Below are 64,751 nucleotides of genomic sequence, written 5' to 3'. Positions count from 1 at the left end.
TATAAGCCGCTACTTTTTGCACAAGCTTTGAACCCTGCGGCTTTTAGTCAGGTTTTTTGTAATATTTCCAGATTCAGCTCTTTAATTTTGATTGCCATAAAGCAGGGGTGTCCAAGTCCAGGTTTCAAGGGCCGGTGTCCTGCAGGTTTTAGATGTGTCCTTGATCCAACACAGCTGATTCAAATGACCTCCTCAACATGTCTTGACGTTCTCCAGAGGCCTGGTAATGAACTGATCATTTGATTCAGGTGTGTTGACCCAGGGTGAGATATAAAACTTGCAGGACACCGGCCCCCGAGGCCTGGACTTGGACAACCTTGTCATAAAGTATGTAAAACGAGACAAGCCGTCTATTCAGCTAATTAAGTTTCATAGGGTTGCAATATAAATTTCCATCTTCATTGGCACACTTTAGAAATTATACTCTCATTCTTGCCATCGAACCTTCGTCTTCAGTACATGGGTCGTCACCATGGAGACAGGTAGGGTAATACTGATGGAAATGCTGTTCAACACGTTATATTTATTTAAACAGAGTGAGGAAGAACTCCTTTCAAACAGAAAGAAACCTCCAGCCATGAACATAGAGGGGCAGCCATCTGCCTTGACAACTTTGGGGGTGAGAGGAAAGAGAATGGGAGCACAAAGAGAGAACAAAACACAAACTGTGAGAAGGCCATGGTTTAATGACATGCAGCAGCATCACAGGCAAAAAAAACGTGAAGAAGTGATGATCAGTACATTATGGTAAAGCAGCATAACTAAGGGAGGATTCAGGATTGTCTGACCCAGCTCTATCTATAAACTTTATTAAAAAGGCAAATTAAGCCTAATCTTGAAAGTAGAGATAGTGTCTGTCTCCTGAATCCAAACTGGAAGCTGGTTCCACAGAAGAGGGGCCTGAAAACTGAAGGCTCTGCCTCCCATTCTACTTTTAAATACTCTAGGAACAACAAGTAGGCCTGCAGAGCGAGAGCGAAGTGCTCTAATAGGGTGATATGGTACTACAAGGTCATTAAGATAAGATGGGGCCTGATTATTTAAGACCTTGTATGTGAGGAGCAGGATTTTGAATTCTGGATTTAACAGGAAGCCAAAACAGGAGAAATCTGCTCTCTCTTTCTAGTCCCTGTCAGGACTCTTGCTGCAGCATTTTGGATCAGCTGAAGGCTTTTCAGGGAGTTTTTAGGACATCCTGATAATAATGAATTACAGTAGTAATACATGCGTGAAATAGTTTTTCCATGTCACTGTTATCTAATTTTAGAGATATTGCACAGATTTAAAAAACAAACAAACAAACAGTTCTTCTGGGTTGTTTAATATGCATGTTGATGAAGATGTCAGTGGCTCTTAACATCCTCAGTGTTCCTGAAATGATTCAGTCCTTTATGTGTTTACAACGTAATTTAACTTATTTACTGGTGTCATTTGGCATTATGGATAAATATATCAATATCATTTTCTTAGAATTGGAAATGTATATAGTATAAGTATGAATGTATATATATCTAATAATATCCTGTGAGATCTACGGTTAAAGCTAAAGCTACAGAACTCCATGAATATTTTTTTGTTGATGTCTGTTAGGTTACAAGAGCAGTGGACTCACTGTTATGTTTGTCTTTTCCGGGCATTCATTCAGATAATTCATTCATTTATTTGTTCATTTCAGGCACAACAAAAATACATATATTGAATATAAAGTGCACAAAACAAAAAACAAAAAAAACCTGAAAAGGAGTGGGACGAAGAAAACTTATTAAATCCCACCCCTATACTCACTCATCAACAAAAAACAATAAGCTTCCCACAGCTACGCCCATCGTTGCAACCAAACAAACCATCAACAGCCCCGGGCACATGCAAGCATCTCAATGGCAGCTCGCAACAACAAATAGGACCTTCATAACTGAATACAGAATATATAATAATTATAAATTGCGTTACCACAGGTAACAGGCAATAATAATTACATAGTGAGAAACACACATACATATACATACATACATATATATCTACACACACATGTACATACATACGCACACACTGGTAAGAGAACAGACATTACAGAGCACACTATAACCATCATTGAGTATACTGTGACCAAACAAACTGTTTGTAGAGGAATTTAAATCTATGAATATTTTTGCATTGTTTCAGTTGTAAACTCAGACTGTTCCAGATTTTCACACCACATACAGACACACAAAAACCTTTACGGGTTGTTCGAGTTCTGGGTAATTTGAATTCTCCGAAGCCTCTCACATTATAAACCCTTTCTCGAATTTCAAATATAATTTGTAAATTTGCAGGTAGAAGTTTATTAAAGGCTTTGTATAAGATTATAGATGTATTGTAATTAACCAGATCCTGGAATTTAAGTAACTTTGCCTGAAGAAAGAGTTTGTGAGTATGATCTAGATAACCAGCCTTGTGAATAATACGCAGTGCTTGTTTCTGTACTGTGACTAATGGATTAGTTGTATTTTTATATGTATGTCCCCACACTTCCACACAATATGTAAGATATGGAAGAACCAGGGTACAGTACAGAGTACGAAGTGCATCTTTATCAAGGTATGGTTTCACTTAGTTCAAAACTGCGAGGCTTCTGGAAATTTTGGTTTTTATGTGTCTGACGTGGGGTTTCCATGAAATTTTGTTATCAATTACGACTCCCAAAAATTTGTTTTCACTCACATTATCAATTGGTACACCTTCAATGATAATCGGTAATTCTATATTATATTTTAAATTACCGAAAAACATTGCTTTAGTTTTATTTATATTTAATGATAATTTATTTATAACATGTGAAGAGTTTATTTAGAGTTAAGCGTCAGTGATAAACAGGCTGACTGTTTGTTTGCTGATGTTTGAAAGGTGAATAAATGATTCAGGGGCTCACCTGTGGCATGAGCACAGTGGAGATGAAGTGAGTGCGAAAAGAACAACAGCAAGTGGCAGACTGTAGTCACAACCTGGAAAGGGGTGGAGATAAGCGATGGAGGTGCTGCAGAGGTGGTCATGGGTAGGGTAGTGGGTGATGGTTTAGCTGCAGAGAGAATCCCACCTGTTCAATTGACTGTGAACACAAAGGGAGTGGTGAAATCAGTGTGAAGCTCCTCACCTGTGACAGTGATCCAGCTGGATGGAGACTCTCCATGACCGCTGATGTCACACTTGTAGAGGCCTTCATCAGACCTGGAAACATGCTGGATGGTCATGTGACCTGTAGGCTGCTTCCTGATGAGGGAGCCATCTTTATAGAAAGCAGCTGGGAGGTTGGAGGGAGTGGTCTTTGTTTTACAGAGCAGAGTGACGTCATCTCCCTCCATCACACAAACACAAGCATTTATAGACCGTGTTATATCGTGAATAATAATTTTTAAAAATCTATACACATAAAACAAACACTAATATAATCCGTTTCTTAATGTATTTTCTTTAACATACGGTGTGTCTTTTTTAATATCATAATCATAATAATCCAGAATTATGCTGATATGCAGATCAGCTTATTGCATATGTAAGGCAGGAAAAGCCCTGTAACTTACTTTAAACTAATATGTTCCCTAAAACCGTGGAGAGCTACAGACCCATGACAGGTGTCTTTTTAACATGTTGTAATACTTTGTATCTGGTTCCATTTCATTTGAACGAGCCTCTTAAAAAGTCGGTGATCACAGTCGGCCTCTCTCGGTTTTTATCACCACTGTTCATTTTAAAGCTCAGTTTTTAAAACCTTACGATGTAACTACAGCCCGTGCAGCAGTATATGAATGACTGAGATTATATTACAGTGGCCTGATACTCATGTCCCATGACAGCGCTGCATCAAATTGTCTTTCTTTGCTTTGACTCTGTCTCCAACAAGAGGTGAAGCAGATGTTCTTACATTAATGGAATCACTAATACAACAGATCACCTGAAAATGAACAATGAATTTGCAGAAACAGACGTCTTTATTAATGACTTGTACTGATTCGTCTGTATTTCTGTCAGCTGAGCTCCGTTTCTGAAAGAAGAACTCGTCCATGTCACGTCTTTATGACACATCTGGCATGCAGAGAATCATGTTCATTTAGATTTTGCTGACATTTAAAATTCAGTTTTGCTTTTATTTTGAAACATTTTTATTTTATTCCAATATTTTTTTAGTCTGAGTACATCAAACTCGCTGATAGGACAGCGTTCTTTAAGACAGAGCTCTGCTGCTGATTGGACAGAAACCAAATAAGACAGTTTCTGTTCAGTTGGACATGTTTCAGACTGGAACCAGTCAAACTTGATTTCATTGCAAAGATATAATTTTCTCCATTCAGACAAAACATGTTCAGAGCTGCTTTTGCTGCACAGCTCATGTTGTGTTTGTTGTCCTCTCAGTCCCCCAGGTGGAGGTGGAGGAGGGGGCGGACATTACATTACATACATTACAACCTGAACAAGAACCAGAACAAAGTCTGAAATAAAAGCTGCCAAACAGCTGCACGACTGAGCCAAACTTTATTTTATAGAATTAACAAAAGGTTTCATGTTGTGACCTGTGAAGGTGAAAATGATGCAAAACCTGTTTAATAGCTTTTGACCTGAAGGCAGGATTGAAACACACCTCAGTCACAGGTGAAAAAGGAACATTTGTCTCCTCCCCTCACGTCACTCAAATGTGACAAACCAGGAAACAGGAAGTTCTTCGTCCTCAGTAAAGAGAGACGCACAGACGATCAGACTGAGTTCAGACCAAACTAGCAGCTTCCTCTGAGTGAGTCCAGCTACAGGAGAGAAAAGTGGAAAACTCCAACACTGCTGCTTCAAGCTGCTGACGCTCCACACACTGAATGTGAGTTTGAGCAAAAACACGACTCAAAGGAAGTTTCAGTGAAGGTGGTAGAGGAGGGAGGGGAGCCAGGACTGACTGTACTTCCTGTCTGCTGTTTTCAGCTTCACTCACAGACTCAATGGCTTCCAGATCAGAGGAGGATCTCTGCTGTCCGGTCTGTCGGGAGGTCTTCAGAGATCCTGTTATTCTGTCATGTAGCCACAGCTTCTGTAAAGACTGTCTGAAGAGATGGTGGAGAGAGAGACCAACACACGAGTGTCCAGTTTGTAAGAGAAGATCTTCAATGGAGAATCCACCTTTATGTCTGGCTTTAAAGAACCTGTGTGAGTCGTTCTTACAGGAGAGAGATCAGAGAGCTTCAGAGGCTCTCTGCAGTCTGCACTCTGAGAAACTCAAACTCTTCTGTCTGGACCATCAGCAGCCAGTGTGTGTCGTCTGCAGAGACTCAGAAAAACACACCAATCACAGATTCAGACCCATCGATGAAGCTGCACAACAACACAAGAAGGAACTTCAGGAAACTCTGGAGCCCTTAAAGAAGAAGTTAAAGGTTTGTGAAGAAGTTCAAGTGAAGTTTGATCACACAGCAGAACACATTAAGGTCCAGGCCCGACACACAGAGAGGCAGATTAAGGAGCAGTTTAAGAAGCTTCACCAGTTTCTAGCAGAGGAAGAGGAGGCCAGGCTGGCTGCACTGAGGGAGGAAGAGGAGCAGAAGAGTGGGATGATGAAGGAGAAGATGGAGGCTCTGAGCAGAGAGATAGCAGCTCTTTCAGACACAGTCAGAGCCACAGAGGAGGAGCTGAGAGCTGAAGACGTCTCATTCCTGCACAACTACAAGGCTGCAGTGGAAAGAGTCCAGCGCTGCCCCCTGCTGGATGATCCACAGCTGCCCTCAGGAGCTCTGATAGACCAGGCCAAACACCTGGGCAACCTGACCTTCAACATCTGGAACAACATGAAGGACGTGGTCTCCTACACTCCTCTCATTCTGGACCCAAACACTGTTCATCCAAACCTCATCCTGTCTGAAGATCTGACCAGTGTGAGAGGAGGAGAGAGGCAGCAGCTTCCTGATAATCCAGAGAGGTTTGATTCCTGCTCTGTCCTGGGCTCTGAGGGCTTTAACTCAGGGACTCACAGCTGGGATGTTGATGTTGGAGACAGTACAGTGTGGTTACTGGGTGTGTTAGCAGAGTCTGTGCAGAGGAAGGGAGACATACAGTCTGGATTATGGACAATAGGGTTCTGTAAAGGTAAATACTGCACACTCTCACCATCAGCTGCTCTCTCAGTCCAGAAGAAGCTCCAGAGGATCAGAGTGAATCTGGACTGGAACAGAGGAAAGCTGTCGTTCTCTGATCCTGATACTAACACACACATACACACCTTCACACACACTTTCACTCACAGGATGTTTCCATACATTTTAACTGATAAAGTGAAGGTGTGTCCGTTGAAGGTGTCAGTGTCAGTGCAGCAGATGAGTTGAGGATGATGATGTTTCTAATGTTGTTTCCTGTCAGTGAGTTGAAGCTGTTAAACTGCAGCTGTCCTCCTGCTGCCTCCTTAAACATATTGTTGAAACCACAATTAATTTTTGGCTTTCATTCACTTTATTCAAGCCAGTACTCGCTATAGGTCATGTTAAGTAAATAATCTCCTCACTGAATACAGACTTCAACTGATCATTGCCTTTTCCCTGTTAGATTCTTGTTTTCTAGTTTTTAAGACTTTGTGTTCGAGGATAAAACCAGGGTTGCTGCAGCTGAAAGAAAGAAAGCGGAAAGTTCGATTTAGGAATTTTAATGTCAGCTTTGTTCTTGTTAGGAACAAGCTAATAGCCAACTTGCTTGAATGTGAGCTGGATTTCTTTTTCCATAACACAAAGTTTGAAACACTTTGAAACTATTCCTTGTATTTCATGACATGTCTTCATTGTTGTTTTGAATGTGTTGCTGTATGGAATATGCAGTTTGTATGAGCAAAGTTAATATAGTTAATATATTTTAGTATTTGTATTTTTTTGTTAAACTTATTTTGTGTATTTAGTAATTTAATGAGTAAATTCATGGTTACGATTGAACTAAATTTCTTTTTATTGCATTATTGTTGGGTTGGTTAAGTAAAACCATGAACACACCTTAAAGGCCTTAAAGGCTTGGTTTATGTGGATTTATGCAAATGAGTATATGCGTTGCTCAAGGGGGGAGTGGGAGAGAAAAAAGTTAGTATAGCAGAGGCAAGATGCTGCAAGAGAGGAGGACAGAGCCACAGTTCTTGAGGATAACTTAGTCCTGATTACTCCTATAAGAAGATTTACAAGCTGTGGAATAAATTTTTGTTTATATCTTTTCACATCAGAGTCCTGTGGAAGTTTTTTCCCCTCTTCGCATGAACATACACAATTGAAGCGTGGGAAAACTGGTCTCATGGCCACACACAGTGGGAATGTAAAACAAGATGATGGTAATAGTTTTGTCCGGGTTCACTTTGCGTTGATCCACTGGTACTGCAGTATCCAGTCCCGAACGAGCAGCCATCAGACTGCTGAACACTTCATAGGCTGTATCCCAATTCAGGGTCTGCAGCCTTAAAGGCCGCATTTTAAGGCCGATTACGTCACAGCGACGCGACGAAGGCTGTCCCAATTCAAAGGCTGCTCGAAATGCGGCCCTCAAATGCGTCCTTCATTTCCCTGAATTTTAAGGCTGTGGCGGTGTAGACTTCGTGGCCCAACATATCCCACAATGCATAGCGCGGCAGTCGGTGTGGATAATTTTGCCGCAGACGGCAGAAGCGGAGCGGCCGAAGAGTAAACTGTGAAAAGTAAGTACTGAATATTATGTCACTTATTTATGTGCAAATGTTTAATAACGAAGAACATTAAAACATTCCTGTTGGCCACATGTCGGCAAAGTCATGTGACATTAGTGACGTTTGTACTAACTTGGTTTTAAAGCCTTTACTTTAAAATAAACGCTGTTCAATAGCTGAGCTTAATCAGAGGATGATCAAAGCTCATGTAGAAACAAACAAACAAATGAACAAAAGATTTTCTCCTTCATTTCTATCAAACAAAGCTGTATGAAACGTTTCCAGCTGTTAGTATCATGGTTGCTAGGCAACCTGGGCAGCGCGACAGAGGCTAGACCGTCCCATTTCACAAGCCTCGCACTTCCGGCCTTAGCAGTTTTTGAGTACGCGGCCCTTGAGGATCGTTGAGGCCGCAGACCCTGAATTGGGATACAGCCATCGACACCTCACCATCACTTACCACAGGGGTGTCAAACTCAAATACACAGTGGGCCAAAATTCAAAACTGGAACAAAGTCGCGGGCTAACATTAATATTTATTGAAATATATTTATTCCTCCAGATCTAAGAATGAATCTTTTCTTATGGACTCAAACACGTTTTGCTGAAAAACTGAATATGGAACAAGCAAAGCTTAATACTAAACAATATATATATTAGCTGTATAATACCAGCTCTGATAGTAATTTGGTATGGCTTCACGGGCCAAATGTAATTAGGCTAAATTTGGCCCGCGGGCCAGAGTTTGACACCTATGATCTAGAGTTTAGAACATCCCATACATCCACCCTCTAATAACGTATGCTTTTAGCTTACTAGATGGTAAATGTAGAATAAATGCTGGATTGCTGTATTTACAGAACAGTTATGTTTGCAGTCTCTTCCCCCAGTTATTTACTTTTATATTTTGAGTCAATTATTTGGGAGAAAGTGATTTTTTTTTTTAAAGTTTATTCATGCAGTGAATGCTATGTATGCTGAATGTCAGGAAAAGAACTCACAGTATTAATATTTCATTAGGAAAATGTTAATTGTTTCTTAAATAAATTATGTAAATAAATACTACATTATGAATACATTTTGGGTGTAATTATAATGATTAAACATCATTATAGATTTCATTGCAGATATGCGACTTTGAAGCTATATAAAACCCCTGCCGACGCACGCTCTCTCTCCGTTTTTCCATGTCCTCGCTATGTCTCTCCCTCTCCCTCCCTCCCCTGAAAGCCTCAGACGTGGCAAAGATTCACGTACTCCATATTTCACGAACTTTCTGTGGTTTAGCCCACCGAAAACCGAAGAGAAAAAAAGTTCCCATATGTCTGCCTCTTATTGGCTGGTGGATTTCCGACTATCTGTGCTGATTGGATACCAGCTCTGTCCGTCAAAGCTGTATCGCGCCATTTCTGTTCTCATTGGCTGGACAGCTTTTTGCGGTTTCTGTCGACTTTCTCTTAAAAGTCGGAAAAGGTGACGAGTATCGCGAGAGTCGAGTGCCGACTGAGCGGTGAACGTGAAGATAGCGGGCCGGGGAGAGAGGAGAAAGAGTGGACTAAAGCTACGGCCTACAGTCTGAACGGAGCCGTTTCCAAACATCCAATATGTCCTCCAGTTTTCTTCTCCGCCTGCTGTCTCTCGCCTTTTTCCAGGGCGCCGTGTGGACCGAACAGCGGAAGCTTTCTCCAGGTAAGACCGCTGTGCGGGGTCCCCTGGTCGGCCAGGCGGACCACCGTGACCCGCTGGAGCTGTGGAGCTCGGGGTGGGTTACGGAAAGGCTGCTCATCACGTCACAAACCTTTTCACTATTTCCAGAGTTTATTCCGTTATTAGCTGCTGGGTGAGTTTAGGAAGGACGTTTATTAACGATTAAAACCGTTAGCGCCACAGGACCGTTAGCAAACTTTAACAGGGGTTTGTGTTCATGTCAGAGCAAAATGTAAAATCACAAAAAGTCTCAATAATGACCCCAAATACTCACCAGAGGGGCTCACGGTGGACCTGCTCCCTTTATAACCGCATATACTCTTATTGTATCCCTACAGCTTATCCATGATTCCCTAAACTCTGGAAATCTTAATGCGCAACTTTGTTTCCGGGCTGTTTATTTCCATTTTTCCACGTATAATCTGCGGATACACAGCGTGGTTAACGTGTATCAGTTTAAACACAAAGGTACAAAGTGCTTCACATACTGGATGAAATCCCAACATTAAAGAAAGTTAGACATCCCCACAAACAGACACACATCCAGCAGTAACGATTACAAATCACTGATCAACCCACTCAATCGAGGTTTTACAGCCTCAAATGAGAGCTGGGACTTTTAAAATAGTCCCATCATTTTGATTTAATATTTTATAATCATATTAGAATAAAGAATTTTAGTTAACTGCATTTAAATAAGTAAAACATTTATTGTAAGTGGATTAAATTAGGTTTAAAAAGCCACTGTGGGAGCCCACAGCACGTTTTATGTAGCAGGATTAATGATTTCCATCATGAAATCTGATCTGTCTTTGTGAGGTTTGTTTGCTCTGCTGTGGTTTGTATTCATGTTTATATTACTTATGTGACGCGTTTTAAAGGGAGCAGAGTGAGACTGAGGATGAGATTTCCTTCTTGTTGTAAACCTTTTTTTAAAAGTTAACAGACACTCAGATAATAACATAAAAAATTAGATTTTTAAATATTTGACTGAAATCTGAAGCCATTTTCACTCATTCATGGGATCCAGTTTAAAGACGTCTTTTGCTTTATCCTGAGATGAATTCATTGATCAAATCAATAATCAGTTCACGGTTCTTCCTCCTTCAGGATCTTTGAGTTTGGCTGCTTGTTTGTAGTTGAGCCACAAACAGAAGTCCTGAGCACTGTCCTCATAGTTTTGGTCTTTTGATACAGAAAAGTGAATTATTTGCTTGCACTTTTATCCCAGTCCTGATGCTTATTCTTCAGAGGAACGCCAGGATCGTTATATTTTAGTAAAACACCTTTTTTGTGTATATAACGAAGCTGTTAAATTGTTAATAATAGATAATCAGCTGGTGTTTTAGCTCATCTGAAGGCTTCAGATATCTGAGCTCACAAGAAGTGTCTCAGTTTTTCTCAGGTTCTGTGGCTCAGCTGAAGACGTATTTCCCTAAAACATCTCAGACAAACACAGTGAAGTTAACCCCGAGAAGCTGTGAGTTTGTGAACCAGTGAGAACATCTGACTTAAACTCGCCTTCTTCCTCTTCCTCTGGGAGGTTGTTGTATATCTGAGCACTTCCTCCACGTTGTGCTCAGCGTCTCTGAAGCTGACTTGTGACACTGAGCATGGCGAGTTTCTATCGGCTGAACGTAACAGAGTTTGTGTTTCATCAGTTTTTATTTATTTTTTTACGTTTCTGTGACAGACTGTTATAGGAGTCATTTACAGTGTTGACTCTTCTTCATAACTCCTGCAGATCTCTGTGGCTCTTAGTTAACCACAGTTTGTGGGCTCCTGTTTGTCCACCTGCTTTTTAAGCGCTGACCATAGATTGTGGATCAGATTAAGATGTGTCCATGGGCCCAAGATGTTAATTTGGGGCTCTGTGTTGTCATGTCTTCTGACACGGTGCTCCCATCAGGCTGGAAAATGCTCCTGGCAGGTTGGAAGGTGGTTTTTAGTGTGGTCGGTCCTTAAAAAGCAGAACAGGGATCAGCTCAGAGCCCGGATGAGGCAGGTATGGATCTCCATCAGCTGGGGTTTGTACCACTGATGAAAATGAACCCAGCTGAAGTCTGTCAAATGTGGAACTGGTGTGAACCCCTCCAGTCGGTAGTAGGGCTGCCACAAACGATTATTTTGATAGTCGACTAATCAGATCATCATCCATTGGACGTACAGCTTATTGCACCAGCAGCATCTGCTCTTATATAGCTATCATTAGCTTACAGCTTTAAGTGTTTAAGGTATGTGCTAACTAAAAATAAAGACAAGATGATAGTTTATTAAATTTTAATGACATTTGCAGATTGTTTCGGTGAAGTTTAATAAACTCCTTGCTATCTAAAATATAACAGGACACCGGAGTATATTCTGGAGCATCTCACACTTCTGATAATCAGCTGTCTGCTTGACGTTTATTCAGCTGTGTAAAAACTATAACTTTAATCTCAGCCAAACCGATTTACTCAGGAACAAATAAAATACTAAAAAAAAGCCAAACAATAACATTTTAAGTTATCTAAGTGACTTATATATCATGTTTAACCTGAGTAGAGGAAAAAATGTCCAGATAGGCCTGCATGCTCTCATGTGTGAGGCTCTGAACGGTCCTGCTTGTTAACACTAGCACAGTGACATTATGCAAACATTATTTGGACAAACTTTAAATGTTTATGCTGATATAAACTTCCTGTGAAACGTTCCCTGCTGACCCCCCCACAATCAGCTGTAGTACCTTCATAGTATGAACTGCTTGTGTTTAAACTGCGCTGATACTGTGGAAATGTCCTGGACTTGTATAGCTAAGAAGGCTATGAAACGAGTAAAAAGTGCCACATTTGGGCCAATATTTCTTTGTACTTTGAGAGCCTGTAACTCTGAAAACACTCGGGTAGAAAGAAAATCCCCAGTGCTCGATGTTTAAGTGTCCTACTTGTCCTAAAAACATTTGATCAAAGCTGAGAAAGAATTCGAAACGTGTTTATGATGCTTGGATCTGTAGCATTCTCCACGGCTCCACATTACTGCCCACATCTCCAGCCTGGTCCCACAGATTCAAGTCAAGGAATGGAAAAAGGAAGTCTTTACATTTCTTACATTTTCATCATGCGTGTCAGGAACATATTCCCATGAGAGTCGGCAAACACACAAACACCTTTGTAAGAAGGAGCGAAACATGAATTCGGCTCGTATTTGGTTATGGAAATGATTCAGTGTAAACATGGAGGGAAGAGCCGGGCAGAGGTCACTTTATGAATCGTTTGTCAGGATGTGACTCGGCTTCTCTGGCGCACGTCTGCTTCTGTCGTTCATTCGTTAGGAAAGCAGCGCGATGAGGAAAGAGACAACAAACCCCACAGCTGTGCGAGTGCTGTCGGGGGTTGTTGTCCGACACTCGAGCCACAAACGGGAAGAAACCGTCCCACCATTCAGCCTCACATGAGGATTCACTCTTATTCCAGCTGCAGACTTCCACAGCTGGAACTTTCATTTATAGTTTCAGAGCTGATGTATTCAGTTTAAAGCTTGCAGAGGACGAATTTAGAAAAATTTAATTAAAAAAAAAAAGATATTTATCAGTTATTTAATAATTAATCCTGAATGAATTCTGGTAGCAGCTGGATTTTTGGGAGCTGGAGCTTCTCAGCAGCTGGGTGAGGCTGAGTTAACATCTGGACAGATACAATACAAAGATCTACAACGCCAAACACCCGCCATAAGATGGAGACTGAAATCCTTCCTTTTAGTTTGAGACCCATGCCCTTTGACCCCTAGGAATCTATTCAATTCCATTCAGATTTATTTATACAGCACAAAGGCATAACAACCTGCAATAATACAGTGAAAACCTCAACAGTCAGACTGTGAGGGAGCACTTGGCGACAGTGGGAAGGAAAAACTCCCTTTTCAAAAATCTAGAAGTTCTAAAGAATAACAATGATGGTTAAAAACAGGAGAATTTCCTTCCCTGTGCACTCGCACAGCTCAGCTGAACTCAAACACAACTACCCACGAGTGCTGCTGGTGGGAAGGGGAAGTCGTTATTTAATGACGTGTTGAAGAACCGTGACACTTGCTGGAAACTTCACAGTAAACTTTCGAGACACTTTGAATCAAACGCTGCCAAAAAAGGAGCGGAGGAGGAGGAGGAGGAGCTTTCCCATGTTTGGTTTGATGGTATCTGGACCAGCTGTTTGCACAGAGAGTGATGGAGCGATTTCTCGGGATATTTGAGGAGCTTTGTTGCACAGCTGAGCTGTTTTCTCGGCCCTGCAGTGAAAGTGTTGTCGCTCTCGCACGTTAAAACACGTCAGACCCTCAGGAGCGCAGCAGACCCTCTTCTCCTCCCCCATGCTGCTCCTCCCCTCTTTGACTTTCCCCGGAATTTCAGAGGAATTCTACTCCCAATTCCTAATAAAAAGCCTGCAGGGAAGCTCTGGCAGCTGCTGGTGTCTGCAAACAGGGCTGAGTGTTACCAGCAGCAGATCCTCCAAATATTCAAATATTTGCCAAAATGGATCTTTAGATATTTACGAGTTGTTCGTTATTGCGATGGCATAAAGAAAAACAAAAAACAAGAGTTCTCTGTTGATTTGATTCGTCGTGCTGATCACCTGATGTGTTTGCAGAAAACTTGCTGGTCATCACTGTGGCAACAGAGGAGACGGACGGCTTCCTGCGCTTCGTGAGGACCGCCCAAGAGTTCAACTACACTGTGAAGGTAACACACGCACAAGTTACATGCTGGGTAACTTTGTGTTAAAGAGTAACCTGTTACCTGGTGAGTAATCCATTACATCCCTGGCTGAGGTTACTGTGCTGCTGATGTCTGATGCACGGCTGCACAGCTGTCGCTCGCTGAAGTTTCCCAGCTTCCCTCCATGATACTTAGCTGCTCCACAGTTTGCACATTTCCAGTCTTATTTAGTGAGTTAGTTTGTCAGTGGAGGACCTAAAGATGTTTTCATACCTGTGGTGTTTAAATCGAACTCTAGACCTTTTGTCCGGTTCATTTCTGAACGCCGTAATTACACCACATCCTCCACACTGAAACCTTTTAAAGGAGGTGGTCTCAGGCTGGTTCCTAGCAAACTCCAGTCCATGCTTTACATTCTGGGTGCCATAGATTTGAGAATATCATTGAAGTTAAAGTAAATTCTTGGTGTTCAGTCTAGATCTCATCACCTCCTTCCTGTGTTTACCTTTGTTGCTCCACTCTGATGAGTTTGCTTGGATTTTTTTCTGTGTTCAAACTGCACGTGTGGAAACGGCCTCACAGCTGAAGTGCTTCAGTCACATCTTGATTGTTGGTAATCTGCAGAGACTAAAGACTAATGTGTCGTTGTCCAAGTGGTCGGTACCTGAAACAGCTCAGAGCCTCTAACTTGTGGTTTTCGCTCGCTTCGTGAATGAGCCGATTGTTCCTGAATGCAGGGAGGACCTGTCGGGCCACACAGTGCCGCTCTGACTGCAGTAAAACGTCTTTGTTTAAGGTGCAGGAACAACTCCAGCAGAGAAAAATAAAACTGTTTTTTTGTGCTGCAGATCCTTTAGAAACACTTTCAGTGATCACATGAGCAGATCAGCTGTCAGAGGATTTATTGGATACAAACGAGTTTAATGATGTGATGGTGGTGTACAGGTCCTGGGTCTGGGCGAGGAGTGGAAGGGAGGCGACGTCGCTCGGACGGTGGGTGGAGGTCAGAAGGTGAGATGGTTGAAGAAGGAGGTGCAGAAACACTCGGAGAAGACGGAGCTCGTCATCATGTTTGTGGACAGGTAAACTGTGTGTGTGTGTCATATACTTTGTCTTTTCACAGCTCTACTCCTCCTTTTTATCTTGTCCGTCTCAGTTTTCGCTGCTTTTGTCTTTACTTTGTCTTTCTGACCTACTTTGACACACACGAGGACAAAGCTTTTCCCACAGAAATGAAGGATGTGAATTTTCGTATTGTTCGATCAGCAGATAAACAGTGAAATTAGAGCTCAGGCACCACCTGTGACCTGTGCAGGGATTTCACTGGTTCTGAGCTCCAGTGTTGTTACTGTTAACTAAAGCTAAAGTTCAGACCAGTCCAGAAATACAAACCCAGTCACGGAGGCCTGGGGAAGGATGGGTGACCACTGGTTGTTAGGGGAAAATGTTTGGTGACAAGTTAGCAGATGAGTGCTGGATAAACCATGAAGATGGAAGAAGCACACGGTGCTGCACTGAAAGCTTCCTTTTTTGCTTTAGTCTTTAATAGATTGCCACGGTCTCCTGTAGTTTACATAAAAGACAACTTGCATGTAAAGACTCATCGACTACTCGCGACATGGCAGAAAAACCACACAATGGATAACTTTTGCCTTCAAAGTAAAACTTGCGACTAGGGCTGTTCGATATGACCAAAATCTCATCCCGATATTAAAACATCTATCGTCCAATAATATAAATATATAAAGATATAAATCACAAAAATGTAACATTAATGTAAATTCTGTGAATCTCGGGCAGCTCGACTTGTGTGAAGTGTAGCTGGAGTCGAGTGTTTTAACCGATGCATGAAACGATACATTTTTAGACATAAGTTGTAACGGCGCCGTTTTCTTTGTGAGTATTTATTACACGGCGTGCTGCGGGGAAAAGCCTGTTCTAACGTTTGAGTCTAAGGTTTATTTTTTAGCACCTGGCGGCTCTTTTTTAATTCTCATCCTAAATAATCTGCTCTTTCACGTGATTCAGTTTATTTTGAAAAGCCTCAACAGGATCTTGAGCTTTACTGTGAAAGGTTTATGTGGAACATAAACAAGCGGACACGCGCTGCTGTTACTGTCGTTGTTGCTAACGACAACGCATAAAAACAGGCGCTTGTCCGTCAGTAGTGTGGTTATATTAAATATAAGAGAAAGAGAGAACTTTAAGAAATTAATAATAACATTAATATAGCCACTACAGTGACCATCAAAATGATGAAAAAATTGTCGTAAACAGTTTATTTTGTGACACCACGAAACAAACGTAAAATGAAACGATGGACGTTTTTATATCGTCATCCGATATATATGTTATATCGAACAGCCCTACTTGCGACTTTAAAATGTATTGGCTGCAGTAGTAAATGTAAACTTTTACTTTGAAGGTAAGGTTCGGTCGACCTTTTTCAAGTTTCACTGTCACATGGTGGTAAATTAGTAAGCGTTTGCAGACAGGTCATCTTTCATGACAATCTTCTTGCAACCAAAGCAGTCACAGGTTTAAACACACACATTTAAACCCAGTGGGAGTTTCCCCCCACAGAGGGATAAAAGATGATCCGCTACCTAATCACATGTGCCAACGCGTGAAAACGTGTGTAGGTCATTGTGAAACCTGGCCCCACCTTATCATGTGATTTCCTGAGGTCAGATGGCCCAGGATGTGAGTGGGCGTTAAGGCGTCTGGGAAGGGATCTCAAAACTGGATTATAGATGGCAGAGAGTTGGTGTCGTAAACCACCGCCTCTGTTCAAAGATGGTCGCTCACAGTGGATGTAAATGGCTTCTTTGGCCTCCCACTAGGTTTATATCTGGGACTCTCCACCATTTGACCGTAGAACTGAAGAAGCTTCTCGGATGAGAGGTGAAACGTCTTCAAGTAACTTAAAGAAGTCCAGACGCTTTTCTTTCCAAGCTCCTTTGACTATGATGACCTGGATGACTGAGAACCTTCACAGACTTCAGCCAATCCCTCTTATTCTGCCAAGAGAAGCCAGGTGTAATCAATCATGATCTCTAACAGGAAGTATATATGCTTGTGAATGAGTGAATGCATATATTTGACCCTTAGAGAGAAAAGGTTAGAGAAAATCCAAAATACAGTAAATTCAAACTCAATTGAGTTTCTTTTGGTAATGTCTGATGTGTTTGCTGTGCAATCCTTCCACCCTGAAAAAGCCAGGGACAGTTCAAATAAATCATCGAAAGTCCAAAATCGCCATGAATTCTGTATTTAAACCTCTGACCACAACTGTAAAACTCCCATTTCCTCCAGTATAACCCAGTTGTGGAACGTCACAGAGACGAGGGGATCATCTGGTAGAGGAGACCACAGCAGGAGCAGGAGACCCCTCTGTGTCCTGTTTTAGGTTTTAATGAACACCTTAAACTCTGTACTGGAGCTGCTGCAGGCAGTCATTACTAAAGTTTAGTGTTGCGAATGAGCCACACTCGACTGGAGGTCTGCAGCTCACACTGAACTCTTACTGTAATTTCTTCCATTTATCGCCCTTTAAATGTTTTATTTTGTCCTGTTTACATGGAAGCTGACGTGGCTCTCACTCTTTCCAGCCACTGCTCAGTGTTCAGTCCTCTGATTGTTTCTGTCTGCGTATCCCACACATTCAAACTGTTGCTAACAGTAACAGCCCCCTCTTTCTCTCTCCACGCAGTTACGATGTGATCTTTGCATCGAGTCCTGAGGAGCTGCTGTCCAAGTTTTCCCGCATGGGTCACAAAGTGATTTTCTCAGCTGAGGGTTTCTGCTGGCCTGACCAGCGCCTGGCCTCCAAATACCCCGAGGTGCGTACTGGGAAACGCTACCTGAACTCAGGAGGTAAGGAGCTCACTGCTACTTCTTTAAAATACTATAAAAAGTTTAAAGCAGTGAGTAACACACGACGTCTTGCTCTTCAGGGTTCATCGGCTACGCTCCAGAGATCAGTGCAATTGTCCAGCAGTGGAAGTACAAAGACAGCGATGACGACCAGCTTTTCTACACCAGGATGTACCTGGACAAGACGCACAGGGTACAAACAACTTCACAAACATCAAAAAACAAAAGTAACCCACAGTTTTAAAGCTACTGTTAGACTTTTACCTCCTCAATTAATACTAGAATAAGTACCTCAGGTCAAAGGTCTTTGACGTTGCAGACAGAACAAGTTAATCTGTACTGCTGGGTAAAAAACTGTTTCCAATGTTTTGAACATATTCTTAGAAAACTAGGCCAGCAGTGATTTCAGAGAAGAAGAGTTTTTGAGTCTCAGATATTCGCCCAGCTTGTCATGTCTGAATTCATCTGTAAAAGTCTAAATCTTGACAAAGCTGCTCTGTTTGTTATCGTCACATCAGACCAAGTTTAACATGACCCTGGATCATCGATCCCGGATCTTCCAAAACCTGAACGGCGCTGTTGGTAAGAAACACAAACTTGAATCTGTCCAGCATCTTTTCTGGCTCACGTGAGAGCTCAGTTTACTGTTTCACATGTAGCAGTCTGTGTCTCCATCCACCTGTAAGAGGCTGCACTCCTGTTAATGCAACTCTAAGCCTGTTGTTATGAGGGGGGAGATTAGCTACAGAGACCAAAACAGCTTTTTGTATCAGGCTGTAAACATGTTTGTTTCAGTCTATGGGGAATGACTCACTTTTACAAGCGTACAGTTTAAACCTGAGTAAAACGTAGAGGATCGATAATAGAGCCTGTGAAGCTCCACCATTTGTAAGGAAACATTCATTCTGGTTTTTGTTGCTCTCTACTGGTTACGTCATCCTGAAAACCTCTGATTTGAATGTGAAATACTTCAATTCAGATATTAAAAGGTTTATTATACATGTGTGTTCATGCCTTTCTGACATAAATCAAATCAAATCAAAATTTATTTATGTAGCACATATTAAAACAACAGTGTTGACCATAGTGCTTCACAGTCAGTAAAAGCATGAGACAATTAAAACAAACAATAAAAGAGGACAACAAACAATAGGTAACAACACAACAAGCTGGACCAGCCAACTAGACAGAATCAAAAGCCAAAGTAAAAAAATAAGTTTTAAGACGTGATTTAAAAGACTGGATCGACTCGGCAGTACGAATATGAACAGGGAGGTTATTCCAGAGTCCGGGTGCCACGGATGCAAAGGCCCGGTCACCTCTCGACTTCGTTCGAGTCCTAGGTTGTGCTAGGAGCCTGTGATTGGACGATCTAAGTGCTCTGTTGGGATTGTATGAGTGGAGTAGTTCAGAGAGATAGCTGGGCGCTAAATTATTCAGAATATTAAAATCTATACGATATTTAACAGGGAGCCAATGTAGTTTGGCTAAAATTGGAGTTATGTGTTCATGGATTCTCGTACCTGTTAAAAGACGCGCAGCTGCATTTTGAATTAACTGAAGCCGGTAAAGAGAAGAGTGTTGGAGGCCCGAGTAGAGGGAGTTACAGTCGTCCAGTCTGGATGTAATAAATGTGTGGATAAGATTTTCAAGGTCCTTTAAAGGAAGGAACGGCTTTGCTTTGGAAATCTGACGCAACTGGTAAAAGCTGTTTTTTACCACAGTGGAGATCTCAAGTTTAAAAGAGCCATCCAGGAACACTCCGAGGTTTCTTACAGTGGGCGAGAGGGCCAAGGGCATCAGCTAACTGGTGTAGCGGAGTGTGACTACCAAAGACGATGATTTCGGTCTTATTCTTGTTCAATGTAAGAAAATTATGTGATAACCAAATTTTAACGTCATGCAAACAGTTGAACAGAGGTTGCAAAGAAGCAGACACATCGGATTTCAAAGGTGAATAAATCTGTGCAACTTTTTCAACGTGCTGTTACTGTACTCAGGCTCTTATGAGGATTATCTTTGGTCCTGACTGATTCTGGTGCATCATGTTTGTTTCTACGGTAAAGTTGGACATTTTAACACGGGAGCTTATGAGGACTGACTTCCCACTGGAGCCTCAAGTGGACATTTGAGGAACTGCCATTTCTTATTGAGCAGAAACACTTACACTGAATCTCCTCTCTAGATGAGGTCGTCTTGAAATTCGAGAGGGCAAAGGTCAGAGCAAGGAATGTCGCCTACGACACGCTTCCTGTTGTTATCCATGGCAACGGACCCACCAAGGTAACACGACAATGTGATGGTAAAACCAGAGCACAGACCGATTTTGTGATCAGGAGTCAAGTGTGACGTGTTAAACTGGGCAGACACTGATTTCTTTCAGTCGCATTCAGCTCCTGCTCAAACTGTACGATTGACTCGCAGGGGTTAGAAGTTCATAGGTCACGAGGGTCTCACACTGTGCGTCCCTAAAATGAAGGTTATAACAGAAAATCTGTCTTTCACTCACACAGACACACCACCACCATCAACTTTGCTAAATTACTAATGAAAAACATGATCAGCTGTGATTGAGCAGCAATGTAAATCCAACTATTTTCACGGTTGTTGTGGTCGTGATAATTTGGTGAGGCCACATCGAAAAGGCTCGGATGAGCTTTCCAAAGTTCATCCATCGCTTGTGTCCAGATCACACACTGCACTGCTGCTCCGTCATTTTCACTGACATCTATGTGTTTGCGCGTGTGCAGTGTGAGAAACTGCGGTGACAGCCTCACGACCAAGCGATTGATGATCGGGAGCTGGTCGTGAGGTGTTAATCGCTTCTCGTTACCCCACGTATACACGATGCACGACACACGATGAAGGCCAAACTTGGGCCGATCCCCAAAACGGTCGCACGGCTGAAATATCGGCTCAAAATGGGCCAAAAATCGCACAGTGTGGGCCCAGCGTTAGAGTAAACCACTGTGTTGCTGTTTAAAACTGAAGAAGACTCTTTGATCTTCTCACACTTGAAGCTGTTCCTGCCTGTCATTAAAAATCTGATTATCAAACATCTGCTCGTCTCTGCAGCTGCAGCTGAACTACCTCGGTAACTACGTCCCCACGGTATGGACCTATGAAACCGGCTGTGGGATTTGCGACGACGACCTGCTCTTCTTCAGTGAGGTGCCTGCACCACTCTGTGGAGGACATAATGAGGAGAACGTTTCCCTGTCAGTGTTTGAACTCCACGTGTGCGTTTGTGTGTTCAGGACGAACAGATGCCGCTGGTCTACGTCGCTGTTTTCATCGAACACGCAACTCCCTTCATGGAGGAGTTCCTGGAGCGCCTGTCCACTCTGAACTACCCAAAAACGAGGATTCGCCTCTTCATCCACAACAACGTACGATGCACACTCACAGAGTTCCAGTTTCACTGCTCTCACTGGAACATCAGAGAGAAAAGATTCACAATTAAAGAGTTGGAATTGTCTCCGTGGAATTCACCGAGAGATTTTAGGCAACTTTGACAGAAGGAAAAGGTTCCTAACAGTGGCTCCAGCAGCCTTCAGCTGTGAAAAATGTTTTGCCTGTTCACTAAATTTAGAGCCAAAGTTTTTGCAGCATACAGAACTTCCTTCCTGTGTTTGTGCTTTCTGACCTGTTGTGTCCCCGTACTGCAGGTCGTGTACCACGAGCGTCACATCCAGAAGTTCTGGGAGCGTCACAGGTCTCTGTTCCCAAACGCCCGGGTAGTCGGACCAGAGGAGAACCTGAAGGAGGACGAAGCCAGAACCATGGCTGTGTGAGTGCACAACCTCCAAGGACATTATAAAAACTTTAAAACAGTAAAATATATAAAGACATATATGACACCAAAACGAAATGTAGGTTTCAAAGATGTCAACACTGTCAGCAAAATTGGTCTCAAATATTTACAAATATTTAACTATTTACATTTTTAGTACCAACCTTTATTTATTTTTTTAAAATAAGGCAGAAATAAACAGTAGTTTTCCTTCTGTGGTTTTATTTGAATTTATGTGCAGCTCATCAACTGCATGTTACAGAACTTTGCCAACATATAAATGAAATAAAAGTGAGCAATTAATTCATCTGAAACAAAAGTTCAAATTTAGGAAAATCCAAAAGATACGATAAAACCTAAATCCCCAAATAAGCACCTGCAAGAGGCAGAGAATAAATCCTGAGGACAAATTTACTCTACAGGTGGAAACAATCAGGGAATCGGGAGGAAGACAAAGACAGGAAATAAAAGGACAAAAGACACGCAAAGATCAGGAAAATAAAGGTAGACACTAGAGGTGGGAATCACCACACATCCTACGATACGATATTATTGCAATTTTTTAAAATATTTTGCGATATTCAGATTCTGTACATAAAGGTAAACTTTATCAATCATCATTTTCTCTAATATCAAAGTCTCACACTCAGTCTTTCTCTCATTTCAGTTTTATTGTTGACAAACTGAACGGTTTGTATTACAGTCTAGTCCAACTTAACTGAACAACCATCTGGTACAATTATAGCTATTCTGAACTATGCAGTTTATGAAAACTATGCAGCCCCTTCAGCAACTGAAGAATTTGAAAGTAAATTAAAACAAAATATAATTTTACATTAAATAAAAAAGTTTTAAACTTAATTAAAATAAAACATGTCTTAAATTAAAATAAGTAAACTGTCATGTTTATTGCTGCCATAAAACAAGTTCAACACATTTGGACAGTGAAGGAATGTCAGGATTCTTGCTCAGAAAAAGGATCAACATGCTCTGAAGTCAGAGCACAAAAACCTTTTTGTAACAAAATATCGATTTCTGCTGTCCCTGTATCGATACATTATTAGCAAACAAAATATCACCATGCTACACAGTATCCATTTTTTTCCCCCACCCCTAGTAGACATATTGATGAGACAGAGAAACATAAAAACATGGAAAAACAACCAGGAATTGAACAGTTCTCACTGCTGTATACAACCTTGAATCTCTTTCTTTCCTTGCATTAGCAACCAGGACTTGGCAGGAACCTAAAAGCAGGACATTTAAAGACGGAAATGAGGCAGAACAAAACACTTAAATTGCTCTGTGAAGCATATTTATAAACCAGGAAGTTAAATCTGTTTAATGAGGAGCGTATTTAGAACAATTACATTAAAAAAAAGATCAGATTCCTTCTGTAGTAAGATAAAAAATCAGTCTGACCATCACCTTTATGGAAACTAAATACGAAGGTAATGAACCCTCCTGGCTGTTTGTTTGTTTGACTGCAGCGAGGTGTGTAAGAAGGATCCAGAGTGCGACTACTACTTCAGCATCGACTCCGATGTGGCTTTGACAAACCCCGACATCCTGAGGATCCTGATAGAGGAGAACAAGTACGTAGAAGCTCTGTTTACACCGTCAGTAAAACCCTGAGTGTATCCTGGATGAGACTCTCAAAAACTAAAACAAAACACTACAAAAAATGTCGCATATTTGTTGATAAGTTTTTAAAAACTGATGCCAAATATTTAAATGCTTTAGGCCAACGAGGGTTTCGTTGTGATTAAACTTATGATCAGGACTTTTTCATGGTGACTGATCCAGGATTGATCATTTCAGATTTTCTTTTTCGTGACGTTTGGTTCATTTTTGTATTTTCCTCCTGGCCTATGATGGTATTTGTGTCCAGACTATCACTCCAAGGTCAAATTCAGCTTTCCTGAACAGCTCTGACACTAACCAAGAGCTCAGGCCACATTTTGCCTCAACTTTCAACCCCAAATCAAGATACTATCCCAAGCTCTAATACAGATCTTTTCCAGCTTAGACATTAACCCCCAAAGCTCAGTCCAGACTCTGTGCCAAGGCACCATCTAGACCCTAATAGCATAGAGGGTGTACTAGACGATAACCATTAGTGTAAACCCAAGGTTCAGTTCAGCCTGTCTGGAGTTTAATGGAGGCCTGAATGTTAACACTGATTATTCTACTGGAGCCAAATAGTTTTGACTATTTTGAGCTCTCACTGTTTGATTTTAAAAAGGCTTCAGACTAAAGGAACCTGCGTCACTCTTCTATTTTAATACTCTCAGACTACTTTCTGCTACTTCTTTCCAGATATTAGGCCCTACGTGTAAACACCTCAGTATTCAGGCTTTATGTTAAATTCTGTTGGTTTTTATTTTAATGCAGGTCTGTCATAGCACCCATGCTGTCCAAACACGGAAAGCTGTGGAGTAACTTCTGGGGCGCTCTGAGCCCTGAAGGATACTACTCCAGATCTGAAGATTACATTGAGATCGTCCAGGGCAAGAGGGTGTAAGTAACACACAGAAACTGGTTAATGCTGCCTATTGTGACCCAGTAAACTGTCACAAAAGAGATAATTTAAAGTTTAAATAAAGGTTAAATGAACGAAACAGAAGCACAAACCCACCTATAGCTGTTTATCCATTTCTAAATTTTAAGGTAATAAAAAAATGGGTCAAACTGATTCAGTGATTTTGTTTTAGATTGTGCGGTTTGTGTCTTAAATTTTCCATTATTTAGTGAATAGATATGTCGTAATGAAAATAATAATAATAATAATAATAATAATAATAATGATGTATATTCAAAAAGTATATGTTGCAGTTTTCCTGGTGTGTTCGGATTTTTATTCTAAAAAATATGAGAGACTCTACATATGTTTTTAGTTTTCTCATTGAACGAATGAGCCCTCATTTGAAAGAGAGTGATTTCTAGTATTCAGGTGACTGTTTAACATCCGGTTAAACCAAAACCAACCTTAGATGTGTTTCCCATTAAAGAAAAAAAGTGATTCTTCTTCCTACTTTCAGCTGATCTCTCGCTCTTGAGATTTTGCTTTGGCTATTATTTTGGGGTCACTGGTGTTTCAGTTTCTTTAAAGCCGGTCGGAGCAGCACGCTCTGTTTTGTGTAACTACTTTTAAATCCCGGTAGCTCTGCAACCACGTGAGCTAGCGCAATAATTTTTTTTGCATATGAAACCGGAGGAGTTGTACTTACATCTTATGCCATGAGCTTGTCCTCGGTCACAGTTTCCTTCCACATATAGCTTTGCAAAAACTGCATAAAAAGCACTTGCAGCAACAAAAACATAATATTCCAGAAACACGCTTTGCTGATCCGATCAGCTGTTCATAACACTTCCTACATTGGAGTAGACGTCGGCACGAACTATCGTATGTCCGCCATGACCTGCCCGAAACCAGAAGTGACGTCATTTTGCGGAAATGTAGTTTTTTTTACCACCCGTATAGGCCTCATGAGCCTATACTGGTGTTTTTAAAAGTTATCTTTGACTTTATGACTTTCTGTGTGGTTTCTGGGATGCTTAGGACTCATATTGCACTGCTGGAAATAGTTTATTTTGATGCATATGCTGCTTTTTTGCAAATTTGCATTATAATATTTATTTTCGTTTTTCCTGCAGTATATAAAAATTGGTGTATTTCAAAAATAAAACTATGAAGACACTCAAAATAAATTTCCTGTGGTGGGAAACTATTGTGCAACTTTTTTGTATTTACAGTTTTGAGGGATAAGCCTCTTAAATTTCTCTAACTAGAAATATATGTTAAAAAACAAAAACGATTTTCAATTTTTTTGTAGTTTATTGCACTTTTTTGCAATTAATGTAATTACTATGCACTTAATGCAGACATATTATTAAAATTTAGGCTATAATGGTTGTATTGATGTATAGAAACTTGAAATGCTCCCAAAAATGGCTCCACAGCATGTAAACATATAATATAAGCTTTGGCGGACTTGGTTCTATGGTAGGTCTTAAAGGGTTAATCCCTGTGCCAGATTCTATAGCATAGATAACCAAATGTGGGATTCAAACAGGCAAAAATGGCAAAAAAAAAAAGCATTTGGCAGATTAGAAAAAGTCCAGAAAGTTAGCAAGTGCAACTAAAGATGAATCCATAAGACTTAAGAACCAGCACCAAACTCTGAGACGTCCTGTCTGTAAAATAACTCTCTGCCTGTGTTTGTGCAGAGGTCTGTGGAATGTGCCGTACATCACTCAGGTCTACCTAATCAAAGGCAGCGTGCTGCGGACTAAACTGTTCCAGGTGAGCCTGTATATGGATGAAGGGGGCATGGACGCTGACATGGTGTTCTGCAGGAGCATCCGAGACCAGGTAACACAAACGTTCTTTAACTGTAAGCACAGTCAGAGTGGATTACAAAAAAGCTCTTTTGTAAGCAGCAATGATGTTGTTTCATTGAACTTTATACAAACAAAACTAAATATGTCCACAGGGAGTCTTCATGTATGTGTCCAACCGTGACGAATTCGGCCGTTTGGTGGCCTCGTCCAATTACAACACGTCCAGGCTCCACCCAGACATGTGGCAGATCTTCGACAACCCTGTGGTCAGGAAAATATACTTGAACACTCAAATTAGATGATGTGGGTAAAGCTGAAACAACTCAGACTGTCGGTCTGTATTTGCAGGACTGGAAGGAGAAGTATGTCCACGAAAACTACTCCAAGATCTTTGAAGATGAGAAGACTTATGTAGAGCAGGTAATAAAGTGAGGAAGGGGAATCGGGAACCAGAGGCAAAAAAACACCACAACATGTAGAGTGTTTTCAGATTATTATTAATGATTGTTACAGAATCATCTTGGGTTTAATAATCTCTCTGTATTTCAGCCCTGCCCAGATGTTTACTGGTTTCCAGCTTTCTCAGAGAAAATGTGTGACCATATGGTAGAAACCATGGAAGACTGTGGCGAGTGGTCTGGTGGAACGCACAAGGTAAACACTTATTCTAACATTCACACAAGAGCAGAAGTACTAAGATTTAACAGTTTTGTGTTTTCTGTGTTTCTAGGATGAGCGTCTGGCTGGCGGTTATGAAAATGTCCCAACTGTGGATATCCACATGAACCAGATCGGCTTTGAGAAGGAGTGGCTCAAGTTCCTCAAAGATTATATTTCCCCCGTCACTGAGAAACTCTATCCTGGCTACTACCCCAGGGTACGGTAAAAGCCTAACCCCAGTCTCACGTTCAGACTCCCTACTCCACCAAGGAGTTCAATCCACAACCTCCCTCACGGGAGAGCCCAGAGCTTACTCCAAAGTATAGTTTACACTCTAACCTAAGGGTTCAATTCAAGACTTTGTGCCAAGGTATTGCTCAGGAGATCCTAATCCCACAGTACAGTTTAGACCCTCTGAGTCCACACTTTAGCCTAAAGTGCAGTTTAGATCCAAATCTTAGTTTTCAGTGTAGAGTCTTTGCCAAAGTGCCATCAATACCCTAACTCCCACCTAAATATACAGACCAAACCCTAGGTTTAGACTCCATACCAAGGTACTGTCAAGACCCTTACGCTAACATACAGACCAGACGTTAACCAGAGGGTCGGGTCCAGACTCAACATTAAGGTTAGAGTCACCCCATGGGTTGAGGTACTGTCCACACATAACCATAATGTTCAAGTTCCAGATACGTTTATCATTCAGAGCCTTCCTCTGAGGTAGGGTGCATATCCTGAACACAAGGTGCCGTCCAAATTCTACATCAGAATAACTCCTCACCGCCCTCAGAGGTTCTCTCAAGACCTTACCCAAAGTTCAGCCCAGAAATATCTCATGATCTCAGACCGATGCTTACCTCAAAATTAATCCCAGATATTGATCCACTACAAAGGTTTTGACAGTTCAGGCATTGCAGAAAAAATAGTCTTCATGTACAAATTCACAATGCTAAGGAGCTATACATTAATCATGTTGTTCTTTAGAAAGTTTCCGAGTCAGATTTTTATCTGATGTTGGGAACATTGTTGTGTTTGTGCCGTCTTTTGTTAATCCTCTTAAAAATGATCTGGCACTGTCTACATGCAGGCTCAAGCCATTATGAACTTTGTGGTGCGTTACCGTCCAGACGAGCAACCATTATTGCGGCCACATCATGACTCCTCCACCTTCACTATCAACATCGCCCTGAACAGGAAGGACATTGACTACGAGGTAACACAGCCTGCTGATCTAAAGATGAATAAACAAGAAGCCAAAGAACTATCCTGAATAACTTCCCTAAAGCTCTGCCTTTCTTAATGCAACATGTTTACTTGTGTCAGGGTGGAGGTTGCAGGTTCCTGCGGTACGACTGTAAGGTGGAGTCTCCTAGGAAGGGCTGGTCCTTCATGCACCCAGGTCGACTGACGCACTACCACGAAGGCCTGCGCGTCACCAAAGGGACCAGATACATCATGGTGTCTTTTGTCGACCCCTAAACAAACAGAGCGTGTGCATAAAAGGCTGCTGGTGTGTCTGTGTGAGCAGAAGATTAGCCAACCTCATCATCATATTCATAATGGAGGAAAAGACGTGATGACCTTGAATGCATCATGTTATTATTTCACTGTGTCCTTATTTCAGGTGTACATAAGATTTGACTTATCATTGTTGACATTTCAGAGTTTCCTGTTTTTTACCTTATTTTCTTCCTAACATTAGTGAAGCAAATAAAAACGGGTGTTGAAGGCATCGCTGTCGGACATTTCAAAATAAGAGTCTCGTGCTTAAATTCAGTTGTCACCGTGCTGCCTTACGTTTAAACGTGAACTAAATCTATGCAAGCAAAACACTCCAAGTTGTTTCAACAATCAGCTGTTACACTCCAAACTCTAAAAGATTAATGCCACCTGTTGTGCCAAGTAGAGGGTGTTACCAGTATTAGTGATGTGCTCGAGGGTGAAGCCACCTCAAAGACAAGTCGGCTGGATTTGAGCATCAATATTCTAGACGTGCAAATCCTCAATATCAGTTAATATGATAGATGGGTATAAAGATGCTTTAAAGAAAACCGTGTGAATGATGTGCCAAGAAGTCTATATGTTTGGTAAAAGTCTGTAAAAACAAGATTTAAGCAAGTGGAACTCCACTTTGACGAATCTTTAGACTCTTACTTTGTAAACTCTAAAGGCCTTTTATGTATTTGTTTTATTCTTTGTTTATTCTTGTTTTTAAAATTTACATTTCCTCCTTAGGTTTCCATGGGGTAGTCATCATTAGGGTGTGAAGCGCTGCCTCCTCTTGCAGGATTATGTCTTTATTTAAAAAATGCTGTGATGGTTTCTAGTCTGTTTGAGGTGCAGTGTTTCCACCCAGCCTCTGGTTTTCTTCTATACGTGCCTGTTTATCAAAAGTCTCTGGCTTTGTAAAAACTGCATTAAATTATTTGTTGATGACTGACTGAATAAAGTTTTGAGATTTTAATAAAAAAAGACCTGTCACATCAGTTTAAGTAGTCCTTTTTTGGGGCTCTCAAACTGTCAAGAAAACTCTGATTTTTACTCTAGTATTTATCTTTTTACTTTAAGAATATTCTTATTTACTTTTGCGAGTTAGTGCTGGTAGCACTAACTCGCAAAAGTAAATAAGAATATTGTCTCTGGAGTCAAAATAAAGAATTTAAATACAGGTGTAGCCAAGGTGATGTTACCTATAGCTTTGAAGCCTTGATTTTAGTGCTTTTGCCACCACTATATTATTTTTTTTCTAATTGCATCACACAGACACATTCTGTTGAGTAGCATCCAAAAGAAAAAAACTATTTCACTCACAAACCTGGAGAATAAATTTCTTGGACATCGTGTCAATTGATTGCATAGGAGCCGTATTGTTGGTAAGAAAATTTCACTAAAAGTGGTGCAAAACTGTCAGTCAGGGGTTGCAGTTAGATGCAGTGGAGTCTAACAGACATCAAACCTTAAAATCCTAACCCCTGAAAGCGTACGTTCACTCAGTGCTGATTGGTGGACCTCTGGTCCACGGAAGCAGCAAAAGAAATCTTTGAAATGGACATTTTAATTGAAGACAGCATTTTGATTCAAAGGATTGCACACAGTACATTTACCCCAGCATTTTAAACCTTGATGTCTAATATGAATAATACAACTTTTAAAGATCATATATATGTGACAGCAAGTGGAATCTACCAATCAGTATTGGGAAAAAACTGGTCAAGAGAGAAAAAGTTCAAGAACTGCTCTTTAGACGCTAACAGCTGAGCTATATCCACAGCAATAGCTACACAAGTAATTATTTATTATTAATTATTCAATTCAACATTTACCTCTTGGATATCAGCTTTCACTCCTTATACCTTTGAGCTTTAGTATTCAGAACTCTTACGTGGTGAGACAAGATACCCTAGCAACAACAAAGTCATGGATTGAAGTCCACACTCCAGCCTGCATGACCAGACTTTTGGTTAAATTAATGATTTGTTTCTTTCTCTAAAAATGAACTGAACATTTTTAATTGATGAACAAATATAAATCTGCAGAGCCTTGTTCTGTACTTTATTTCAGGGTCTTCTACAGGGTTCAGGAACTGGTGAGGGGTGATGAGTTTTTACACTTTCAGCATTCATAACATTTAGCTTGTGACACTGTATTTACATAATTAATACGGAGAATTAGAGTTCATAGTCTGGTTGACACGTTGCTCATAAAGTCAGCGAGAAACCCTCGGATTGGCTGGTTTGGTGGGTGTAGTGGAGTCAGACGCCTGAAAAGAAAAATTAAAGAATTTAATTCCGATCATTTAATTCCTTTAAATGTATCCTTCCAATTTAACTTTGTCTCAGAAAACCGACACATCTCTGGTTCCTTTAGGAAGTCACTCTTTGGATGGCCCCAGTGCTGAACCATATCTGCAGGTTTACAGGTAACATGTGCCGCCATCCAGATGACACCTTTCTTACTCCAGCAAGACGATGCTAAATCAAATTCTAGTAATGAGTAAAGCTGTTAAACTGGCCTGTCCAGAACTGTCAGCCACTAGAAGCATCTCAAATTCTATGAAATCAAAATAGGACTACATGGAGCAACTGAAATACATCAGTGGAAAGATTTGCCTTTCAAAGTAATACAGGTGATCAGATATTTTTTTAAACATAAACAAAATTTCTCAGTGTCATCGTTTCACACATTGTTTATGAATGTTATAAAATAAATGAAGGCTTTAAAATGTTTCTGAATCTTTACATCATGGCTGCTGTGTTGTAAGGTTTTAATAAGCAGAGTTTGTAGTCTTAATGAAAAGAAGGAAAGCTGAAGAGCCAGATGGGGAAACTTTGTTTCTGCTCACCTGTCTTAATCCTCTTCCTCGCCCTGAGAAAACGGTGGTCATTCCCTTTTGCGCGGGGACGTGTCGGAGGGAGCGGTTTTTGGATTCCTTCAGTTCAGAAAGGAGCTCGGGGCTGGACAGTGACAGACGAGCTGAACAAAGACAATAATTTTAGTTTTCATATGGGTCCAACGAAATCTCTAAAACACAAAATGCCACACCCAAGAGTGGAGCCTGTTTGTTTTACATCAGCACAGTAAACCAGTAACAGCTCGCCAAAGTCTCTCAGAGATATGTTTTCTGTTAATGGGTCCTCTCCACCAGGGCGAGCTAGTCACTTCACATAGGTTAGGACAGTACTTCCAGCCGGCTCACCTTGTCTGTCCTTGAAGCCAGGGGACGGCGAGGTGGATGAAGAACTGGAGGGGGAGGAGGAAGGAGTGAGGCTGGAGGGGGAGGCCACAGGGGAGGTGGTGGAGGAAACCCCGCTGGATTCACTGTCGTCACTGTGAGTCTTAAATTTGTTCCGACACTCTGGAAAGACAAAGATAAGAAGACATTTGTGGCTGTTTGTGCTTGAGATTTGGGGTTTTGCAATTCTTCTGTGGTAGTTTGATACAGAGACCCAGGACCACCCGGGCCCCTCAGGGCCCTGTTTCAGGTTCTGTTCAGTTATCCATCAACGCAAAATTGAACCTTGGAAAAAGGTTACCTCTTAGAAACTCTGCTTGCAGCTCAGGACTTCTGAGAGACAGAGTAAAAGGAGGAGGAGGGGGAGAGGATGAAGAGGAGTTCAGCTGGGTTTGTTTCCCAGCTCTGATTGAGGTAGATGTTGATGCCGGTGATGATGATGATGATGGAGGAGGTGGTGCTGAAGAATTCATGATGAACACCTGCAGTGAGACAAGCTTTAGTGAAGTTTCAGTATATACATTTACTTATAAACAACATCTCGCAGATAGCTTTTCAATTTAATTGAATTTTGTTTATGTAACATCACCTCAAGGTGCTTTATATTGTAAGGTAAAGACCACAACAATAACACAGTGGGACACTGAGTAAGAAACTCCCTTTTAACAGGAAGCTCTGATAGAACCTGGCTTTTCTCAAATCTTTGACAAGAAACGACGGCCTGGATACCAATCCACAATGTTCAGGTGAGGATGAGTCCAGGTGAGGTTGTTTCTTGGGTTTTGAATTAAAATCATTTAGTACAGTGATGTGGGAAGCACACCTGCAGGGCTCGATGAAAGTTTCATTTTGCCTGTCAGATCAGTGATACTCAACAGGGTTTTGAAAACAATCCAGATTTAAAAAACAAGAAAAATCAGTAACAGAATGAGCAGATGGAGGCGCAGCATTTTTGCAAACATTTTATTTTACTTTATTTACTAAATAAATACAATTTATTTTTAATAATAAAAGTAAGAAATGTTAGAGAATACCTGTTAAAGAACACGTGTAAGTATGAAAAAGCAGAAGATACTTGTCTGCTTATTTTTATTAAAAGGACATTAAGATTTCTTTTACTGAACAATAAAATACTGATAAAATATGCGGACTCCCTTTTCTTATTCCTTCACATGAAGCCTGTGCACTTTTCATTCGGTGGTTTGGACCATCTAACTGCAGACGAGCTTCATTTATCCAAAAGAAATGACTCTTTGAATGCCTGTCTGTTCATTAAAATCTCTAACAAACATTTCTGCATCTAATACTGACTCTAACTTAACATTAAACAGATCCAATAAAGTTCAGTGGCATGCTAGATGATAATATGCTGACTGAATAACTGTTTACGAAGGGTAAGCTCCATATTAAAAGACAGACACAGACAAAACAGACAGAACTATGTTTTGTGATGGGAAGGGTTCACACAGACAAGCCCATGTGAGAAAACCAGATCTATGGTGTCCTACCGAAAATAGACTCAGTAACATGCCTCACAAAATGATATGACTCCATAATATTCATAATTTGAGGTGCAGGGGAACAACCTGCTTCATCAATTTACAATTAAATTAAAACTATGTCCAACCTTAAAATGGAAGATTAAGAAAATGTCCAGGAGGACAACAGAATAATAAACAGGTTCTAGATTATAATTGTCTCTGTATACTGTTTTGTTCTTTAATTCTTTCATATTTGCTTTATTATGTTGAGCTATGGGGAAATCATTGTAAAAATACACTAAATTCTCTTTTTATATTACAAAAGTGCATTTTGTATAATACACTGAGTTGGGTATCTTCATCATACAAATTTCTTATTTTTACAGTCAAAGTCTTAAAAACTCCATGACTTGGTTAATTACAATAGAGATTGACAGACCACGTGACTTTCGCGCATTGCATGCCGGGAACTCGTGGCAAAACAATCCAAGTACCACATCAAATGCAAGCATTTGCAGCACCGCAAAACGTTCATTCTCCGGTTTCAATACCTTCTTGGTTTTTCTTTGCCCCCCAAAAAAGGTTATGTACAAAACGAAGGAGAACAATGCTGGTCCGTACAAAGACAGACTTGATGAAAAGTCAAAGAAAAGATACGAGGAAAAAATCAAAGGAGTGAAAGGGTTAGACCCTTACGAGCACACAGAGTGGACAAAATACGTTAGCGTGCTGCCCAACTTTCACCACGCTCATATTTATAATCATACGGTTCTTGGAGTGAGTGCATACACTCATGAAGTTTAGTAACTTCAGGTCACTGCAACAAGCCCAGGTACAGTTTACCGACGGATGGGTGCAGGACCTTGAAATGCACCGTGTAGAATGAAAGACCATCGTACGTATCATCAGTTTACCAGTCTCACAAATCGTCTTCATAAATACACATTCGTTAACCGTTTATTAATAGGACCTTTGAGCTCAACGGTAATTAATTAGCAGTGGAAATAATTTCTGGTTCGCATTACAGAAATGTAGCAGTGACAATAATACTGTACGCTGTAATCGTACTGGGCAATTAGTGATACAAAAAACCTGTTTTACCCTGTGAATAAAAGTATGTGTTTTTGTCAATGTACCATGGTAATAACAGAAGCGAAACGCAATATTGTGTCAGGACAATTCACTATTTATGCACAATAAACACAGGAGCATAGCCACAATTTCTGTTCAGCGCCAGACTTGCTTGTAACCTATATCACCAATTATGTTATGAAAAATGACGTATTAACTACAACAGAAGACTGACCTTTGTGGAAATGCTTGGAGCAAACTAACCTGTGAGCTGGAGTGTTCTGGGACGTTATATTTGGTCTTTGAATGGCTGCAATCCAGGCCATCGCCTCTTTGTTACTTCAGAAACATGGCTCGAACAATTTCTCTTCAACGACGTAATCTGATAACAACCAATCTCTTTACCCGTCGGCTTCCCGTGGCTGACATGCGACCGGCTATTGCAGTTAATAATACAACAGCTTCTTGCCATTTTTTGTGTTTCTTTTTATCGCTGTGTAACTGATTTCAATTGAAAGCCTGCGTGTGCTAGTACCGCTTGCCACGAATTCCCAGAATTCTTTGCGGTTTTACCCTTGAATGACGTCACATTTTCAATCTCTATATAGCACAGATAATGTTTAGAGCTAGAAATATTCTATTACCAATCAATATTCAAAATCGTTTCAACCAGAGAGATGGAGGCTACAATCTGAATGGGAATAAGATTTTTAAAAGATTTTTAAATAAGATTTGTATGTCTGTGTGTAGGGCTCAATAGTGGAATGGGTTAGGGGCTAAGCACAACCAATGTCCAAACATCCAGAAATTTAACGTTCAATGTATAAAGATGTGGCTTTCATGCTGTACAGGGATGAGGGCAGCATTAAGCTACAAGAGGTGTATTGGCGACTGTCAAGCCTTTGAGTCGCCGAGCAGCTGAATAGGGGAATAATGTTGACGCGCCCGCTGTTCAAAACGTAAGTCAAAGTTCCAGATTAAAAACTTCTTTATTTATCAAATCCTTAAAATCCGTAGAAAAACAGTGATCAAAATAAACATTCTAAGCTTGAGCGGTCAGCAAAAGTCGACTTCCCCCATCACCCACTCATTCACAAAAATTCCCTCGGGCTGTGAACAGGTGATATAGCAATCACTATTACTATTACCGACACCACGTGACCCAAAGCTACGCCTATCCACAACAAGGTGTTTTTGATATAGATATGTCCAAAGAACACAGACTAACAAATAATGCAGTTCTTAAAGATGACGGCGAGTCCACCACCAACAAAGGAGCACTATTTTGGACAGAGCTCAGTCAGATGATTAAATTCCAAATCGTGCTGCCAAGTCTTCGTTATGAAGTCCAAATTCTCTTGACTGAAGAGATTACTGAGAAGAATGAAAGTAATAGAGCGAGCACTGGAGAGGGCCATCCTGATGGCAAACGTGTGTCAGCAATCTCACAAACCGAATCCACAGGTGCCCGTGTAGATGTCATACCATCATAATCCACAGGTCACACAAGTTAAGGCTTGATGACCTGACAGAAACTCCCACAGACCACCAGGACACAGAAACGCCACACAGATTTCTGAGTCTGACTACACCTTGCCTCCAAAGCTGTCTCAACTATGTTTCTTTGGACTGGGATTATCCCAGCCCCCAACCAGCAACAGATACAGGGGTTCAGCTTGGGGCATTCACCATGCACTTAGATCAGGTCAGTGGGCTGCAACACTCCACAAAAACTGTTGAAGAATGGCTTGATGTGCTTGATGTGCAAAGACTTCTAGGCGAGATTCCAAGCTGCCTGATTTTAGTGCCACAGACTTTTTAGAAACCAATGGGAGACACTCTTCTTCTTCTTCTTTTTCTGGTTGCTCCCTTTAGGGATCACCATGGCGGATCTGCCTACCTGACTAACAGCCTTCCTTTACTACATCCATAAACCTCCTCTGAGGTCTTCCTCTTTTCCTTCTGCCGCCTTTGTCTTGTTTCTAATGACTTTTATTTCTCTCATCTCCAGGGCATACCTCCACCTACTACCTACCACTCCTGACTTCCTCATCTGTAGTGCTCCTTCTCAGCATGAAGCTATACTGCTGCTCACCAATAGTCACCTCTCTTCTTAAAATAACGGCTCTTTCCTACACTGCATGCTCCTATCCGTGCTCTAAATCCTTCCCTACTCAATCCTCCAATGGGTCCATAAGTTACAAACTGAACACCATGTTGTATTTGATAAGACCTGGAAGTGGAGACTGAGACCATAAACTCATTAGGAAAGTATTTACTGAGGTGAGAGATAAGTTGCGTAATAGGCTCATTTTCTCATAGACTTCCATACAATCAGACCCCAGATATCGCCCCCTATAGGACATTAAGAAGATTGCAGGTTGAATGCACTTCAACAGTGGCTACATCAAAGACCTGCAGTTGGACAATGTCGTTTTTATTTGATTACCTGAACCTATGTCTGCTGTGCAGTTAATTGTACTAACAGACCATTCAAGAAGTCTGTGAATGAAATTCTTGGATTCTACTTGGACTCAGAACTAATAACCAGGTGTCTGTCTGTGTCCGTGTGATGCTCCTCAGTCTATGGATGCAGTCCAGAAATCAGTCTTCTATATACAATCAATTATTTTCGTTCTAAAACAAAGTAAATTAAATACTTTAAAATACTGCAGTGGGAAATGTGAGATCAAACGAGCGGCTCTGGATACTTCCTGGAACGACTGCCATTAAGTCATCAGGTGAACTCAGGTTCACACAGCTGAGTAAGTAGTAGTAGCTAGAAGCGATCACACTGACCATGAAAACTTTCCCCTCAACTTTCCCCCATAATATTCTCATACAGAAGTGTGTTAGTGTTTTCACCTCATATATAAACACTGGCCCTGCTATGATGTCACAGGTGAGGCCTTCAGTCACATGACTGACCTCTGAGCTGGACCTGCAAGCTCAGATTGAACATAGTGACAAAGGCATTAAATGTGGTCCCCCTCTCGCCCCCAGCTGTGAATCTTTTCTTCCAGTTTTCCCAGTTTGTACTCACTGGCTGGTGTGAAGTTCCTCGGCTGGTCGCAGCGTTGTTGTTGGTGTGGCGACTGAGTGACAGTTTCCTGCAGGCAGGGCAAAGTCTGCTCTGCGCCCTCCCTCCCTACACACACACACACACACACACACACACACACGCACACACACACACGCAAGCCCGTTCAGCTATCTTAGTGAGGACATGGACGTAATGCTTTCCCTAGCCCCACCCTAACCCTAACCATTAAAAATGAATGCCTAACCCTAACCCTTACCCTAAACCTAACCATAACCTAATTGTAACCCTGACACTAAAACCACATTTTGAGCCTCAAAAAGGCCTTCAAATTTGTGAGGACCGGTGTGTGTGACTGTTGGCTCTCACAAGACAGCTAGACAGGAGCAGACACACACACACACTGTAATAACAGAGAGAGAGAGAGAGAGTGTGTGTGTGTGTGTTTGTGAGGAAAACTTTGAAAGCACGAACACGCAAAAGTCCTTATTAATTATTGACGTGCTTTTATGACAACGTTACCATGGATTCCAGGTAGGAAAATAAGCCAGCTGGACTTTTACCCTCCTAACACACACCGAAGACAGAGTGGCTAATGTTCAGGCTTTACATTTAAATACTCTCTCTCTTTTTGTGTTACAGCAAATGTGTGTGTGTGTGTGTGTGACAGAGAGAGCAGGTGATTAGGTCTTAATGTGGTCCTGGTTCCACCTGCTGTAGCAGGAAGTTACGGTGGCCCTGAGAGACCAAACGGACTGCAACTTCAGAAAATACTTGCAAAATGAAAAATGCTACAAAAAGAAAAATGCTGCAAAAAGAAAAATGCTGCAAAAAGAAAAACACTTGCAAAAAGAAAAACACTTGCAAAAAAAAAAATGCTGCAAAAAGAAAAATGCTGCAAAAAGTAAAACACCCGCAAAAACAAAAACGCTGCAAAAACAAAAACGCTGCAAAAACAAAAACGCTGCAAAAGCACACAAGACAGAACGGAAATGTTTCTGGGGAGACAATAACCCGACGGACCAGTTGCACGAACCAAAACATGCTAACAAGTGCACTGGGACTGGGAGACACTTCAAAGAAGTGGAAGCAGAGCGGCCAAAGAGTAAACTTTTAAAAGTAAGTACTGAATATGATGTCACTTATTTATGTGCAAATGTTTAATAATGAAGAACATTAAAACATTACTGTTGGCCACATGCCGGCAAATTATGTGATATTAGTGATGTTTGTACTTTCAGCGTTTACTTTGTTGTAAAGCCTTTACTTTATACGCGGTTCGATAGTCGACCTTAATCTTACAGAGAGTCTGATGATTTTGTGGATAATTAAAGTTAGTCATATATCCACAAACACAACAAGCTGAAAGTCAGTGATGCTGCTCGGTTTGCAGTCCTGAATATCACGGCACAAGCAGGATTCACTGCACTGCTAATGTTAGCAATGTTATATTGCTGCCTCTGTTAGATTTTAGTCTCATGAACAACATTAGCTAATTGTTATTTACTAGCTAATCTTAAATGACTGTTCAGTACAGAAATGAAGCCCAACTATCATGTTTTACAGTCCTGTGGTCTCAGCCTCAGATACTCAACTAATCAAAGTGATGTCATGACAAAAATGAATGACCAACAAAACATTTTTCTCCTTCATTTCTGTCACACAACACTGTATGTGATGTTTCTCGCGGTTAGTATCATGGTTGCTAGGCAAACTGAACAGTGCGACGAAGGCTAGACCGTCCCATTTCACAAGCCTCTCACTTCCGCACTTCTCGTACTTATAGTACACACCGTACGTAGTACGCACCGTACGTAGTACGCGTAGTGCGCGTAGTGCGCGTACTTCAAGCGTGCAGACCCTGAATTGGGACACAGCCCCTGAATTGGGATACAACCATGCATACATGTTTTGGTTCGTGCAACTGGTCTGTTGGGTTATTGTCTCCCCAGAAACATTTCCGTTGTGTCTAGTGTGCTTTTGCAGCATTTTTGTTTTTGCAGCATTTTTCTTTTTGCATTGCCTTATCTCAAGTTATCGCATTCACTAACTTATGTGTCCAAATTGCACACCCATCCCCCTCTGCTTTGAAGCAAGACCTGGCATGACAGTGCATTTATGACCCTATTGTTTAGCTGAGCATAAAACACAAGTATGCACACTACAGCCTGTGCATACTTATAGTTGTAGCATATTCATCACCTTCATATTGTCTATTATGGATTGTAACATATCCATAATAGACCCATATTTTGTACCCTTATACCTTTAATAGACCAATTTTTGTAATATATCTATATTATTGCCCAAGCACTTTCTAATTTCCTCTCAAACTCGTGAGTGAGGGAGGGGGCTGAGTAGGCTAGGCCGGATGGCTCCTGGCCTAAGTCGGGCAATGGGAGTATGTGGTGGGAGTGTGTTTGTGGCTATCTTCACTTTTTTATTATTACTATTGTAAATATATAAATTCCTGCACTCTCTATAAGGCATTACCCACGACTTTTAGTGCTTTTTTGCTTTAACTGTGTCGTTTATTTGTTAAGTATTGTAGACCGCTATTCTTAGTCTTGATCGTTCTGCTGCAACACAAAAATTTCCCTTGTGGGATTGAATTACCATGGAAAAAATAACTATGTACTTCATTTTTCAAACTGCATTTTACCTTATTTTTTTGTTAAATAAATAATGACACAGTATAATATGTTGGGTTCTTTTGTTTTGTTTTTTTGACACAAAAAGCACAAGATTTCAACACAGCTTTATATGCAATTTGGAGATGTAATAGGATAAGTTAAATATGTTTTTCCACAATGTTTAAATGAGCACTAAAATCTTCTAGTCAGATGTTCTTAGTTCATCCAAGGTCTCGGCTGAATTTCAGAGGTGATCATGCCTTTGCAACTGCAGCACCTAGACTCTGGAATAACCTTCCTGTTGATATTCGTACTTCCGTACTTGTTGGTCTGTTTGTTTACTAATGTTTTGTATTTAATTTTTTATTTTCTTTTTTGGCTGATTGTGAAGCACTTTGGTCAACACTGTTGTTCTCAAAATGTGCTATAGAAATAAATTTTGATTTGAAATGCAAAAAGTTTTTTTCCCCTCAGCCATAAAAGGCTAATGGGGTATTGGGGAATGGGGGAACCTAAGTTTGTGAATGCGCTGACCTGATAATTTTCTATTAATTATGAAGATTACCATATTTTTTGGGCCATAAGGGCTACGAGATTATAAGGCACACTGTGGATGAATGGGTCTGTATTTATACATAAGGCGCACTGGATTATAAAGTGCATTAAGCGAAACAAAAGAGTCAGATACAATAAGTCAAACTTTACTCAACTCATTCTTCTTGCTTCTTGCTTCTTCCACTTCCGTACCATTGCTTCATTAATGTTGAATTCTCACACGGCTGCTCTATTCCCATGTTGTTGCAGTATATTAATGACTAACTTCATATTGTTCTCCTGACTGAAGTTTGGTCCGTTTACAGCATCCTGCCATGCGATTGCATTTGTCCCTAACCATCGGAAAACCTCCCATTAACTTTTATCGAGTGGAAAAAAGTTAGCATTCATCCTCCAGCTTCACTGTGTTATACCTGTGTAGCTAGCAATCACGTAGCACATTATTATATATCAGCTTCAGTAACCCTACAAACATCAATGCTATTTAGTTTTCTGTATTTATTTATGTTGGAAGTGATAGCAAAGCTGTACGTTTTATTTTTTTTCAGAAATCTCTCAGTCAAAACATAGTATATCATGTTTAGGTGTAAACTCATTCAAAGCCCATGGCCAGACACATGGTGATGCGAAAAAACTCTGGAGCGGATAATGGCCCGATTCTATTGGCCTGGCATCTGGACGTGCGCCGCCGATGCTCGTTGTGTCTGGAGTGTCAGCTGGTTAGCCAGCCGGCCATCCCGAAGGCGCCTTTGTGCCCATTACCCCTCATGGAGGTCCCGTTTGACCGTATCGGTATGGACCTCATCGGGCCATTTCACCGGAGTGCACGCGGGTATCTCTTCGTATTAGTCCTGGTGGATTATGCGACACGATACCCGGAAGCAATACCACTGCGCACCATTTCCGCGAGAAGTGTGGCACAGGCACTGTTTCAGGTTGTCTCCCGGGTTGGTATTCCGAAAGAAATACTGACCGACCAGGGCACATTGTTCATGTCTCGCACACTGAGGGAACTGTACGGGTTGTTGGGCATTAAAGCTGTTCGGACCAGCATCTACCACCTCAGACCGATGGGTTGGTGGAGCGGCTGAATAAAAATCCTGAAGTCCATGATCTGTAAGTTCATTCACGAGGATGAACGCAATTGGGATCGCTGGTTAGACCCTCTGTTGTTCGCAGTGCGGGAGGTGCCCCAGGCCTCCACGGGATTTTCTCCCTTTGAACTGTTGTACGGCAGAAAGCTGCGGGGGGTGCTCGACCTGATTAAGGAAAACTGGGAGGAGGGTCCGAGCACTGCAAAAACTGAAGTTCAGTATGGGCTGGACCTGAGAGCAAAGTTGCACACACTCTCTCACGGGAGAATTTGCTCCAGGCCCAGCAGAGGCAACAACACCTGTACAACAGAACTCAGGCAATTTTCAGTTTAGAAATCGGGAAACTTCTGATCTTTGTTCGGTCTACATTATTTGTTCATTATGATCAGATAATGTAGAGCATGCCGTTCATGTCTTGGTCTCGTCGCTGTCTCCTGTTTGTCTGGGTTTGTTACATGTGCCTTCCTGTGAAGTCTGTCTTGTCTCTTGGGCTACGTCCACACGTACCCGGGTATTTTTGAAAATGCAAATTTTTCTATGCGTTTGCACCTTTCGTCCACACGTAAACGGCGTTTTCGGTCACTGAAAACTGAGATTTTTTAAAACGCCTGCGAGGGTGGAGATTTTCGAAAACTCATTTTTTGCATTTATGTGTAGACGAGGAAAACTGAGTAAACGCAGTGTCAAAGGTGTGCACCTTTTTTGACGTCACACTGTGAAACATTGTTTTGGCGAAATGAATTTCTACAATGGGGACTTAGACACAATACTGTTACTGTTAATTGTACTCTCTGCAGTGTTTAAATGCTTACATATACACACACAGTTACTGTCCCTCCACACATAGGACTCGGTTCTGCTTCTATGCCCCATCTTTGTTTGCTATTTCCCACCGAGGCTTCTAGACTTCTGATTGGCAAACATTTCTATACGGTTATGAATATAGCGCCACCTGTTGCTTTGGCATGTTCCTAGCAGCGTTTTCCTTCAGTTTTGCATTTCCGTGTGGGCAGGATTATTTTTTAAAACGAAAACGGAAAATCTCCGTTTTCAAAAATACCCGTGTACGTGTGGACGTAGCCTGGGTGTTGTTGAATGTTTCCCCGGTCATGTCTCTGTCTGTCTCTCTCTCACCCCTTGCCCTCCCTCCTCCCTTGCTCTCTCACCCTCTCTCATCATGCTCTTTCGTCCTGCTCGCTTGCCCTCTTACATCCCTCGCTCTCTATGTTCCCTGGGTTGTGTCAGATCCTATCTCAGTTTGTGTCTTCCCCGTATTTCCTTTATCCCTTTTATAGTCTCTTGCCTGGTGTGCATCATATTCAGTTTTTATGTCCCCTGTCTCGTTTGTGAGATTGTGTCCAGCTGTGCTTCCCAGGTGTCTCCTCTTAGCCATGATTCCCTCGTTTGCCCTTGTGTGTATTTATGTTTGCATCTACCTCTGTCTTCAATCACAGTCTCCCTCATTCCCTGGCTGTGTGTTCCACCTGTTTATATAGTTTTCCTACACCTTCTAAAAAAAAAGAAGAAGCTGTTTTCGAGTTAAGTCCTGCGTATGAGTCTGCATTTTGGGCCCTCAATCCTGCCTGCTTCACACCACCAAATGACACTCTGTTAAAAAAAGTCTTATCTCTGATTCTATGTGTATTACTCAGCAAGCAGTGCAGAGTTTGAATGGAGCTGATGTGGGTGAGGGGACTTGCCCAGTTCTGGCTGCATCAAAGTCCAGGTTTTTTCCTTGCCTTCTCTGATAAGAGCTGGGGCCCTGAGTAGTGATTTTAAAGTAGTTTAAACTTAAAAATCATGCCATTGCATTTTCTTCTTTTCAGTCTCATTCTTAATATAGAAAATTCCATTAAGATTAACATTCAGTCACATATGAGTAGGCTTCACTTCATGTGTCATCCATTTTATGCTATTTTACTTCAATTTCATTAGTACATTCTTGTGTACTCATTCAGTTTAGCAGTATCCCTTTTAAACCAAATACTTTCATATCTTTAAAACTCTGTGTTTGTCAATCACAATTTACTCAAAACAATTTATTTTTACTAAATTGTACAACTTAAAAGTCAGAGACTCAGAAATCAGTGTGTATGTCTGCTCTCATTCATGCACTTCCTTACATGCGCACACACACCTTTATCTTATTTCTACCTTACCTTATCTCTTTTGATTAAGAACAAAGAATAAAGTTACTGTTAGTAAAAGCACACAAAGAAACTCTATTATAGCACACTATAATCACATATAAGACTGGAGGTTGTGCTTTTTGACCCTCCTTTGGACGTAATGAAATTTCAATCTCTCTATGTCCCAGTCATTAAAATATAATTAATATAATTTATTATACTTTTTATATTTCACTATGAAATATAAATGTATAAAAACTATAAATACATTTTCCATTACATATTCAATCAATTGATATTTGCATTCAAATAATGAAATACTTTAGTAATGTCTAAATGAGTAAAACAATTAAAAATAAATTAAATTTACTAATGCGTCCATTATTGCACAATTCATTATTAAAGTATATACTAGTGTATATATAGTACTGTATATATATATATATATATATATATATATATATATATATATATATATATATATATATATGTAAAAAAAAAAGAAGAAGAATAATAAAAATAAAAAAAAATACACATGACATATAATGTAATTGCAAGGAGGAATTTCTGTAGTCTATAGATTACTAGATAGTGGAAAAGGGGTGGGATTAAATAAGCTTATGCTTCTTCCTGCTCCTTTTTGAACATGAAAGTTATTTGTAGTTGTGGTTGCTCCTTTTCTTTTTGTTTTGATTTGTTTATTTGTCTCTTTTAATTCTATGTTGTTGTACTTTTTTAACATGTTCAAAATAAAGATTCAATCAATCAAAGTGCAAAATGTTTTAGTTGATAGATTTGACCCTGATAATGAATAATGATTACAGTATTTAAGCTTGTGATTTTTAGGTAGATCAACATTTACAAATACCAGAAAAGATATGTGTAACAATGACCATGCATAGCTGACTATAATGTGAGCTGCACCAAATACAGGATGGGATCATTATTAGTAAATACATGCCTTGCCTTTAAAATTCACACCTTTAATTTTGACACAGGCCCTGCAACAACTGCCTTACAGCAAGATTAGTTTTCATTTTTATTTTTAAATATTTTTTAACAACAAAGATAGCATATTGACATGTAGCAATCCTGCATTACAGTAGTATTGTGATGTTAGTGAACAAAATAAAACTAATGTTTTACTCAGTGCAACTTTTTCAGTGTTCATGTTGATTAAAATTTACAGGATTGTATGTGGAATCCATCCATTTGCTTCCGCTTATCCTTTTCAGGTTGCGGGGGGCGCTGGAGCAGCTGTCATAGAGCGAGAGGCGGGGTACACCCAGGAAAGGTCGCCAGTCTGTCACAGGGTCAACACACAGGGACAGACAACCATTCTCGCTCATATTCACTCCTGCATTCACACCTATGGGCAATTTGGATTAACCAATTAACCTATCCCCACTAACTACATGTCTTTGGATGGTGGGAGGAACATATCGTTGTTGTCCTTATATTAATAAGTTAAAACTGTCAACATTTCATGATGAACAACGAGGCAGCAGGAGGACAGCTGCAGTTTAACAGCTTCAATTCACTGACAGGAAACAACATTAGAAATATCATCATCCTCAACTCATCTGCTGCACTGACACTGACACCTTCAACGGACACACCTTCAGTTTATTCCATGCCAAAATATATGGAAACATCCTGTGAGTGAAAGTGTGTGTGAAGGTGTGTATGTGTGTGTTAGTATCAGGATCAGAGAACGACAGCTTTCCTCTGTTCCAGTCCAGATTCACTCTGATCCTCTGGAGCTTCTTCTGGACTGAGAAAGAAGATTTAGCTGATGGTGAACATGCTGAGTATTTGCCTAAATTGAAACCGATGTTCCATGTTCCAGACCTTATCAGTCCCTTTCTCTGGGTAGATTCTGCTAAGACACCCAGTTCCCACAATCCACTGTCTCCAACTTCAACATCCCAGCTGTGAGTCCCTGAGTTAAAGCCCTCAGAGCCCAGGACAAAGATGGGATGTTCAATCCTCTCTGGATTATCAGGAAGCTGCTTCTCTCCTACTCCTAGTCTCACACTGGTCAGATCTTCAGACAGGATGAGTTTTGGATGAGCAGTGTTTGGGTCCAGGATGAGAGGAGTGTAGGAGACCATGTCCTTCATGTTGTTCCAGATGTTGAAGGTCAGGTTGCCCAGGTGTTTGGCCTGGTCTATCAGAGCTCCTGAGGGCAGCTGTGGATCATCCAGCAGGGGGCAGCGCTGGACTCTTTCCACTGCAGCCTTGTAGTTGTGCAGGAATGAGACGTCTTCAGCTCTCAGCTCCTCCTCTGTGGCTCTGACTGTGTCTGAAAGAGCTGCTATCTCTCTGCTCAGAGCCTCCATCTTCTCCTTCATCATCCCACTCTTCTGCTCCTCTTCCTCTCTCAGTGCAGCCAGCCTGGCCTCCTCTTCCTCTGCTAGAAACTGGTGAAGCTTCTTAAACTGCTCCTTAATCTGCCTCTCTGTGTGTCGGGCCTGGACCTTAATGTGTTCTGCTGTTTGATCAAACTTCACTTGAACTTCTTCACAAACCTTTAACTTCCACTTTAAGAGCTCCAGAGTTTCCTGAAGTTCCTTCTTGTGTTGTTGTGCAGCTTCATCGATGGGTCTGAATCTGTGATTGGTGTGTTTTTCTGAGTCTCTGCAGACGACACACACTGGCTGCTGATGGTCCAGACAGAAGAGTTTGAGTTTCTCAGAGTGCAGACTGCAGAGAGCCTCTGAAGCTCTCTGATCTCTCTCCTGTAAGAACGACTCACACAGGTTCTTTAAAGCTCGGTTTAAAGGTGGATCATAAACTGATATTTTCTTACAAACTGGACACTCACGTTCCCTTTTTTTTCTCCACCATCTCTTCAGACAGTCTTTACAGAAGCTGTGGCTACATGACAGAAGAACAGGATCTCTGAAGACCTCCTGACAGACCGGACAGCAGAGATCCTCCTCTGATCTGGAAGCCATTGAGTCTGTGAGTGAAGCTGAAAACAGCAGACAGGAAGTACAGTCAGTCCTGGCTCCCCTCCCTCCTCTACCACCTTCACTGAAACTTCCTTTGAGTCGTGTTTTTGCTCAAACTCACATTCAGTGTGTGGAGCGTCAGCAGCTTGAAGCAGCAGTGTTGGAGTTTTCCACTTTTCTCTCCTGTAGCTGGACTCACTCAGAGGAAGCTGCTAGTTTGGTCTGAGCTCAGTCTGATCGTCTCTGTGTCTCTCTTTACCCAGGAAGTTGAACAACCTGTTTTCTCGTTTCTCTTAGGTGAGTGACATGAGGGGCGGAGCTTCATTCACCTTCCTTTTACAAAGGTGTTGCATCACCCAAAAATAAGGGTGTGTTTCATGCCAGAGTTCAGACATTTACCTGCCAGCAGCTGTGAAACACATCACATTATGAAGATCAGAAAATAAAGTGTATTTCACTGCACCTACCCACCCTCACCACCTGAGTTCTGCCAGTGAGGAAGTCCAACACCCATACACACAGGTGACTGCTGAGGCCTAGATACTTCAGCTTTGTGAACAGTCTGCCGGGCACTATTGTGTTGAACGCTGAACTGTAATCAACAAACAGCAATCTCACATAGTTACCCTGTTTCTTGTCCATGTGACTGAAGGGGGTGTGCAGGACATGGGCAATGGCATACTCTGTGGTTCTGTTGGGAGGGTAAGGAAACTGGAGGCAATCTGTGGTGTTTGCGATGGTGGAGAAGATGATATTCTTCAACAGCCTCTTGAACACCTTCATAACCACTGAGGTCAGTGCAACTCACCGGTAGTCATTCAGGCATGAGGGCTTGTTGTTCTTGTGCATAAGGATGATGGTGGATCTCTTGAAGTATGTGGGGACCACAGACTTAAACAGGGACTTGTTGAAAATCAAAGTGAAAACACCTGCTAACTGTTTAGCACAGCACCGTAGCAGATGGCCGGTGATGTCGTCTGAGACCTGCCACTTTCAGAATCAGAATCAGAATACTTTATTAATCCCGAAGGAAATTAGGGTTACAGCAGGCAGCACTCCAATGGCGCATGTGCACTTACAAAGGAACCTTCTGACCAAACTTACACGAACAACACATTGGGAAGACATGTCAGAGAGGTAGGCTGATAGGAAAAAAACAACGAAAATACATAACATGAGGTGAAAGGAAGAGAAAAAAACTCCACTCAGACTGAGCCCCTCGTGAGAGAACAGTTTGATAACAGAAAAAAAACCCAGGCCAGCACAAAAAGCACATGACTATCAATACAGCATAGAAACACAAGACAAGCAACAGGGTAAAGGGTAAGAGAGAGCCGGTGTAGACAGCGCATCCGGTCCTGGAGCATGTCTGCGCTGGTCCAGTCGACCCACCATCTGCCCCGGGAGGGAACAAGCATCGAAAGCATTTGGAAAGGGAGGGGGATGAGTGTGTATCAGTGTATGTGTGTGTGTGTGTGTCCAGAGTTCAGCTGAGACAGTGTCATTCGCCCTGCCAGGCTAAGGAAACAGTCTTCCAGCCAACCCAGGTGGCCTTGCATGGGATAGGAAGAACAGTCTAAGCACAGTCTGTTATCAGGGTGTTTTCGTTCAGCTCCAGCCTTGAGATCACAGCTGGCGCCGAAGTGATAGCTGCATGAAGTGATGGTGGTTTTTACTTTAGTGCGAACAACTCATGTGAATTTCAAAGCTGTTCTAACAGTCCGACACTGGTCTCTAAATCTCCTATTGGAGAGCCGTGAGCTTCTCCATGATGTTATCAAAGTTACGCTCCGTGATGTTGTCCTTCTTGTGCTCAAAGAGCAGATTCTGAGAAGACACGACTGATTGGGCAGACCAGCGTTTCACTTCCCTCGTGGTTACTTCATCCTGCCGTATGTGTTGTTTGTACTCCAGGTTGAGGAACATGGCGTTGTGGTTAGACTTCCCAAAAGCCCGGTATGAAACAGCCTTGTAGCCCTGCTTGTATAGCGTGTAGCAATGTTCCAATATCCTATCTCCCTTCATCAGACATGTGACATGTTGGTAAAGGTTCGGCATGACTTGTCCAAGGTTCGTTTTATTAAAGTCTCCTGCTACAATGAAGGCTGAACCGGATCCCTGTTTTGAAACGCACTCAGCACATCATGTAGATCGGACAGAGCCATACCTGTGTCCACTTGGTGGGATCTAGACCACTGTGGCAATTACTGAGATAAAGAAGAAGAAAGGGCGACACTTAATACTCAGGTTGCTGCTGCTAAAATATAAGCAGACACAACTGACTGATCCTGGTAGAACTCCCCCCTACGCATGCTGAGTTTCAGTGCATACACACGACGTAAATATATGTGTGGATGTTCAAGCTATTTAATTGAATTTTAGACCAAACAATCCCTTGTTGCTTTGACCTCAGCATTTAACAATAGTATTCTGTTAGTTGTTTGGGAATTTTAACATTTTTATACACATTTCTTGTAATCGGAAAGTTTCCGGTTCGAGCCCCGGCTCCAACAGTCTTGGTTGTTGTGTCCTTGTGCAAGACACTTTACCCGTTGCCTACTGGTGGTGGTCAGAGGGCCCGGTGGTGCCAGAGGACACTCCATAGGATACGGAGCCTTCTCCAAGTCCACAAAACAAATATAGACTGTTTGGGCAAACTCCCATACACCCTCAAGTATCCTCGAGAGGATAAAGAGCTATCTTCCGCGACCAGGACGAAAACTGCATTGTTCTTCTGAGGTTTGACTAACGGATGGATGTCCTTTCCAGCACCCTGTCATAGACTTTTCCAGGGAGCCTGAGGAGTGATTCCCCTATAGTTCGAATTAAGAATGGGAACCTCTTCCAATCCAGAGGTATCGCCCCTGATCTCCACGTAACATTGTAGAGTTGTGTCAACAAGGACAGCCCTATAACATCCAGATCCTTCAGCAACTCAGGGCGGACCTCATCCACCCCAGGGCCTCTGCCACCAAGTTGTTTAACTGCCTCATTGACTTCACCTCCTCCACAGAAGACGTGCCAGTAGAATTAAGGAGGTACTCGAAGTATTCTTTCTACTGCCCGACAATTTTCTCAGTCGAAGTCAGCAGTGCTCCAACCGCACTATACACAATGCAGGTAGCTGGATGATGGTGTTGATTGATGCTGGGTTACATCTGTACATAAATATGTTGCTAGCTGTTGGTGGTTAAACTCCAAGCTAGGGGCTAATTTTAAATGGCTGGGCCCTGGGCTAGAATCTAATATTGGGTGTGGCTGGCTAAGCTCTAGACTGGGAACTGCTATGGCTAGGTTTGACTGAGTTCCAGTCTGGAGACTATGGGGGAGTCTGTTTGACACTTTGATTGGGGTGCTGATACCCTGAGGACTGTGGGGATTTACCTGCCTCTGATCTTCAATCGACTGATTTGACTTACTTCTCAACAAGTATGTGTCAATGTGAGGCCCCTTTCTCGCTGAGGCACTTCTTCCTTCCTTGGTGGATTTTAAGACCCATGTCAGTTGTTAGGGGCTTGAGCACCCACCCCTTTCCTGATGGGTGCTCAAAGTGCCCTTTTGTTGAGGCAACTTTTAAAAAATGTTTTATTTATTTATTTTTTGTGTGTGTGGGCGTGCGGAGTCCTGTCTGTGCCCCTCAACAATAATATATACTATTAATCACAGTTTTGCTAAATAAAAGGGTCTGGCTTGCATCAGTCACATGATCACATTTAACCAATGATCGCCCTTGACGGCAGAACGCGCTGGTTATGAGCCGGGAACGAGCTCACAAAGAGCACGCACATTTTTTGCAGTCCGGAGCTGTAGGAGAAACACAAATTAACTCAGAGATACAGGCTTACTATATTTCTTCCATACACACTGATGCGACAAAACCAGTAAGTAGGTGTACAGCATACACTGTAGTGTATAGCACCCAGGAGTATTAGCTTATTACGTACACGTTGGTAAGTTGTCTTGTGGCAACTGACGAACTGAAACAAATGATCGTGCTGTGTTTGCAACAGCGCGACAAACATTACCTGTCCTTTTATTAACTGCACATGTAGTGCTGGTCATAGCTGCTAGCTCACTGGGTAAGGCTGTCATGGGTCTGTAGCTCTGTCACGGTTTTAGTGAACATATTTAGTTACAGAGCTTTTCCTGCCTTTCTGGGGGGATTATATTTCACTAAAAAACCATCTAATATGCATGTCCACATAATTACGCATTGTTATAATATTTTTAAAAAACACAAGCTGTATTTTAAAGAACATACATTAAGAAGCAGATTATATTCGATTTATATTTTAAATAAGACAAAATTTGGATTTTACTGCAGTAAAATGATTATATCTCTACAGTTTAAAAATGTAATAAGCTTTGCCCCTGCACAGAGTGGATAGTGAAACAAATGGAATCATCATAAATACATTATTTCATATTTATTACTTCCCCCTCCTCATTGCTTTATTATTGTAGCTCTAGTAATAAATAATAATGTAAGGATTCTGGATCAGCACCATGATGCCCATAGTATATACAGTATTATGAAGAAGGTCTAAAATGTGACTGTGTGTGCGTGCATGTGTTTATTTTATGTATATGGATTTTTTTTTAAATTATTACTCATGATATAACATTGTCCTGACATGCCTGGTAAGGACATGAGGAGGAAACAGTAGAGCTGTGTGAGGCTACTAAAGGCAGTGCTATAACATTTTTCTGGCATCATTTTATTATAGATTAAGTGCAAGAGTTGTTAGGTGTGGATAATTAGATTATAGTTTATTGCAATAGCAAGTTGTGCCTTGTTCTCAGATAGACAGCAAGTGTAGAGTGATATATGAAATGATGGGATGGAAGGAAGAAGAGAAGCAAAGAGTGATTCACAGGCAGAGCCTAATTTATTTCTCACAGTGTTTTGTTGCCTTATGGTTCCAAGCGCTGTCACCAATCTTTGCATTTTGTTATTATCTCATGACACTTGTTTAATCAGCTACCATCTCTCCTATGGACTTTTTAATGTCTACAGTCTCAGGTGTCTGTGAAGGTTCTCAGTCATCCAGGTCATCATAGTCTAAGGAGCTTGCAAAGACAAGCGTCTGGACTTCTTTAAGTTGCTTGAAGACGTTTCACCTCTCATCCGAGAAGCTTCTTTAGTTCTAAGGTCAAATGGTGGGGAGTCCCAGATTTAAACCTAGTGGGAGTTTCCCCCACAGAAGGACAAAAGGACCCCCTGATGATCCTCTAATCGCCTGAGCCAAGGTGTGAAACTGGGTGTGGGTCCCAATCAGCCAGAGTTTCGGGTGAGCTCATTGTGAAACCTGGCCCCACCTTATCATGCGATTTCCTGAGGTCAGATGGCCCAGGGTGTGAGTGGGCATTAAGGCGTCTGGGGAGGGAACTCAAAACTGGATTATAGATGGCAGACAGTTGGTGTCGTAAACCACCGCCTCTGTTCAAAGATGGTCGCTCACAGTGGACATAGATGCTTCTTTCACTCCTCTTTCAAACCATCTGTCCTCTCTGTCCAAAATGTGAACATTGGGATCCTCGAAAGACTGTCCTTGTTTGTCCTTGATTGTTCATATTGTTCCTTTTCAAACATTATTCTCAAAAATAATTTCACAAATAAACAAAGAAAACACAGAATTAATAATTTGAAAAAAAAACCTACACCTTTCTGATGTATAGTAATACAATATTTACAGGTATTATCAGAAACACAAATATTCTACCACCAGTTCAGGCTCTTTCTGTGTGGAGTTTGTATTTTCTCCCTGTGTTTTTGTGGGTTCATTCTAGGTACTTTGGCTTCCACTGACATTTCAAAGATATGCAGTTAGTGGGACTAGGTTAACTGGCAATTCTAAATTGTCCATAGGTGTGACTGTTAGTTCGAATAGTTGTACGTCTCTCTGTGTTAGCACTATTGGAGATTGGTGACCTGTCCAGCATGTAACCCACCTCCCGCCCCTGCGACCCTGAACTGTTGGTCAGCAGAAGTATTGTAACATTCCAATTTTTGGTCCTCACCAACATATCTAAACATGGTGTACACACACACACACACACAAATATATATGTATATATATATATATATATATATATATATATATATATATATATATATATATGTGTGTGTGTGTGTGTGTGTGTGTGTATGTATGTATGTGTGTGTATATATGTATATGTATATACATATATACATATTGATTAGAATAAGTCCCTGGGTCAGAGAGTCCCGAACCAATTTAGAATCACTAGAGGAACAATTAATAACAACATTAGATTATCAAGGCTAGGGAGAGAGGTGTTTTGGTTTTCTGCCTTACAGAGAAAGGAATAGACACCAGACGAGGTCACGGAGATATGAGGATCCTTCGCAGCAGAGACAGACGTAGAGACTGCCAAGACAGCAACTGGGTGAAGTGTCATGGCGTTTGGGCTCCGACTAGTCACCTCAAGAAGATGGATCCCATAAACACAGCAATAACCATGAAGGGGCTGGCGAAAAACCAGGAACACCAGACCAACGAGGTTCGAGAGGCTCTTGGTAAAAAGGGGGACACGGCGGTGACCCCAGAATACACAGATCTTTGTTTGAAATCGGGTCAGAATAATCCCCTGATCTGTGCAACGAATGAAGGGTGGTCTAACCCCGCAGGTCGAAGAAAGAAGAGCAGAGAATCACCCAACTGGAAGATACTGGTAGCTGCAGCAATAAAATAAAGGTTAAAAGCTCCTCGGACAGAGGTTCTAGTCTAAGTACATTTGAAAGGTATAAGGTGGCACCAAGATGGGGGTGGGAAACTGCAATGTGAAAATAAAGCTGTGGGAGAACTGGAGAGTGATGGGAGTGTCATCTGTAACTACTGTTGTTGTTGTAATCATTGTTTTTCTTGCATTTGAACTGCCCAAACACAGGGATCATCCCACATACGGTCCACTCGTTAAAGGGGGACAGAGGGCCTCAAGGGCAAGAAGAGATGGACCTCGTAATGTTAGATTGCAAGATGTAAGTGATCTCTTTAAAAAGAGATCAAAAGGGGGAATTGTGGGATTATAATATTATCTTATAACATGTTATACCCCTGATTAATGATTGTGAAATTATTATGTAGTTTTAGTTTGCAGTATTTTTCTGAATTAGAAGAAGGTGATAACTATTACAGTTATTAAACTGATTTGTATTACATTCGACTGCTGATTCAGTGTGAATGAATGATATTGTTTATGATGCATTATACTGCTGAGTTATAAGAAATACTGTTTTCAGAGAGTTAGGACTTTGCTTTTTCTGATAGTAGAGGAGACAGAGCACATTCGGGAGACTTCACTCCCACCGTTGTTGAAGGTAGACAAAATAGGGAGCCAAGGCCATAAGTCAGGCTCGCTAGGAGTTAGAAAGAATGTGAATGTTTAGGTTTTTACGACGAGTTGGGGGCCATCAGAGGCTATAAGAGTTTGAGTAACCCTCCACCATTTTGAGATTTGCTGTGTCCCTCTGCATGCATGTCTCCCCATCCGGATGGTTTATGCTCAAAAGTGTTGAATTGTATGTAATAAAGTAATTGTTGATTGAGCATTTATACACAGAGTATTGTCCTTCTTTCAGCCCAAAGATCGAAAGAATTGGGAGGATTTAACACTACCCAGGCATTATAGTGAAAGGGTCATTATTAGACTTACCATTATATAATTTACCATTATAGTCTCATATTGTATTTATAAATTTTAAGTATAAAGTAAGGCAACTGTTAGTCAAAGTATACAAAAAAAAGAGTGCTTTAGCTTTAGCACTATAAATCTCTTATAACACTGGATGTTGAGGCTATTACTCCGTCTCAGGTGTAAAAACAAGGGTGACCAAAGGGAACTTCAAACTCTTTACTCCATGTCATCTGACACATCATGTGGCTGAATTATGACACTTTTTTTGTGATTTTTACACTTGTCTGTGAAGCTTTGGGAACAGAAAGAAACCAAGCTTCAGTTTAAAAACTTTAATTCACTGACAGGAAACAACATTTGAAATATAATCATCCTCAAATGATCTGCTCCACTAACACTGACACCTTCAATGGCAACACGTTCAATTTACACGACCAAATATATGGAAACATCCTGTGAGTGAAAGTGTGTGTGAAGGTGTGTATGTGTGTGTTAGTATCAGGATCAGAGAACGACAGCTTTCCTCTGTTCCAGTCCAGATTCACTCTGGTCCTCTGGAGCTTCTTCTCTACTGAGAGAACAGTGGGTGGAGCTGATGGTGAAAATGATGAGTATTTACCTTCATAGAACCCTATTCCCCATAATCCGGAACGTACACTTCCCTTTCTCTGCACAGACTCTGCTAACACCCCCAGTCCCCACCCTGTATTATCACCAACCTCGACATCCCAGCTGTGAGTCCCTGAGTTAAAGCCCTCAGAGCCCAAGACACAACAGGAATAATCAATCCTCTCTGGATTATCAGGAAGCTGCTGCTTCTCTCCTCGTCGTCTCACACTGGTCAGATCTTCAGACATGATGAGGTCTGGATGAGCAGTGTTTGGGTCCAGAATGACAGGAGTGTAGGAGACCATGTCCTTCATGTTGTTCCAGATGTTGAAGGTCAGGTTGCCCAGGTGTTTGGCCTGGTCTATCAGAGCTCCTGAGGGCAGCTGTGGATCATCCAGCAGGGGGCAGCGCTGGACTCTTTCCACTGCAGCCTTGTAGTTGTGCAGGAATGAGACGTCTTCAGCTCTCAGCTCCTCCTCTGTGGCTCTGACTGTGTCTGAAAGAGCTGCTATCTCTCTGCTCAGAGCCTCCATCTTCGCCTTCATCATCCCACTCTTCTGCTCCTCTTCCTCCCTCAGTGCAGCCAGCCTGGCCTCCTCTTCCTCTGCTAGAAACTGGTGAAGCTTCTTAAACTGCTCCTTAATCTGCCTCTCTGTGTGTCGGGCCTGGACCTTAATATGTTTTACTGTTTGATGAAACTTCACTTCATCCTCTTCACAAACCTTTAACTTCTTCTTTAAGGGCTCCAGAGTTTCCTGAAGTTCCTTCTTGTGTTGTTGTGCAGCCTCGTCGATGGGTCTGAATCTGTGATTGGTGTGTTTTTCTGAGTCTCTGCAGACGACACACACTGGCTGCTCATCGTCCAGACAGAAGAGTTTGAGTTTCTCAGAGTGCAGACTGCAGAGAGCCTCTGAAGCTCTCTGATCTCTCTCCTGTAAGAACGACTCACACAGGTTCTGTAAGTCCAGGTTTAAAGGTGGATCATAAACTGATATTTTCTTACAAAGTGGACATTCACATGTTGGTCTCTCTCTCCACCATCTCTTCAGACAGTCTTTACAGAAGCTGTGGCTACATGACAGAATAACAGGATCTCTGAAGATCTCCCGACAGACCGGACAGCAGAGATCCTCCTCTGATCTGGAAGCCATTGAGTCTATGAGTGAAGCTTGATGTTCAAAGCAAACTGTTGTGTTGTTTATCAGATTCAACTGAAATGAGAGAAAAGTAAAAGAAAGGAATAAGAAATATTGAAAGAAAGGGGACACAACTTATATTTCCATATTTTACCATAACATTATTCATTTCATTCACAACTTAACTTTACTCTGGTGTAAAGGAAAATTAGATTTTTGTCATTGTAATCACATTGTGTAATTACATAGCTCTACTATTATGTATTCTAGATTCCACTTTTATATTTTAATACGTTAACTGAGTAAATTTTCATGCAATGCCAAGCTCTTTTGAGGTTGTTTTTACTGAGTTCTACCTCAATCTTATTTTTATACCTCATCTTAACGTTCTTTATTGCAGCCCTCACCTCCTTCCTCAATGTTCTAACAGTGGAAACGGCTCCCTCTTTAAAAGCAATTCGCCTTTAAAGAATCAAATCGTTGATGTTTTTAGAGAGCCACAGTTTGTTATTGGGGAAAGTCTTAAATTCTCTAGATGGAATCACAGAGTCTTTAGCTTTAGCTCTTTAGAGGTGCAGCTACACACCACATCGCTACGTTCATCCACATCGGTGTGCTCTCTTGAAATGGGGACCACTCAATGCAATCAACAATCAAAACACCCCTGAAGGGCAACACAACTGTCTTTTGTCTAGACATTAGCCCGCTTCACACAGGTTTTCTCCCTCCCGTCACAGGTCTATAAGCAGGGAGGAGATGAACATCATTGTGATCCGAAGAACCTAGTGCAGGTCCAGCCACAGACTTTTTTGCCCCCTTAATTGGTCCATAACACAAATCCAGAGTTCCATTACGCCTTGTAGGACAGGGGACACATTGAAAGAAATTGTTCAGTGATTTCTTAAGATTACAGTTGTTAAAATCACCAAGAACAAAAATTAGGAGCATCCGGAGAGAGGAACTGCAGATTGTGTACCAAAATGGCATCAGCAGCAACTCTAACATCAGCTTTGAGATGAGTGTAAACAACAGTGACAAACATTTTAGGGAATTCTCTCGGTAAGTAAAACGGCCTGAAAGATACTGACAAGAGCCCAATGTCAGGAAGACACAACCCTTCCCGCAGAGTAAAATTATTACACCAGCCCTGGTTGATATACAAACATACCCCTCCTCCATGAGATTTGTGTATTGTTGTATGTTCACCAGTACATACATGATGATGATCAGTGTCTTTCTGAACAGTAACAGGCTCAGGCAATATGTGTCTGCGATTTCTCCTGTAAGTGTTTCCATCTCACTGTACCAGGTAGGATCTAGGTTCTTTACAAAGTTCCTTCACCATACCTGTGCGGTCATAACTCTGTGGGGTCTGTAACCTCACTACTTGTCCTTCGTCAAGAGGTGGAAGTGGTCGGCTGGATCTGTCATAACAGACCTTCTGAGTCAGTCTCTTGTTGAGTAGGGCTTTCACTCTCTCAGATTCACGGTGTTGTGGTTCAAGCAGTTTGGTTGTGATTGGGAGCGTAGTTCGAGTCTGTCTGGATAGAAGGCGAACCCAGGTTCACATCACGTGGAACATTCCTGAGATTCAGCAGGTTGAGAAATACATCAGTGCCATCTCTGTGAGATTTCTCTATGAGCTGTTTAGCACTGCGCACTGCTCTCTCAGCAAGCCCATTGGATTGAGGATACTCTGGACTGCTGGTGACATGTTGAAAGTCCCACTGTGAAGTGAAGTCTTTGAAACGCTGGCTTGTAAACTTCCTTCCATTGTCTGAGATCAGAGTGTGTGGAGCACCATGAACTGAGAAGTGTCTTTTCAACTTCTTGATGACTGTCGCTGATGCCAAATCCTTTAGCAGGTCAATCTCAAACCAGCCTGAGTATGAGTCGACTACTACTAAATAGTGCTGACAGTGCCACTCAAAGATATCTGTAGCCACAGTTGACCAAGGAAGATCTGGAACTTCATGCAGATGAAGCGGCTCTTTTTGTTGATGAGGTTTAGTGCTGTTACACACCGAGCAGGAAGTAACTGTTTGTTCAATATCTCTTGACATGAACGGCCAGATGACGATCCCCCGTGCTCTCCGCTTGGTAGTTTCTACGCCGGGATGTCCTCTGTGCATGATGGTGATGTAGTCTCCTTGCAGGGATTTCGGGATCACGGCTTTGGAACCTTTAAGAATGATGCCATCATCCACAGTCAGGTCATCCCTGAAAGGAAAATATGGATGAACTGCTGTGGGAAGGTTGTGGAGTCGTTGTGGCCAACCATGTTTGATGAACGAGCTGAGCGCTTGCTTGCAGTGTCTCATCTTCAGCTGTGTGTCCTTTAAGTTCCTCCAGGCGTGAAGAAGAGATGCAGCTCACTGTCATGACATCAAAGTTGTCCTCTTCTTCAGACTGCTGGAACATGTATCTGCTGGGAGCTCCAGCGTGTCAGCCAGATACATGTGTTTTCCACATTTATATGTGAGCGTGATGTTGTATTTTTGGAGCCTTAACAACATCCTCTGTAATCTGGCTGGTGAGGGGTGAATAGGTTTCTTTAGTATGGTGACCAGTGGCTGATGGTCTGTTTCTACGACCACAGGCTTGCCATAAATGTAGTCATGAAACTTTGTACATGAGAAAACAACAGCCAGCAGCTCTTTTTCTATCTGAGCATATCTGGTTTCAGTGTCTGTCAGAGTACGTGAAGCATATGCCACAGGTTGCCCTTCCTGTAAGCAAGCTGCACCAAGACCATACTGTGATGCATCACACGTTAGTGTCACAGGTTTGCCGACATCATAATATGACAGAACAGGTGGATTAGACATGTGCTCTTTAAGTGCTTCAAATGCAGTCTGATGCTGTGTGTCCCACATCCACTCGGTGTCCTTGTGTGTGAGCTGTCGCAGAGGAGCTGTCAGATGGCTGAAGTTTGGAATGAATTTTCCAAGATAATTGACCATCCCCAGGAACCTCTGCAGGGCTTGGACATCCGTTGGAACTGGCATCTCTTTGATTGCGGCTGTTTTGGAACAGCTTTAAGTCCCTCACTTGTAAAAATGTGTCCGACATAACTGACCTGAATTTGCACTTTAATGGGTTTAGTCGCAGGTTTACTTCTCTGGCACGATCAAGGACTTTTGACAGGTTGTCGTCATGTTCTTTCATGGTTCTTCCGCTGATGAGTACATCATCAACAATGATGGCACATGGATACCCATCGAATATCTCTTCCATGGCTCGCTGAAACACCTCGCTGGCAGCATTAAGACCAAAAGGCATTCCGAGGAACCTGTAATGACCAAAACAAGTGCTGAAGGTGGTCAGCATGGATGATTTCTGATCCAATGACACCTGCCAAAAAGAGTTCTTAGCATCCAAAACAGAGAACACAGTAGCATTTGACATTAATGCTACTGTGCGCATGGGATGGTGTGGTCTTTTCAGAGCTGTGTTTAAATCTCGAGGATTTATGCATATCCTGATTTCATCTTTGCCTTTCTTGTTGGTGGCTACCATAGAAGACACCCAGTCTATCGGCTTTGAGACGGGAATAATGACGCCTAATTTCTCCATCCTGACCAGCTCTGCCTTGACTCTGTCTTTCATGGCCAAAGGGATGCGATGTGCTGGGCGAACAACTGGTTTCACATCTGGGTTCAGCGTCATGCGATAGGTGACTGGCAACCTTCCAAGCTCATCAGAAAATAAGTCGCTGTATTCTGTGATAAGCTGTTGTGACAGGTCATCTGCAGACGTGCTCAATTGGTGGACGTCATTGCTGAATGATGCAAGTCCCATTTCTCTGCATGCACATAGTCCAAATATTGGCTGAACATCTTCATTAATAACAAAGAATGATAGCACACGTGACTGTCCATGCAGAAAACACTGCAGCCTAATTACACTTGAGGTTTGAATCTTGCTGCCTCCAAATGCTACTAGGTTAACGGACTTGGGGTGTGCTTTCATTTGTTTATCTGCTCTTATAATGTTAACCGTTTTCTTGGGAAGCATATTACATTTAGCATCTGTGTCTACTTTCATCTCAACAGGAATCCCATTATTCTGCACGGTGACAAAAACTTCCACTTTGTGTTCCACATGCACATCAGCCGCATGGATTGCATATTGCAGGTTTATTCCATCAACGTAGATTGTGTCATCTCCGCTGTCATCAGCTTGGTCTGGTTCCACATGATGAACTGACTTTCTGTGTCTTGCTACGTTTTGAGTAGGCTGAACGGCTCTGCACCGTTTCTTAAAATGATTCCACTTTTTGCATGCATGACACTGCTGCCCAAAAGCTGGACATTTACTCTTTTTTGCAGCATGAGCGCCCCCACAGTTAGTACAGTTAGTGACATGCTGAGTTTCAGACCTGTCTCCTTGTATTTTCATTTTGTCTCCTCTGTGCTTTCTTGTAAATTTGGGCTGGAGCACATCAACATTTGATGCAGATTGTTGAGGAAAAGCAAGTGTTTTATTATGCTCTTCAGTCATTTCATGAATCTGGCAGACAGATATGCTTTTGCTAGCGTTAAATCACTATCACGCAGTAGCACTTTCCTTAAATTGTCATTGTTGATGCCACAAACTAGTCTGTCTCTTATTAGTTCTTCACTCAGATCACCAAATCTGAAGCTTTTTGCTTCAATCCGTAAATCACTTACATAGGATTCAACAGTCTCGCCAGTCCTCTGATTCCGCGTGTTGAACTTGTGTCTTCTGGCATGTAAACAAAAGACCGCTCTCTTTCTATAGCTTCGGGACCTGCTAAGTTGAGCGATATGTAGGCTTGTGTGCACGCTGGCTTGTCAGAGTGTGCCGCCGCTATAAAAATGTCATACTCTTGCTCAAAAATGCGCCAATTTTCAGCAACATTACCATCGAAAACAAGCGGGTTGGGCCTCCTGAATCCTTCCGCCATGTCGGCTGCAGTCCGGATACAAAAAAACGCACCCAGAAAATAGACTTGAGACGGAAAAAAAAATAAAAACACCATCAACTACGAAGTACGTGTTCCGTCGCTTCTGACACCATGTTGTATGTTCACCAGTATGATAATGATGAAGCAGTAAACTCAGTTAACATGGTTTTATTAACCAGCAGAGCAGCAGAGAACTTACATGCTTGGATTCAATAACGGATTGCCGCCTATACCACTCAAAACATACACAGACCTACACAGAGGTACGGCAAGCGGATTAGGACAAAATACCAAACTAACAGCAGGTTATCTACATGTATTACTCCACAGTTCCAATCCAATCTGACAGGGGTCGAAAAGCCACTGATTTGCAGTGAAGTGTCACCATCAGACGAGCCTCACTGTATTCCCAAAGCACATTCCCTTTTAGTGCATCAATCTTGTTCCTAAGAAATTGGGCATTAGCCAGGATCTTAGACTGCAGAGGAGCATGATTCTTCCTCAAAATTTTCCTTACACACTGATGCACGCTGTCTTTCTTTCCGCATTTTCTCAAGCCCAGGGGTTTTTCAAAGTTAGTCTTTAACTGGGCAAATGAATCCTCCAAGAGTAATATCTATCCAAGTATTATGTCAGGGTCGGACGGTGCCCTGACCGGTCGACCTGCCTGTGTGTGTGTTCTCCTCTCTCTCACTCTGTTTTTTCTCCGGCTCCACTGCAATTGTTACGCGGTCGTGTAGCAACGAGAGACCTCCGACCCGGAAGCGCTGCCGCTCTCAGCAGCCTCACCTGCGACCGATTCCTCGCCAGCTGCTGTCAATTATCCACCATCGTTGGCAGGACTATTTAATGGTGTGGCTGAGTGAAAGACAGCGCTGGAGTATTGCACCAAGCTGGGTAGTGACTCTAGCGCAGAGAGTGATAAAAACAGTGTAGATAGCGGAGGGAGGCTAATTGTGTTTGTTTTTGCCTGTTCCCAGGAGCGAACGAGATGGAGAGATGGAAGGAGCGACTTTGCAAATTTTTGGGAGTTTTATGGACACCAATGCACTAGCACGTATCACAAGGGGAGAACGGGAGAGGAACTCTGAAAGGACTTGCACCGTGGATAACTGTGGACTGGTTTTGCTTCACTGTAAATAAAGACACTGTTCAACTTTTATGAGAGGTCCGCGTCTGGGTTCGCTAACTCACCCTCTTTGACAATCGTACGCAATAAAAACAGGATCACCGTAATCCACGTAGTTCCTCGCGCATGTAAGTTATTGAGAGTGAATGACTCCAGGTGAGCATTGCCACCGACAATAAAAATAAGGTGTAAAAGATCTCCATCTCAGCAAAAACCACATAAGAAATGAATCAAGGAAACCGTTCACTTAAAAGTTAACATGGTTAAGAACAGAGTTAAAAACAAAAGAAAAAAAAAAGCAAAACACCAATAAACGCCTGCTGCAGGTCGCCACCACGTCCCCACATGAAGGCTAGGCGAAGAGGGTGGGGGACAGTAACAATTGGATCCGGATTGGAATGAAACGGATGCCAGGCAGAGGTGTTTAACACAAAATAAATCTTTATTATAATCAATTAACCCAATAATTATATAAACAATAACAACAGAAAGAGGCACCAACACTGGAATCCTTCCTATGGGGGAGAAAAACTCCTTTTGGTTTTACCTGCTGATGTCAGACATGACATCATCAGTAAACAAAATCAGGAAATGCTGGACAGCCTATCCCACAAATGACCTACATAAAAACTTCGGTGAGGACTGTGGCTGTATCCCATTTCAGGGCCTGCTTCCTTCAGAGAACCCAGACTTTGCGGTCTACGTAATGTTGGCATTACTAAATCTGTCTGAATGCTTACATATATGTGTAAAAAGAAAATGTGCGAGCTGTGATAATTGTTTTTGATAAAATGAAGAGTAGACAGATATCTTAAATATCCCTAAAAAAAAAAATCATAAAAATCATAACTGCTTTAAGTCACAAAGAATAGATATCAGAGCCTTAAACAGGCTGACTTCTGCTAAATGGGTCAAACTGGGCAGAAAGTCTACAAACACATAACATCCTTATAGAATATGATGTAACACTATAGATCAACTTACCTCAGAATATATAAAGCATATAAACAATTACAGCAATATGATGCAACAAACACAGCAGTACTACTAATCCAAAATACTCAAAGCTTCATAGAACTGAAACAAACATTTATTTTTAGCTCCATTCAGCTGCTGATACAAACTTTAGGTTTCTGAATATTTAACTTGTTTCTGAAAGGCCTTCAAATGGGGCCTTGAAGGATGCAAACCCTGAATTGGGATACAGCTTGTAACATCATACCAGCAGTTCTGAATACTTCCTGGAGTGACTTTAACAAAGTCCAGCAGAGTAAGCACAGCTGGAGCAGGTCACACTAACGATGAAACATTTCCATTAACATTGATAAATCATAAACTTCTTGTTCACAGGTGAGGCCGGAGACAGATATCTGCTCAGAGTGAACAGAGCCAGGTCAATAAAGAGAACCTGGCAGTAAATGTGAGGACTGTCTTCCCACCCATCAGCTCTCCCAGTTTGTACTCACTGGCTGGTGTGAAGATCCTCAGCTGTTTGTGGCGTCGCTGGCGTGGTGGCTAATGCTGACCGTTTCCTTTCAAAAAGGACAAAGTCTGAACAGCTCTCCTTCGGCTCATCCCCTCACACTCACTCTCTTTCTCACATACACATAAACAGATGGGAGTGCGTGACATACAGAAGTCCACGTTAATTATTGACGTGCTTTTATGGCGCTGTTAGCTCAATAATGTAAAGGTGGGTCCACAGAAACACTGTGAGGTTTCTTTTTTTTTTACCTGCTTACTGAAACACATTTCAATTATAGTTATATAATGGACATAGACATCTAGACTCACAGCTGCATTTGAGGGTATCCACATTTAAACTGGATGAAAGGTTTAGGAGTTTCTGCTCCTGAACATGTCCCACCCTGTTTTTACAAGGGTCAATCTTATCTCTACGTCATCCTCGTCTGCAGTGTTGGGAAACATTGTTATTATTATTATTATTAGGCTATGCTGAGGCTCCACTGCTCAGTCTTTGTCTCTTAAACCCCTCCTAAATACTCAGGTGGGTTAAGTGGGTCAAGTTTGCATCTGTCAATAACTATAATAATATAATAATAGTATAATAATATGATAATAGTCCAAGAGGCAGGGTACACTCTGGACAGGTCACAAGTCTGTTGCAGGTCTCACAAATGCTATGTCCCAATCCACACGCTGCAAAGGCCGCATTTGAAGGCTGATTATGTGACAGCGGCGTGACGAATGCGTCCTTCATTTCCTCAAATTTGAGGGATGGATTAGGTGGAAGATGGATCCCTCGTGGCTAAACCTATCCCAGAATTCATTACACGGGTCAGCCAATTCCAATTTTCAAGAATGGCAACAGCTACTTAGTTTCAATATTACTCTTATTACTCTTTCCAATACTTTATTAATTACATTATTATTTACAATTTTTTTTTAATAATCTAAAAATACTTTTCTAATGCGGCAATGGTGAAGGAGCACGGTTACAGAGTTTGAAATCTTACTCTCATTATACTTTCTGGCTCACAAAAAACAAAAAAAACTTTTAACATATTTTCAGGCAAGAAAGTAACTGTGTAAACTTTAAATATCTGCTCAATTTATCAAGAGATCACATATTTGCAAAAGTGCTCCGACATTTTCAGAGATGTCTGTTACCCAATAGCTCATTACTTGACCAGGTGGTCAAGGCTCACTAGAGCTGGTGAGAACAGCATTCTCCTGGCACACTGTTTTCAGACACCGTCTTTCACTATTCAGGTTAAACATGATATATAAGTCACTTAGATAACTTCAAAATGTTATTTTTTTTTCAAGTGTTTTATTTGTTCCTGAGTAAATAAGTTTGACTGAGATTAAAGATTTAGGTTTTAGGTTTTAGGAGTTCCCAGAGAGA

The 64,751-nt window shown here is 41.6% G+C and overlaps 5 protein-coding genes across 5 annotated transcripts; 2 read left to right on the top strand and 3 right to left on the bottom strand.

Moving 5' to 3' along the window:
* Positions 1 to 4,705: 4,705 nt before the first annotated feature.
* LOC148103258 (nuclear factor 7, ovary-like) lies at positions 4,706 to 6,335 on the top strand. Its single transcript, XM_087839093.1, has 2 exons — positions 4,706 to 4,843; positions 4,945 to 6,335. The coding sequence occupies exon 2, from the start codon at positions 4,962 to 4,964 to the stop codon at positions 6,333 to 6,335; it is 1,374 nt and encodes a 457-aa protein (XP_087695219.1). The 5' UTR covers positions 4,706 to 4,843; positions 4,945 to 4,961.
* A 2,734-nt stretch (positions 6,336 to 9,069) lies between these two features.
* On the top strand, positions 9,070 to 29,208 carry plod3 (procollagen-lysine, 2-oxoglutarate 5-dioxygenase 3). Its single transcript, XM_087831655.1, has 19 exons — positions 9,070 to 9,349; positions 13,987 to 14,078; positions 15,000 to 15,136; positions 17,767 to 17,930; positions 18,011 to 18,123; positions 18,449 to 18,512; positions 20,116 to 20,213; positions 21,006 to 21,101; positions 21,188 to 21,319; positions 21,599 to 21,720; positions 23,214 to 23,318; positions 24,118 to 24,243; positions 25,954 to 26,098; positions 26,220 to 26,333; positions 26,416 to 26,487; positions 26,617 to 26,721; positions 26,798 to 26,944; positions 27,815 to 27,940; positions 28,051 to 29,208. Exons 1-19 carry the CDS (start codon positions 9,265 to 9,267, stop codon positions 28,204 to 28,206), a joined length of 2,199 nt encoding a protein of 732 aa, XP_087687781.1. The 5' UTR covers positions 9,070 to 9,264; the 3' UTR covers positions 28,207 to 29,208.
* A 1,059-nt stretch (positions 29,209 to 30,267) lies between these two features.
* Positions 30,268 to 37,168, bottom strand: LOC118456063 (uncharacterized). Its single transcript, XM_087839092.1, has 5 exons — positions 37,055 to 37,168; positions 31,761 to 31,941; positions 31,424 to 31,582; positions 31,070 to 31,200; positions 30,268 to 30,487 (listed from the first exon to the last, which is right to left on the bottom strand). The coding sequence occupies exons 2-5, from the start codon at positions 31,930 to 31,932 to the stop codon at positions 30,434 to 30,436; spliced, it is 516 nt and encodes a 171-aa protein (XP_087695218.1). The 5' UTR covers positions 31,933 to 31,941; positions 37,055 to 37,168; the 3' UTR covers positions 30,268 to 30,433.
* A 7,658-nt stretch (positions 37,169 to 44,826) lies between these two features.
* On the bottom strand, positions 44,827 to 46,647 carry LOC148103257 (nuclear factor 7, brain-like). Its single transcript, XM_087839090.1, has 2 exons — positions 46,541 to 46,647; positions 44,827 to 46,439 (listed from the first exon to the last, which is right to left on the bottom strand). Exon 2 carries the CDS (start codon positions 46,420 to 46,422, stop codon positions 45,037 to 45,039), a length of 1,386 nt encoding a protein of 461 aa, XP_087695216.1. The 5' UTR covers positions 46,423 to 46,439; positions 46,541 to 46,647; the 3' UTR covers positions 44,827 to 45,036.
* A 7,805-nt stretch (positions 46,648 to 54,452) lies between these two features.
* LOC148103256 (zinc-binding protein A33-like) lies at positions 54,453 to 55,838 on the bottom strand. Its single transcript, XM_087839091.1, has one exon. The coding sequence runs from the start codon at positions 55,836 to 55,838 to the stop codon at positions 54,453 to 54,455; it is 1,386 nt and encodes a 461-aa protein (XP_087695217.1).
* Positions 55,839 to 64,751: the final 8,913 nt, after the last annotated feature.

This window comes from Neolamprologus brichardi, chromosome 3, assembly GCF_056152115.1.
Source record: "Neolamprologus brichardi isolate AB-2024 chromosome 3, ASM5615211v1, whole genome shotgun sequence".
Lineage (NCBI taxonomy): Eukaryota > Metazoa > Chordata > Actinopteri > Cichliformes > Cichlidae > Neolamprologus > Neolamprologus brichardi.
This window is presented reverse-complemented; position numbering and strand designations above follow the sequence as displayed.

Coding starts and splice junctions, on each gene's coding strand:
- LOC148103258 (XM_087839093.1), top strand. CDS start 4,962: ATGGCTTCCAGATCAGAGGAGGATCTCTGCTGTCCGGTCTGTCGGGAG.
- plod3 (XM_087831655.1), top strand. CDS start 9,265: ATGTCCTCCAGTTTTCTTCTCCGCCTGCTGTCTCTCGCCTTTTTCCAG. Junction 15,137..17,766: donor GTCATCATGTTTGTGGACAG/GTAAACTGTGTG, acceptor CTCTCCACGCAG/TTACGATGTGATCTTTGCAT. Junction 18,513..20,115: donor AAACCTGAACGGCGCTGTTG/GTAAGAAACACA, acceptor TCTCCTCTCTAG/ATGAGGTCGTCTTGAAATTC.
- LOC118456063 (XM_087839092.1), bottom strand. CDS start 31,932: ATGAATTCTTCAGCACCACCTCCTCCATCATCATCATCATCACCGGCA. Junction 31,583..31,760: donor GCAAGCAGAGTTTCTAAGAG/GTAACCTTTTTC, acceptor TTGTCTTTCCAG/AGTGTCGGAACAAATTTAAG. Junction 31,201..31,423: donor TGGCTTCAAGGACAGACAAG/GTGAGCCGGCTG, acceptor GTCTTTGTTCAG/CTCGTCTGTCACTGTCCAGC.
- LOC148103257 (XM_087839090.1), bottom strand. CDS start 46,422: ATGGCTTCCAGATCAGAGGAGGATCTCTGCTGTCCGGTCTGTCAGGAG.
- LOC148103256 (XM_087839091.1), bottom strand. CDS start 55,838: ATGGCTTCCAGATCAGAGGAGGATCTCTGCTGTCCGGTCTGTCGGGAG.